The sequence below is a fragment of the Tasmannia lanceolata genome, unplaced genomic scaffold (genome assembly GCF_043159265.1).
Source record: "Tasmannia lanceolata isolate RefF3 unplaced genomic scaffold, GAP_Taslan_0.1 ptg000037l, whole genome shotgun sequence".
NCBI lineage: Eukaryota > Viridiplantae > Streptophyta > Magnoliopsida > Canellales > Winteraceae > Tasmannia > Tasmannia lanceolata.
In genome coordinates this window covers 50,894,380-50,956,730 of record NW_027518714.1, presented here as the reverse complement: position 1 = coordinate 50,956,730, position 62,351 = coordinate 50,894,380, and the positions used below count along the sequence as shown (strand labels likewise).

The following is a 62,351-nucleotide window of genomic DNA, read 5'->3' as shown; positions in this document are numbered from 1 at the left end:
TGCTCTTGACCTGTGTTTGATTGATATCTACTAACCACACTTTCAGAGAAATAAATATCTGACCTTGTACACAACATGGCATACATCAAGCCTCTCACTGCCAAAGCGTAGGGAATTCTGTTCATTTCTTCATTATCTTCTTAGAGAGCTTGATTCCATGCCTAAAAGGTATTAACCCTTCTTGGAATTTGCCATATAATATTTGGCCAATATTTTATCCATAGAAGCTTCCTGTGATAGTTCAAGTGTCATATTCCTACAGTCTCTAAATAATTTAAGGCCAAGAATATAAGACGCTTCAATCAAATCCTTCATAGCAAAGGTACTAGATAGCCATACTTTTGTATTAGACAACATTCCAGCATCATTCCCAATGAGTAGAATGTCATCTACATACAAAACAAGAAATGTCATAACACTCCCACTGACCTTTTTTGTAAACACAAGCCTCATCTACGTTTTGAGAATAACCAAAGTCTTTGACTGCTTGATGAAAACAAAGATTCCAACTGCGAGATGCTTGCTTTAATCCATATATGGATCTTTGCAACTTGCACACTTTCTGACTTCCTTCTTCGGCAGCTTCAAAACCTTCTGGCTAGATCATATAGATATCCTCTTGAATGCTTCCATTCAAGAAAGAGATTTTGATATCCATCTGCCATATCTCGTAGTCATAGTGTGGTGGGATAGCTAATAGAATCCTAATAGACTTTAGCATGGCTACCGGTGAGAAGGTTTCCTCATAGTCAATTCTAGTCTTTTGATTATATCCCTTCTCCACTAACCGTGCTTTGTAGGTCTTTACCTTACCGTCAAGGCCTTGCTTCATCTTAAAGATCCATTTGCATCCAATGGACTTAATGCCCTCCTGGTGGATCAACTAAAGTCCAAACCCCGTTAGTGTACATAGAATCCATTTCGGATTTCATAGCTTCCATCCATTTTCCCACATCGATGTCTAACATTGCTTCTTTGTAGTTAAGGGGATCATTATCATTTTTGTCTGAAATCATATCATATTTTTCACCCAAGTAGACTAATCTATCAGGTTGTGTGATCACCCTTCTACTATGTCGGAGTGTTTGCATAGGTATAGTGGGCTCTTCCTCGGTGTCTGTTCTTTCCATTGGAGTTTCAGGTTGGTCTTGCTCAGTTTCAAGTTGCTCGCTTGGGTTATAGAATATATAATCCTTTGTTTCATTGGGATATCCAATGAAAATATATCTTTCGGTTCTTGTCTCTTACTTATCAGCACTTATCTTTTTAACATGTGCAAAACACCCCCATATCCTCATATAATTCAATGAGGGTTTTCTGCCTGTCCATATCTCATATGGAGTAGATCGTACTGATTTAGTTGAGACATGATTTAAGACATAGAGCGTCGTTTCTAGGGCATATCCCCATAAAGACAGAGGTGCTTCTGCAAGACTCATCATAGACCAAACCATGTCCAGCAAAGTCCTATTTCTACGTTCTGAAACACCATTAAATTCTGGTATTGCAGGAGGGGTCCATTGAGAGATGATTCTATTTTTCTTTAAGTAATCCATAAACTTATCCGAGAGATACTCTCCACCTCTATGAGAGCAAAGAGTCTTTATTCTTTTGTTTAACTGATTCTCTACCTCATTCTTGAACTGTTTGAAGTTTTCGAATGTCTCAGACTTATGTCGCATAAGGTGCAAATATCCATACCTTGAATGGTCATCCGTAAATGTCACAAAGTATATCAGCCCTCCTCTTTCCGGATGAGAAATGGCTCCACATACGTCACTATGTATAATCTCCAACAAATCTTGGGATCTTCCACTCTTTCCCTTAAAGGGAATTTTGGTCATTTTACCTCGAAGACATGGTTCACAAGTTGGAAAAGGTTCACCGTCTTTTACCAATCTTGTAATCCTATCTAGGTTAATATAGCCTAATTGAAGATGCCATAGATGTGTGGGATTGGAGTATTCCTTGCCCATTTGAGGTTTGGAATATTCTGAATAGGAATATCCTCAATGTTGCTTTCATTTTCCAAAGCATTTACTATAAATAATCCGTCAACAAATATACCTTCTGTAATTAAGGAATTTTCGCGTTTGATAAAAACAGTACTTTTATCTAAAGTTGTTGAATAATCGTCATTCAAAAGTTTAGAAACTGAAATTAAATTCCTTCTAATGGAAGGTACATAAAGACAATTATTTAATTATAAATACCCTCTTGAAAATGCTAGTAGTAGATCACCCATAGCTTGGACTACAACCGTTGCATCCGTCCAACCTGTTGGTAGAGTTCGCACTCAGTCAACCTTTCCACAATAGAAGCAAGCATCATTGGATTTGGTTGACTTCTTCTTGAAAGTTTTCTTGTTCTTGACTTTAGAAATATTTTTCTTAGAACACTGACCTTTACTCTTTCTTTTTCCCTTGCCTTTCAGTTTGGAAGTTGAGACTACATTAGCTTCAACTAAGAGGATTTTTTTATTCTTTTTTTGAAGATCCAAAGTATATTGAAGATGATTCAACAACTCTTTCAACGTCATTGACACTTTGATCATATGGTAATTCATGACAAAGTCATTGAATGATGGTGGTAGGGATGCTAACACCATGTCGACTTGTGACTCTCCGTCTAACATGGCCTCTAAACTTCGAGCTCATTTAGATAGCGCATCATCTTCAACATGTGATATCTAACTTGGGTTCCTTCCATTCTTTTAGTGGAAACGAGGTCCTTAATCGCTGTTTGTCTTGCACTGCGATTTTGTTCTCCAAACATCTCCTTAAGTTTGTGCATAATTTTATGGACAAAGCCATTCTGACATGTGTTGTTGCAAAACGTTCGACATCGACCTAGGGATATAGAAATTGTCCATTTGGTCATTGTCATGCCATTTTGTGGCTTTGTCCTTGACATCCTGGGGAGCATCGGGACCAGGCAACTCAGGTGCCTCAGTAGTCAAGACCCAATAAACTTTCGCTACTGTGAGCACTAAGGTTAAGTTCCTCTTCTAGTCCACGTAATTTGGACCAGTAAGTTTGTTGTCCTCAATAATCCTAAATAGTGGATTGAAGGATTCCATATCTAATACAAAGGAAATGAAGCATAAAATAAGCAAGACTAACCATTTTAGATTTATCATGACATGTAACTATTAGATCTGAATTTTTGATCTGTAATGGTATTACCCATTGTTTGTCTCATTTGTGAGCCCCTCAAACAGATAAAGGAAGAGAAATAACATCGTATCCTCTTCAACAACAACTTTGTTGAGTATGAGTGGATTCATCTAATCCATCATCTTATAAATATGATTTCCGATTTGATTTTGGCCTCCAAGCATTGCAGTGTATCTATTTTTTGGGCATCAACACTCTTTGCTTGGTTAAGCTAACACCCAATGTCTCAGAATCATTTTACAAAACATACTAGCTTGGCATATAACTAATGTATTTTGCAAATATCCCTTATCCTTATAGGAACCTATTAGTTACTCTAGATAGAAAATCAAGATCGGCTACGGAAGGCCATCAAGATTAATCCTTTTGATTTTAATCCTCATTTACAACTTAATATTTTATAAATAGGGCTTATTTTAAGTGAAAAAAACGTACTCCTATGCATGCATCTAAACAAACCATCCAATGGAAATACATACATAAGGAAAGCAAAATACAATCATCCATCACACATCATAACCACGGAAAAGTAAAATAACCACATCCATAAGCTTAATTTTGGCATCTTGAATTTATAGGGATTCTCCCACCAACTATTTTAGAATAATCCAACTATTTTAGAGTTAGTTAATCCCCACAATTCCATAATACCAAAATTAAGGGTGAAATTTGGGCAACTATTCACTATTCGCAATAGGAAAAATCCGTCGACCTCAAGACGATTTTTAAAGGTATTGGTACCTATATACTTCATCATATGAAGTATTTTAGATCAGTAAAAATCGTAAAGAATGAGTCCGCCCTCCATTGAATCGATAGAATCGAGGTGCATCTATAGCCTTCTTGAAGCATCGCCATGTCCAAGTTCTTCTTTGATTCTTCGATTGACCACCTGTAGACACCCCATTTTGACCGAACCCTAAAAAAAAGATTTCAAAGCCGAATAAAGTCCCAACACCAAATCCGAATGTCAGAGGAATCCCAAAGTTTTATCAATTTACCTTGCCCTTTAGTGATTCCTGATCTATTGAAAATTGTCACTGTCGTAAGGATAATACATGTAAGTCTTAGTTCGGAATGGACAATTTTCAGAGGAAAAGACAAGTCAAGTTTGTGCTGCATCAAGGCTATGTAAAGGGTAATGTATTACTAAAGTAAAGGAGTGCCAACATCAGCCCATGGGCCAATTGGAAAAAAATGAACCGAAGTAATGCAGCAATCAAGGTATGAGTGTGCGGATATTAACCCTTTTTGTGCACAAGACGAGTTAAAGATGAAGAAAAGATAGGCTAGGGTGTGTACAAATATTAAATCAGAGGTGGTGTTCATATCACTTTTCCAAAGCAGCAAAGATTAAAGAAAAAGACAAGTTAAGTGTTATTTTCATAGCTCTTTTTTTTACTTGAACCACCTCGTTCCCAAGAAAGCAAATTGCAAATAGCCACATGGGGGGGCTGTTCAAGTGAAAGAAAGGGGTTTGTCCAACATCTCGAAGCGTCAGGCTCTAGTCTCTGTCTCGTTTGTTTATGGTAGGACCAGAGATAGAGTTGTGGGATAAGGAGAGGGAACGTAACTCTATTTACAGAGAGGAGAGGGGTTTATATTACGGGATTTAGGGCAAAAGGAGCCCCAAACCCCGTAACTACCCTGCACCGAGTTTGTAATGTAAATGTAGAAAGCCGGGAAATAAATGTAAATTTACCGACGGAGCAAGAGAGCTTGTTGAGAAACCGGTGGCGAAATGGCACTGCTTAGACAATGGTACTCCGGGTTTGCTGAGATTTCGACAGAACAATAGCCTGCTTGGACGAAAAAGGCTCCGAATTTGTCGGGATTTCAGCAAAACAATTTAGAAAATAGGGCCTTGTGTTCTCCCAAAATTCAGCAGCATAACGATGCTAATTTGACGAAGGAACTCCTAGTTTGCCGAGATTTTGGCAGAACAATGGCACTATTTAGATAATAGGGCCTCGTTTTCTCCGAAATTCAACAGCACAATGGTATTATTTGGATGAAGGGACATCAGGATTGCCGAGATTTCGATAGAACAACGATGCTATTATAGAAAAATAGCTTTTAGTTCTGTGAAATTCGACAGAATAATGGCGTTATTTGAAGGATGTCGCTCTGAGTCTTCATAAATTCGGCCGAATGCCGACATCTAGTGTGAATAGGCAAATAATTTCTCTACTTTCTCTCTTCTAAAGCAAAGAAACTAAGCTTTTTCTATATTCATAAGGGTTTTGAATTGGAAAACCAAAAAAAGGAGAAAAATCAGAGGTTAAAAACTAAACTAGAGAGAATTTTAAACCATTTAAAATCTGATTTTACTCTTTCCCCCTATTTATAGGGGGTTGGGTCCCAAAGTCGCAGAGTGCAAAATTTTCGCACAGTACGAAATTGACGAGTTTTCAAGAACTTTCGGCGAACCGTAACTCCTCCGTTTGGACTCCAAATAACATGTAATAAGATCCGTTGGATTCCTCGTTTCAAAGAGATTCTAATGAACCTAATATTGATAACTTTCAAAATGTGAAGTGTTTTTGGTAAAAATGAATGTTTTTTACTCAAAGCTAACTTCTCAGTTGAAAAGCCGTGTAAAAATGGGCTTTTTTGCCGTGTTGTGAAAGGCGAGATACCGTGTAAAGACAGACTTTTGTTTCACCCTTGGGGTAAAGTTCATTTTTGAAAAATTATCCTAGTTCCCTATCTTAGAGAGATATTGAGAGAAAGACTACAAGTGCTCTGGGACTCATCAAGAGACTCTTCCTCACGACAACCTATCATTAGCTCCATTTTGACAAAATTGGGTGTCTACAGATGCCCCTCTTTGGTAGAGGGTGCAAGGCACCTAAATGCCAAAGTAATGAGACAACACAATTTTATCACTGGGGACTAATGATAGGCTTATAAGATTTATATCGGGTCCTTAGGTGTAAATCCTTCACCAAGGAATCTTGTTGTCACGAGTTGATTGTCATTTTGTCACTAGGGACTAATGATAGGCAGATGCATGACTGTCATTTGCTCTTTGATTTGGTTGAGTAATTTGATGTGCTGCGATACTGTTATTTTAACAGTATCAATTTTGAAAAGATGTTTTTTTGACATCTGGAGTTGATTTGTCTTAAGGGTTGGCCAAAAGACTAGTGTTTGTATGGGTACAAACACTTATAAGGTTTATTGATTTTGATGAGTTACAGCGTATAAACGGACTTAGTCGGGTTTAATTTAATTCAGAGGGCTACCATGTATAAACGGACTTACCCTGATTTGGAGGGTTACCGTATAGAAACGGACTTACCCTAAAGAGCTACCGCGTGGTGGCAGATTTGCTCTGATTCAGAGGGTTACCGCGTAGAAACAGAATTACCCTGGAAAGCTACAGTGTGGTGACGAATTTTCTCTAATTCGGAAGGTTACCACGTAGAAACAGACTTAACCTGGAGAGCTACCTCGTGGTGACGGATTTGCTCTGATTCGGAGGGTTACCGCGTAGAAACGGACTTACCCTCATTGGATGCCGTAGAGGACTCATACAGGTTGGAAGCCTCAGGGGATTCACACTCGTTGAGATGCCTCAGGGGACTCACACTGGTTGGATGCCTCAAGGGACTCACACTGGTTGGATGTCATCAAAGTAATTTTTGATTGACTTTGCTAGGGATTGTTTACCCTTGTGCTTAGGGAATCTGGGAACGCGTATTCTCTTTGAAAACTGAACATGAATGACTCTCTGAGGACACGGGTATTTGTGATGATGGGATCTATGACGACATGTCCTGATTGGTTGATTGAGGAGGGATCCTTAACACGGGATTCGAGGGATTTTCCGATTTGATTGGAGAAGTATCTTTGTTGGTAACTGGTCTTGATGATCAGGTTATCAACAAAAGGCTTTGGCAAGTGGGGGCGAGCACTTGGTTGTGTGGCAACCTTTTGGAGTTGACTCATCATCTCGATACTCTTGGGAAAGACTGTATGGGCTAACATAGCTGGTAGGGCCCTTTGATTGTCTTAAATTGGCCGAGAGCATGGTTTTAAATTTCAGTTTCAGCTAAAATCTCGGACTTATCTGAAACCAAAATTTTAGTCGAAATCTCAAAATTTCGGTCAAAATTTGGTACATGCAGTCGAAATTTCCAACGAAATCACCGAAATTTGGACCGAAATTTCAGTGATTTCAGTCAAAACTTTGTAAATGAATAAAAAATTAATATTTTTTAACAAATTTTGCCGAAATTGTAGAAATTAACGAATGTATGTTTCAGCAATTTCAGATTTCGGTCGAAATTTCAAACCATGGTCGAGAGTCAATCGAAAGTGACTCTACTGGAAGGGTTCTGACTATGCGAGGGTATCGACGTTCTATCGACCGTGCGAAGAATTGCTCTGAAGGGGATGGTGAACATTCGCCAATGGGGTCAGAATTGGTCGGGTATGACCGAGTTTTGACAAATCCGTTGATAATGGGATTGTACAAGTGATGGTGGGTCCAACTATGTTGGGGAGTCGACGTTCTATCGACCATGCGAAGAATTGACTCTGAATGGATGGTGAACATTCGCCAATAGGGTCGGAATTGGTCGGGTACGACCGAGTTTTGACAAATCCGTTGATAACGGGATCGTACAAGCGAGGGTCCTCATTCAGGGAATGCCTAAAAGACATTTGAATGCCTTGACTCTACTGGGGAGAAGGACTCTGGTATTTGATTTTGCGAGAGATAAACCAGAGTTTTCCAATCTTTTGGGTGCATGTCATGACGGCGATGACTCATTCAAGAGTCTCTGAGTGAGCTTGTACTGACAGAGAGTACCTTAGGCTCTACTGGAGAGGCTTGAGGTGGTAGTAAATTGCCTTGGAGTAGACTCATTGCTGAGTGAATGTTGATACACTCGGTTGGGGAAAAGTTAAGGCGATCATGTGCCTTGGATTACTTTGACATGATGGGAGACTCCTTTGGTGTAAACGGTCCCTACCGGGATGATCTGGGAGGTATTGGATTGTCTCCAAGGATCCTGTTGGAAAAGCTGCCTTGAAAATGCTCAGCGGGGAAAGATGTACAAATCTTTGGCACTTGAGGAGTTTAAACAATTTTAATTCTGCGAAGGGGGGGGCACCAAAAAGATGCACTTTGAAGCTTTGAGGAGTTCCCAACGAGTCATTTGATTCATCGTTGGAAGATATTGGGAATCCACAAAAGAAACAATCGTGAAACGGACTGAAAATGGTGAGAAAATGACGAAAAATTGGGCGGAAGGCCCGAAATTTCGCTGCCGACGAAAAAATATTTTCACGGCCAGTGAAAAAGTTTCACTGGCCGCGAAAATAATTCGCTGGTCGGGAATTTGTCGGGCGGATATATATATATATATATATATATATATATATATATATATATATAGAGAGAGAGAGAGAGAGAGGAAAGGGATTAGACGGTCGAGCGTACGCAGCAATGGTGAGGTAGAGTGTGAAATTTTGAAAAAAACCCAAAAACCCATCTTCGTTCCTCGGTAGAGTGTGAAATTTTGGAAAAAAAACCCACGCAATAGTCGCGCGTGGTTTGGAAAAAAACCCAAAACCCATCTTCGTTCCTCGACAGAAGCTTTTCTACAGAAGAAGAAAAACCCATCTTCGTTTCGCCTCCTTCTCATTTCCGCTGCCGCCTCCTCCTTCTCCGGGCGCCACCTCCTTCTACGAAGGGCGCCACCGAAGCAAAAAAAAAAAAACCCAAACCCATCAAGAAAAACCCAAAACCACTCGAGGTGCCGCCTCTTTCTCATTTCCGCCGCCGCCTCCTCCTTCTCCGGGCGCCACCTCCTTCTACGAAGGGCGCCACCTCACATGTATGTTTTTCCTTTTTCTTTTTAAGAAGAAGAAAAACCCAAAACCCGTACGGGTGTGAGGTGCGATTTTGCCGCTCCTTCTCCGGGCCGCCGCCGGCCTCCTTCTCCGGGCGCCGCCTCCTTCTACGAAGGGCGCCACGTTCCTACACCTCACAGGTATGTTTTTCCTTTCTTTTTTTGGATTATACCTAATCTAGGGTTTTTGTTTTTCTTCCACAGATTGCAAAGGGTTTTTTTTTTTTCTAGGGTTTCGTTTGATGCCATATAGGGTTTATTTTTTCGCTTCTACGGTTTATGTGGAATGAAGAAAAAAAAAACCTTACTGATTTGGGTTTAATGCCCTCTACGGTTTCTGTGATATTTGGTTTTAATGCCCACTGATTAGTTAGGGTTTAATGCCCACTGATTTGTTTTTCCTTTTTTTTTTTTTGGATTATACCTAATCTTTAGGCTTTTTTTTTCTTAGGGTGTCGTTTGATGCCATCGAGGGTTTTTTTTTCCGCTTATTTGTGGATGTATTTCCATCTTTTCTTGAGTTTTTATGAAAACTTGTATTTTGTTTTGTTGAAAGTGGTTCATTTCAACATCCGTATTTAGGATGAAATTAGTGTGATGTTATATTGTTGATTTGGCAGTAGGATGAAATCGTTTATTTTGTTGATTTTGTTTCTTTTCAAAGTCTGTATTTCGAATTTGTGACATCCTATTATCATTTTTTGAAACTGTTATGGGTTTTTCAATGATTTTTCAAAAATTCTTGTATGGATATATGGATTTAGGGTTTTTCCATTTGATTCTTTAAATATGGATTTATGGTTTTTCATGTTGTTCTTGAATGATATATTTATCAAATTTCCATGTTTTTAGGTACCTAAAATGGATCCAATTTCTTCGCAACCAAGTGGGGTACCTATTGAGCGAGGTGATGGTAGACCATGTGGTTTGGTTGACGATACTTTGTCGCAAGCATGCGGCCTAGCTATTGAAGAAGTTGATGCTCATGGTTTACTTATGGTTGATGATGGTGTAAATCTGGATGAAGATCATCTTGAATGGGTAGAGACAGATGTGAATGACATAGATGAGGTTGGCAGTGGTACATTTAGTACACCCAAAAAGGTTGATGGTGAGAAGGGTGTTGTGAATACGCCTTTTGTGGGACAGGCGTTTGATAGATGGGAATCTGCCTATCATTTTTACAATGCTTATGGACTGGCCACTGGCTTTGGGATACGGAAGTCCAATACATCCTCTTCGATGAAGACAAATGAGGTCATATCAAGGGCGTTTGTATGTGACAGAGAGGGGCTGAAAAGGGAAAGGGATAAGGGCAAGATAGATAATGGCAAGGAAATGAGGGAGCGTCGTATCGTGCGACTAAATTATAAATCTAGGATGATCATCAAACATAGAGATGAGAAGTGGATAGTGAAAACTTTTGAAGACATCCATTCTCATGAGCTGACCTCCCCACTGAAAACCAAAATGCTTCGTTCCCATAACTGATTTCATAAGAGTGAAGGTACTAAGGCTTTGATAGATTGTCTGAATGAGACACAAATGCCTAAATCTAGGATCGCAAAGGCCATTAATTCGACCCACGATGGAGTAACAGGTGGGCTCTCAACAAATCAAGTTATTGCCCAATTGAGAGCAAAAAGGAAGAACAATTTGGGGTAAGAAGCAGTCTTAGTGGCCAACCATCTGCAAAAGAAACGATCGGAAGACCCAAACTTCTTTTTCTCGATGGAGTTAGACACGGATGGGACCTTCCGATCCATGTTCTGGGCTGACGCTAGGGCGAGGGATGCGTACATGACTGTGGACCCCGATCTGAGGACGATGAGGAAACGAGTCCCTACATCCTCTAGATCTCCACAACGTGAAGGAGAGCTCTGCCAAGGAACTCTCGAAACGGTGCCACCCTCACAGCATAGCATGAGTGGCGATATAAAAAGAAAGAGATACATCATGATCCGGAGCCAGGGCTTGAAACCAAGATATATCTAAAAATAACTCAGAGTCGCCATCCATGGATGCGCCATGAACCAAAGCAAATGCTCTATTTGCAATGGAAAACCAGAGATACTAAAGGTCCGTGCCTGGTGACGAATGGAGAAGGTCCGAAGAGAGCCCCCAATTCGCCCGAGTGCAAACACTTGGTCTCTTATGCCATTTATTATTAACCTCGAAGAGTTTTGGGCAAAAATCATGTGAAATGGGAACAATCCTCAGGAGTCGTCTATCTAAGCATGCATTTTCTGAGAATAGAAATAATAAGCACACAAAAAATAAATGAAAGAGGTGCCACCTAAATATTGCTAGGTTATGAGTGACATACCTAACTGGTGTCTAAGTTCTAGTGGGCAAACACATGCATGCAACAGCTAAAGGTATAAGGTCTGCGCATGAAAGTAAGAAAACATAGCGAAATATACAATAACAACACAACAAATCCTAAGACTCTAAATGATTTAGCCCGAGTCCTCGGATGGTCTGATGTTCATCCAAAGAAGCCTACGTATCCCCGCCTACACGAGGATCAATGCAACGTAGTTCTTCGCGCCTATTCTAAGCTATGATACCTAAGACACCTAGACCTCTATCTTAGACTCGATCTAAAAGACCGGACTAATTATTAAAGCTTCTTGAACGATTATTTAAATTCCAGTGGATTGTGGATTTTAGGACACCCTATATGCCCTAGCTAAATGCGGGTTAGCCCTAAGCTAATACAGGTGGTTCCTACAACCTATGTGTAACTAGCTGTGCGTCCTAAGAAAAACAATGGGATCACTAACGCATCTTAGACCTAGTCATCAGTCGGTGATGTGAATCGCCAACTGACCGGACGGAGGCGCTCCTAGCTAGGACAAACTCCTAACTCTAACACAAACACACAACAAGCACACAACAAAAGACAAACTCCTAACTCTAAAACTCTCAATCTGAGACAAACTCCTAACTCTAGAGGAAGATCTTTGGAAAACAAGGTTTTCAAAGGTTTTTGAAAGATTTTCAAAGTTTATTTACAAAAGTTTGGCTGAACTTGGGATAAAGATCCCAAGCTGCACTACGTACCTCGTGAGAGAGGATCAAGCCAACGTAATTCGAAACAAACTCTCAAACTAAGCTTCTAAAAGAAACACTCAACACTTTAGATTTTTTTAAGGTTTTTTATGTTTTCAAATGTTTTTTTATGTTTTAAATTTCTAATGTTTTTGAGATTTTAAAGCTTTTCCAATATTTTTGGATTTCGAATTTCTGATGTTTTTTGGATTTTTTAAATGATTTCAAAGCTTTTGGATCTTAAAACGATTTCACTCTTACAGGGAACATGCAAGTAACACCACAAACTAGGGCGAAGCCCTGAATCTAAAAGGGGAAACCCCGAATAAGCAACTAGCGTCTCAAAGAGACGAACCACAACACGTAAAGAAGTGTCCCAGAAACAGCGAAAACAAATTCAAGATCTCAAGCAGGAAAGCTCTAATAAGACTGAGTTAGTCTCTAATAAAGAAGAAACAACTCTAACAGACAAACTCCTAAACTAGAGGACAAACTAATAGTCTATAACATAGACTACTAAATGAACAACACAAACAACACTAAAAGAGGTGCAAGTAAATCAAAATATGACTAACAACTCTAAGAAGGGGGAATCCCTTAACTTGCGAAAACTCTAAAACAGGGAGGGAAGGGGTTGGCTCAAGAAAATTCCGTCGTAGCCTGACCCGACAAAGTGTTCCCAAAATCGAGAGAATCTCGAAACTCAAAAAGGATCCCGAGGAACGTGCAAAGAGTAGACCAGAAGAAAGGAAGTAAATCATGGATGACAGGGGTGATCCCGAATAAAAGGAACAGAACGCGAACGGAGAAGATGATCTTAAAACTTTGAATGAACATATCTTCAAGCATACAAGCACCAGACTCTGAGAACGTTAAGACACTCAACGACTATATCAAGATAACATATCTAAGCTCAAAACCCTGGGGGCTAAAATGTTTGGAAACTAATCATAAAGTTGCATAGACCAAGCACAATTGATTCATTCCTGAGCATAGCATTCTCAGACATAACAATTACTAAAGTATGATTCGAAAATCAACTCCATCAGAGGACCAAAATCACAGGCATATCACTCAACAAATCAGCTATCATGCAATCACAGATGTAATTTTAAAACGATTTATCAATCAGATCTAGAAATTTTGCAAGGAAATGACCAATCTAACTGTAACAATATCAAACTTGAATAAACCCAAGAATGTTCTAAAGAAAAAAGAAAACAATGGGATCAAATAATTCCTACTCCCGCACCCTCGACATGGGGTAAAGAAACGAGACCAAATAAAGCACACAATCAAACCCTCGACACGGGGTCTCCTGTGAAATCAGATGCTACCCGCGTCCGGTACATGGAGCAAAGTAAACATCCGATTTCCTACACAATTGAGCATCCATAACTTCACAATCCACTTACAATAGAAATTAAACCCCAGCTTAGATCCGAAAACCAAGTTAAAATCAAATCCATTGACTAATATTGCAATATCTAAGAGACAGTGAACAACCATGCGCTTCAATAATAACAGAGAAGTTAGAAATGTTGCTGGAGTTGAATAAATTCAGCTTGCTGGCAACAGAGATCGGAAAATTGTTGGTTGGATGGCGGTCAGATCTGGGTTTCAGGACAGCGGAGGAGCTCGCCTTAGTTGATCGCCAGAACTAGTGGTGATGGCTTCTCTCAACCGACACTCCCAACCCCAAAATAGAAGAAAGACCCCTTTTCAAGAGATGCAGCACAACCCTCTCTTTTATTCTCTACTTCTTCCAAACTCTATGCCCCAACCCTCTTCTTCTATTCTTCTTCCTCTTAAAATCTGCCCAGAGGGAGACAGAAAGGGAGCGAGAGGCTTAGCAAAATGAAAGAGGCTTGTGCTGATGGTTGAAATCAAAAGGGCTGATGATGGGGAATTTGAAATGGGTTTCAAAGAGGTTTAAAGTGTTGGCTGTTGGGGAAGAGAATGTGGCTGTTATGAAATAAAGGAGAAGAAGAAGGTTTTGTTTGGATCTGAGATGGAGATGTAGAATAAAATGGGTTTGGGTGACGGAGAGGCTGGAGGAAATGGTAAACTTCGAGGTGAGATTCGCCGGAGCTCCGGCTAATGGATCGGTTGATGGTGGGAAGGGAAAGAAGATGGGTTTTTAAGGAGGAGGGTTTTGATGGGGAGATGTGGGTGTGGGGGAGAAGAAGAGGTGGCTGTTAGGGTTACAAATGGAGAGGGATTCTGCTGTAGTGGTGGTTGAGATGGTGATTTGTAGAGAGGATGGTGAAATATGTAGGGAGAAGGACGATGGGGATTAGATTGGGCGAAGAAGAGTGCCGGTGCCGGATTCCGGCAGAGTTGCCGGAGAAGAAAATTGCAGAGGTGGGTTTCTATGAAGAAAGGTGAGATGGGTTTGAGCAATGGAGGGATAGGCAAATGGGAGGGTGGAGAAGAAAATGAACGACTAGGGTTACAAATGGAGAGGGATTTTGGTGGAGTTTGCCGGAGATGGAGGTGGCTCGGATTCCAGTGATGGTGGTGGTGGTGCAGATGAAACGAAGAAGAAGAAGAACTTGCCGGCCGGAGAAAATGGTGGCTCGGTGGTGGTGATTGGAAAAATGGTGGCCGGAGATGGGTTCGGATTCCGGTAGGAGCCACCGGAGAATATGAAATGGGTTTCGATCTCTCCTCCTTTCTTCCTCTGCTACCTTTCTGTGCTTTGAGAGATTTTTTTTTCAAAAATCAAACCCCCTCTCTATCTCTCTGCATCTCTCTGTCTGTAGTTGGGTTTGGATGAGGGTAATGGATGAGGTGCAGATGGAGGGTGGAGATGGTGATGGTGGTGGAGGTGGTGGCTGACGGTGAAGGTAAGATGAGAGGTGGCTATGGAAGAAGGGACGGAGATGATCGGCGGCGGCTCTCTTTTCTCCCTCTCTGCAAATGGGTAAAAATGAGAGACCCTCTCTAAACCCTAGTTCTTTGGTTTATATACGGAGATGATAAATTCAGGCCCTCTTTCCCTTGGGACAACCCCTCTCTTGAATAATCCACTCCCCTTTGGCTTCAATTAATAGGAAATGGCACACACTCTCCTTTCTTAGATGGGCCACCCCCATTTAGATAATTTGGCCCCCCTTTTTCCCTTAAAGGAATTAGAGTATTAGCCTATTTTCCTTCCTGGGCAACTCCAAATTATATTAATCACCCTCCCTCTATTAATGATATAAATACAACTCTGCACAAATTAGCTCGTCTTATTTGGCATTTTCAGCGGATTTCGACAAAACTTTATAGGAGGCTACTGGCGATCCTAACTTACTTCGCAATGAAACTTGGGATCCTAATTCACTTGCTTAATGGAATTTTGATTCAAAACAAGGGTTTAGGACTCGGTCAAAATGAGGTGTCCACAATGACATTCAACGATGTCATTGTTTTTTATGTTACCTATAAAACAAATAGACTCTCTCTGCCATTTGCACCGTTTACAGGATTGAAACACCACAAATGGGACATAATGAAGCAAGGCCAATCTTTCTCGCCACTTTGATGCAGTATTAAGTCTTGGTTTTCCTTAATCTCCTCCCGAATCAGAAACCAAAGGAACAAAATTTCTGAAAAAGCCACTTTTAAAATTTCATAATTGAAGGGGAACAAATCTTCCTTTGAATTGTTTGATGAGAATGCCTCTCTTGGATCAGTCCATATCAGAGAATTACATTTATGAGATATCATTAGAAATATAAGAAATGGTTATAAAAAATCTAAACTCGAGAAGGGGCCTAGGTGAAGCTTCTCATACACTTGTCTACCAGTCTAAAGAGTCTTAATTCATAACCGACTTATGACAATTCGCCAGTTTGTGGAAAAGTTTGGAAAGGAGAAATATATCTAAAATTTCTAACTTTTTTACACATGGAAAACATATTCGGAATGAACCCTATTCAATTTTTATTTAGAGGCACCTTCAATTAATGATAACATCTTTTCAAATTAACCATAATTATATTATTTCCCTCTAAATCGTAGAAAGAAAAATTTGCACGAAATTTTTTTTACTGTCGGAAACGTTTTTCTTGCAATCCAAGCAGGGCCTTAGCTATGACACACCTTATAATGTAAATTTGTTTATCCCTATAAAATATCTTGTAAAATAAATTACTCTTAAACTTTCGTTTAGTTGTAAATATCTTATATTGTAAATTTCTTCATCTAAAGAATCCATATATATTGTATAGAGTGCTGCTAGGAAAACTTGTATTTCCTAACCGAGAGCTGTACTGAACAAATCCCTGTACGCCACATGGCATAGAGAGGGGTAGTTTTCCCATTTAAAAAAAAAGGAACAAAGTATGAAGAGGCTATTTGCTAGATCCATAGTGTTCCCAACTTAGTTACCATATCATTATGCTATTATTTACAATATTATAATGCGGTTTAAGTATATGTAAATTATGTTCAAGGAGATGACAAAACCTCCTATAAAAAATATGCAGATATAAAAAGATTAGGCTTCTGGTATCAGCAACATCTAATTTTATTAATTACACTACTTCACCTTGTCCTTTCCTTGTAATGAGCTTGTGAGAGCATTTTTGGGAATTGTGATAACCTATGTCTGCTGGTTAAATAGTAAAAGACGAGAGGGCTTAGTGTCACTATAAAGACATTGCAGTGCGAATATCAGTAGCCAAAGATAAATGAAAAAAATAACTCTCACGGTCTCACCATCTGAATGACTAATTTTTTCTGAAATGGACAGTAAGAATCAAAAGCTTAAATTGACTTTGTAACCATTATATCACTGTAAGATAGAATTTACTAGGACAATTGGAGAAGGCATTTCGCGGACCAGGCCGAGATACTAGGGTGTCTACAAATACCCCTCTTCGGTAGAGAGTGCTTTTGCATGCAAATGCCAAAGCCATAGACACAACATCATTCTGTCAATGGGGAATAATGATAGGGGCGCAAGCCTTCATGATGCAAGCCACTTCCAGGCTTCTTGGACTAAGGATCGAGAGAGTGACAAATACACACTCAATTGTTCAATAACTCGGATACAAGAAAACATATTTATGTAAGCCCAGTAAAATGAGCGTATCTTCGTCAATATAGGTTGGAATGACTTGATTCAAAAGCCAAAATTTCAACGACTCAAAAATATACAACTTTGCTGACAACGTTTTCTCATATTTATATCATAGGGTGCTTGAAAAATTACTTGAAGTAGACAAATGAGAATGGACAGAATTCTAGAAAAGAGTGGAATATTGTTGGGAAAGATAACAACTTCAATGTCTACTCTTCGATGTTGCCAAAGTAGGTGGGTAACATCAATTCTTCTAGATTGATGGCTGCAACTCTTCAAGGATGCAAATGATAGGGAAATCTCCTACTCTTCAAAGAAGGAGTGAAACTCTTCTACGTTTCAATGATGAACTCTTCAAGGTTCAAAGGAAATGCTCTAGGTAATTTTTCATTCAATAATCAACTAAAAACTTCATTACAAATGTTTGTTGGTCTTTTATAGTGAAAATACAAGAGAAAAAAATGTTCAAGCTAGCCCACTAATTATTTTAGGGACTTACGAAAATCATTAATAGCTTAGGAGTTCAAAACACATTAACTAGTCAAAGTCCTACAAATACAGTCTACTTAAATGGTCATAACTTTTCAAGACCGTGGCCAAACGAAAACCATAAATATCCATTGGAAAGATAATTCAAATATCTACAACTTCTTAGCTAACCATTTTTCCTTATTTGTCCATCTAAAAGTCCAAAAACGTTCTTCAAAAATGATCAGACTCATTATGACGAGAATTACAACTTGATCAGGCCCGAATTGGCGTGTCCATGATATTGGGTTGGAGCTGGCCTTTATTCTTGGTGGATTCAAGTTGGGCATGGGCCTTGTGCTGGGCTTGAATGCCGGCTGATCTTCTCACTTGCTTAGGGTGGCTCATGTGAGCTTCAAATTTGTCAGCCACATGGGTGTGGGCTGCATCACCTCATCGGGTCCTTAGGTGCAACAGTCTTCACGAAGAGGTCTTGTTGTTAGGTCCTTGAGCGGAAATATATTGCTGACGGTTTTGAAAACATGCCATTGTTAAGAGGGTCTTGGGCAGACATCGCATTAACAGTCGGGAAGGACATATGAGGGGCTAGACCGTTGCCTCTCAAGAGGGACCATCAAGGGGTCAGGCTTTTGCCTAAGAATAATCTTGGTCATAGCGTGCTAACTATTAGAGCACTCGATCCGCATATTGGTTTGTTTGGGAGGGACAATTGAGGGGATGACTTTTAGGCACCCAATGCAAAATTTGATTGGAGGGGGATGCGTGTTGGCATCTGATATAAAATTTGATTGGGTTCGCGAAAAGGTGGTTGCTGAGGTACCGGACTTAGAAGCTGTTTAAAAGTAGGGTGCCAAAGGGTGAGTTAGTGCCGAGATACCAAACTTTAATGGTATAAAAGAGTTATTACCTTGGAATGGGTGTCGTTAGGGTGTCATTATCTATTAGATATGCAGGTAAATTAAGAAAGAAAAATGTACAGATTTTATATACCTTAGTTATCCAAACCATTTTGGGAATGGAAGTGGGAAACTCAACGATTGTAGAAACAACACTATAAATACGTAAATAAATTCACAACTTTCAAGTTGTTATATGTGATATAGCAGGACATATTTACAAGATGACAATAAATCTGTAAAAGGAAATGAATAATTAACAACATAAATAGTTTTAGGGTTTCTCCTTTCGCAACCTTCCGATATGCGAATGAACCGATGAGCTAGGTCAGGGGAGGATGAAGGTTGGTCACAGAGACCCTATTTGAAGGCTCTTTTAAATGTTGTCTGAGCTGTAAAATGAGAATAACTAATGTAGATAAATAAAAAGAGAAATGATAAAGAAATGTTTGAGAAATGACAACTTTTGGTGTGGGTTTTCTCGTGTGAGTTTTTGAGTTTTAAGAGAACAATTGCATGGGTTTTTATGGAGTGAAAATGGCCAAAAATAGTTGTTGGAGGAGGATCAATTGACGAGAGTTAAGGATTTTTGAAAAAAAACGGATTGTGGTGGGTTTCAGGAAGGAAAATTGTTTGCAAATCAAGAAGCAAGCGAAATAGATTGCAATTTTTGTAGACACCCCATTTTGACCAAGCCCCAATTTCCCAAAAAAAAAAATTTTTGAATAAATCCTGAAATCCGAGTCCCGAAACCGAATTCACTGTCTTCCCAAATCAAGTCTCAAGTTCTCAAAACCTAAGGTCTGGAACCAAATTTAAAGTTTCCCAAAATATCCGAACCCGACATGATCCTAAGTTAATAGCCCAACTCGACTCTGAGAAAATTTAACCCAAGTTGCACTCTAATCCGCTTTCTTTTATCTCAAAATCAAGCAGGAGGGAGGTGAAATATCCAATATGGGTGTGCTAATACCAACCCCATGGGCAGTAAACAAATAAGAGCTAAATGTTAACCCCCCCCCATTTTCTACCCAGGCCACCCTTCTAGTATAAAATAACGGATTTGAAAGGTGCTACAAAGACGGTCGATTAGGGCTCGAAAGGGGGAGAGCCTAAGAAAAAAGAGGAGGAGGGGCTGCAAGAAAAAGAGAAAAAAGGAGAAGGAGAGGTTCTTCTAGATTTTTTTTTTTGGATATCACAGAGAGAATGAGAAAGAGAAAGAGAAAGAGAAAGAGAGAAGAGAGAGGGAGAGGGGAGCGGCCATCTTCCGTCCATTTTCTGGCCTCCATTGCCATCACCTTCATTGATTCCGGTAGGCTTGCCGGAATCCGACCACCCAAACCTCCATTGAAACCCCCTCCACCACCTCTGCAACTCCAACCACCACTACCATCGCCTCTATCCACCGCCCTTCTCACCCCTGCAGATTTTTTAAAACCCTCTTCCACAGCCACTTTCTTCTACCCCCAAACCCTCTTCCTCTTCCACCCTCATCTCCTCTCCATCGAACCACCAGCCACCTCCATTGATTCCGGCAGGCTTGCCGGAATCCGACCACCCAAACCTCCATTGAAACCCCCTCTTCCACCCTCATCTTCTCCAACCACCACCTCCAAAACCGAAACCCGTCTCCACCCCAAACCCACTTCGAAAACCCTCTTCCACCCTCATCTTCTCCAACCACCACCTCCAAAAACTGAAACCCATCTCCACCCCAAACCCACTTCGAAACCCCTCTTCCACCCTCATCTTCTTCAACCGCCACCTCCAAAACTGAAACCCATCTCCACCCCAAACCCACTTCGAAAACCCTCTTATATTCATCTGATTGTGGTGAATCTTCTGTGACGCTTATTCAATGATGTATGTTAACTTGTCCCAGTTCAGTAGTTTGTAATGTATCACTTGGGGGGTTAGGGATTCCTCATTCTTTGGGGCCTTTGCTTCTTATAAGGGTTCTATCTTGTCTTCTTTCGGGACTACTCTCTTCACGTTCCTAGGGATCTTGCTCGGGCTTCGGGATTCCCTCGATTATAGGAACGCTTCGTCGGGTCTAGGCGATGACGAGCGGCAACCTCTTGAGCCAAAAACCCCTTTCAATCAAAAGGGATAAAAATACATAAAAAAATACAAAGCAACAAAAACATAAAAATCCAAAAAAACAACAAAAGCGTTTTTCGAAAAGCTGTTTCGAACTACGTTGGCTATATCCCTTTTCACAGGGTACGTAGGCAGCTTGGGATTCTCGTCCCAAGTTCAGTCAAACTTTTCAATAAAATCATTTAAACCCTTAAAAAAATCATTTCAGCATCTAAAAATATCTTTCAAGCTTTTCCCAAAAATACAAAAACCAAAATGGGCAAGGATGGTGATTGCCAGGTCACTCGGAGCCTTCTTTTCATTTCATTTCCGATTTTGATCGTGGTTTGCCGGTTTTATCGGTTTTTCGACGTTTTATTGGGTTTTGGGACGGGCGACGACGTAGCGTGGCCCCTTTACAGGGATTGTCCTCGCTGAGCCCAACGATAGGCTATGACGATCGCGAGACTTGTCCGATTTTTAGCGGATCAGGATCACTGAGCTCGATTCCTTTAGAATCTCTCCCTGAGTCTATCGTATGTCCCATTTTCTTTTCCCTGGCATTTTGGGTTTGCGCATACAGTCTATTTTCTGATTACGTGGTTACTTTCAGCTTGCTTATTCCTTGTGCGTTTAGTTTCACATGCTTATTTACATGCTCAGCTGTGACATTTATTTGCTTACTTATCATGATCATATGCTTAGCTGTAGATATTTACTGTTTTTCTGCTTATCATATCTGCTATTACTTGCTTAGCTGTAGCTGTGCATGCGGATGTTATTGCTTTCCTAGATGTGATGGGTTAGGATTAGATGCGGTGAGTTAGGATTTGGATGTTTATTTTCTTTCGCCCATCCCCGGGTCATGCATGCTTAGATAGACGTTTTCTCGGGGATACTCGTTCCCATTTCACATGATTTTAGCCCAAAACTCTTCAAAATTAATAAAAAATGGCATAAGAGACCAGGTGCTTGCACTTGGGCAAATTGGGGGCGCTTAACACCTTCCCCATTCGTCATCAGGCACAGACTTTTGTATCTCTGGTTATCCGTTGTAACAGAGTATTTTATGGGATCCAGGGCCTACTTCCTTGGATGGCGACTCTTCTTTGTTATAGGTACATCTTGGTTCCGGGCTAGTCCTTGAATCAAGAGGTATATCATTTATATCGCCACTCATGCTATGAGTGCCATCATTTCGAGAGTTCCTTGGTAGAGCTGTCCTTCACATTGTGGATATCTTAGAGGATCGGCGTGGGATCTTGTGTCCCTCGCCCACCGTCATCGGGATCGGAGTCCACAGGCTGGCGACTCTGCTGGGGAGTTCTTGGAACATTGCTAAACTCTGTAAAAATGCCATTTTTACTAATTTTGAAGAAATTTGGACTAAAATCATTTTAAATGGGAACATTTTCCGTTAGAATGCCAGGGGCACCAAATAGATACAAAATAAAACAAGGGTTCACACACCACTTTCATCCATGAATATATTATCTGTTTTGTGGTTACTTCCTGCTATGGTTTGCTGTGGATATACTATCAGATGACCTATTCGAGATACTATGAGTAGGAGCCGTGAGGACTATACCCGCCTTCTAGTGCCACCGCACCAGTAGTATACTCAGCACCTGGACACTTCGTGTGTAAAACGGACATAGTTCGTACACTGGACTCTATGTCACAGTGTACAAGTAACTATGCACCCGGCCAGGTGGACCTCGCAACGGTACCCCTTCTATATATTGCATGGTCCTTTTGTTTGCATTTATGGACGAACATGTGTTGCTTACACATGTGGAGCCTAGATTTAAGAGCCTTGTCCTGTCTATAGATTATTGTAGTTCATTGTAAGTGGCTACAATGCGGCCCTAGTACACTCACATGTCTGTCTTGAGTCAAGTATCTTGACTCTGCGGGATTATATTTAGGGCTGGTGCCCCTGGTTAGGATTTATATATATGTATATATATTTATTACTAGATTAGGGCATGCTTCATAGTTAGGTTTTCTTTCCTAATCTAATCCATTTTTCCATCCATCCGTCTTTTGGATTATGATCAGATCATTGGTTTCACATCATTATCTTTATAGCCATGATCTATCTTCCCTGAGCTTGATCCTTTGATCGATCTTGATCAGATTGCTCCGCATGCCAATTATGAGTCTACTTTGCCATTATCACTACCAGAGTGTGTGTTCTTGCTGAGAGCCCTGTTTCATCTTGACCTTGTCGGCATATTCTTTATGCTTGGTTGCCGAGACCCTCCTTGTACAGTCGTTATGCTGCCGAATTTTACCCAGAATATTGAGTGTGACCACTATTCTTTAGGGTTAGTGATAAACCATGAGTTTACCATGCCATGATCCTTTTGTAAGGTCGTTATGCTGCCGAATTTTTATCTGAAACACCCTAAGTGTGATGGTTATCCGTTTAGGTTTGATGGGCTGTCATGACCCTTCTTACAATTGTTGTAATGCTGGTTCTTACCTAGAGGAGAGATGTGTTTGTATTATCTATTGTTTCAATTTGTGCATAACATTCTTTCTGATTATCTTAATTTAAATCAGTGTTCTTACTTCCATTTCAGGAGTCTGAGTTAAGCAAAAGCCATTGCTCTGAAAAAAGTTACCATTTCGCAGCCTACTTGGTCCCGACAATCTTCTACATCGAGACTAAGTCATAGATCTTCTTCACCTATCCCACCAGCTGTATTTCCACTTATCTCCCCTCATCTTAACCAAATGGCCAAGTCAAATGAGATGTTAGCTGTCGTCCAAAATCCTCCCAATGTGATTCCAGGCTTTGTTCGGTCTGTCATCTCCCCCGAAGATGATTTCTATGACGAGCAGTATGTACAGGAGAACTGTCTCCCGCAATCAGTCAAGCCAGGCAAGGAGAAGGAGTTGGTTGATAAAGTCGAAAAATTGACCCAACAAGTAGAAAGCATGCAAGTTAAGGGCCCAAAGAAGATCAATATGTCTGATTTTTCCCTTTTCCCTGGTGTCACCCTTCCTCCAAAATTCAGAATGCCAGACTTTGATAAATATGATGGAACGGGGTGCCCGTGGAGTCATCTAAGGTCGTTCATCTCAAATTTAGAAGGGTATGGGCTGTCTCCAGAGCAGATCGCTAAGGTATTTCCGATGTCTCTAATAGGAGTAGCTAAGAAGTGGTTCCTTCATATGAAACCCGAAGAACTCGGAACTTTAGACGAAATCGTTAACAAGTTTGTTGAGCAATTTTCGATGGAAGAAGGAATAAAAGTTACGAAGAGGGATCTAAAAGCAATCAAGCAAGGACCCCAGGAAACATTTACGTCTTTTGTAAGAAGATGGAGGAGAAAAGCGGCCCAGATGACTAATCGCCCTCTAGAAGAAGATCAGATCAAAATTGTGGTCAAGAACTTGTCTCCGCGGTATTACCACTTCATGGCGACGCAGTATTATTTTGATTTCAATCACTTGATCAGGACAGGAACCATAACTGAAGATGCGTTGTTGAAGGGTTCTCTGGCGAAGTCATCTTTTGATCCACGGAATGGAAAGAAGCCAATGGTAGTTTCAAAGCCTAAAGTTAACAATGTGGTTGCTGCACACCCTATGAGAAGAGTTGTAGCAGAAATAGAGCAGCCAGTGAGGAAAGCGCCAAGGCATTTTGATCCGCTACCTTACCCTTTATCTGTCGCTCTCAAGAAGTTACTAAGAGACAAAAAGATCACTCTCTTAGAACCGAGACTTCCACCACCTATTCTCCCCAGACATTGGCGTGAAGATCAGCATTGTGCATATCATCAAGGAACAGGGCACCTAACAGATAACTGCATGGCCTTGAGGCATAAAATTCAGGATATGATAGAAGCGAAAAAAATTGCTGTATTTATGCCAAGCACTACCCAGAATCCATTACCAGCTCACGCTGCGTGCCCTCCACCTACAGTTGGGGCGGTTTTTGCTGAAGAGCCTATTCTTGGCCCTGCTTCCTTGATTTGTGTTATCGCTTCCGAATCACCGACTGTCTTGGCATTTGGCGAGGAAGTTGAAGAAGTAGAGGAAGAGAAACCTTATGTGCTGGGCGGAGATAAAGATGACTATGCCGAGTCTTCCGTTGGTCCTTATATTCTTCAATGTGATGAAGAGGAAGTCTGAGATGTGGCTCCATATGTTCTTAGCTTTGATGACGATGACTTTGATTTTTTGAACGATCAATGTGACGAAGTCCGCCATGTTACTCGAGGTGGGCGAATTTTCAAACCCGCCGAGTTAAGAGCTGAGAACCCAGCTGAAGTGGTAAGGGTCGCAGAAGCGCAGAAACAGAGCAAGCCGAGTTGCGAAGAAGAGGATGAGAATCTTTTACGTCAACTTAAGAAGACCCAGGCTAATATTTCAATTTGGGGTTTGCTTATGGCTTCCCCAAAGCACCATCAAGTTGTACTAAGAGAGTTGAATGCTGCACAAGTATCTGTAGATATTACATCTGATGAGCTGGCTGGTTTAGTAGCGATGGCTAGGGTGTCCAAGACTCTTTCTTTCACTGATGAAGATCTGACATCTGAGGGTTGCAATCATACACGTCCACTGAAAATCACTGTTATCTGTAACGGTAAGAAGGTCCCAGATGTATTAGTTGACAACGGGTCTGCACTGAACGTATGTCCATTAGCCACTGCTACTGTCCTGGGATTTGGGCCGAATGACTTTATCCCTTTTGAGCAAGGAATTTTGGCGTATGACAGTACGAGACGTGATGTTATTGGAACAGTAGCAACCGAAATTCTGATAGGAGGAGAAATCTTTGAATTAGAGTTCCAAGTGCTCGATATCAAAGCGTCTTTCCTTCTCTTGCTTGGCCGACCTTGGCTCCATAAGGTTGGAGTTATCCCTTCTTCACTGCACCAAAAGCTAAAGTTCATCAGAAACAACAGGGTGATAAAAGTCAAGGGTGATCCTGATTTAGAGGTAGGCCAGATTTTGCAAGAGGGTACCTCAGAAAAGAAAGGTGATGTTAGTCTGACCGGGTTCTCTGTAGAAGTCACAGCCTTATCATTTGAGAAAGCAAAGAATGAAGAGATTTTGTTCCTCACCAGCACTAATCCCCAGGTTGTAAAGATGATGCGTAGACAGGGGTACCTTCCCGGTGCAGGTCTGGGTCGCAATCATCAGGGGATAGTCGAATGGCCTATAATGAGAAAGAATGAAGGGTTGTTCGGACTCGGATATGAACCTTCTCGTGATGAGATTAGAGAAACGAGAAATTACATGCGGAAATGGTCCGAGCTCCGTCGCCAGGGTCTAGAGCTGCCGATGAAATCATTTAGTCTGATCAGAAATGGTAAGTACCGCAGAGAGGGAGATGACTTTGCATTCTGTGGGTTCGCAGAGCCGTGGGTTGATGAGCTAACAGGGCAAGAGCTGCCGGGGTTTGAGATATTTTTCGATATGGAGCTGCCAGATGAGTACCCGAGTTTGCAGATTCATGAGATCGAACCAGAGGTGGATTGGGCTACCATCCTTGAGCCGTGTCTTCTGAATTCCCTATTCCAGGTTGAGTTATCGATTGTAGCCATGATCGGAGGAGATGCGTTGATCCTTGATCCTGAAAGCCTTATCACCCCAGCCGAGGGACCTCTCCCGAACTGGAGTTCTCAGGTCATACCCCAAGTCGTCATCCAGTACAGTCATGTTTCTATCAAAGAGTCCGTTGTCTCTAGCTATATGTCCATTTCCGAGTCAAAAATAGAGTTTGCTATATCTGATGTTTCTTTTGATGCAGGTATAGTTGTGATCGAGCCCGTTGATGAGGAGTCTTTTGATGCCGTTGTTCAGTCCGATGCATAGTCCGTCGCATCTTTCGTTGAGTCTACCGAGTCTGTTAAGTCTGCTCATACGGTAGTCCAGTCTGATGATGAGTCTGTAAAGATTTCTAAAGATTTCAATACTGAGCCCATTGAAGGTGCGTCAACAGATGTAACTTTGACTTTTTTGAATGAAATGAAAGACTCTTCTTTTTATTTGCCTGTCTTTACTTCAATTTCTGCTTCTCTATCTGATCAAATTAACAATAATAATCAAGACTCCCCCTCTGATGAGAATGCCGACAAAAATCCCCCTGAAATCAAACACATGATTAGGCAGGAGGAGCAGCGTCGAGCAAAACCATCCGAAGAGAAAATCGAGACCATCAATATTGGTGATGAAACCCTAGTTCGGGAAATTCGAATTGGCAAAACATTAACTCCCGAAGAGCGTGCAGAATTAATTGCCCTATTAAAGGAATTCAAAGAAGTTTTCGCTTGGTCCTATGATGACATGCAGGGATTAAGTGAAGACATTGTTCAACATAGGCTTCCCCTAATCCTAGGTGTCAAGCCGAAAAAGCAAAAACTCCGGAAAATGAAACTAGAGTGGGACTTGCTAGTCAGAGATGAAGTTCAGAAACAATTGGATGTTGGCTTCATACAAGTTGTTGAATACCCTGAATGGCTAGCCAACATAGTACCGATGCCCAAGAAGGACGGAAAAGTCAGGATGTGTGTCGATTTCAAAGATCTGAACAAAGCAAGTCCGAAAGATGATTTTCCTTTGCCACACATTGACATCTTGGTGGACAACACAGCGGGCCATGCTCTCCTTTCATTTATGGATGGATTCTCAGGATACAACCAGATCAAGATGGCTCCTGAAGACATGATCAAGACGGCCTTCATCACTCAATGGGTGACATATTGTCACAGAGTTATGCCATTTGGACTCAAAAATGCTGGAGCAACATATCAGAGAGCTGCTACCACTTTACTGCATGACATGATACACAAAGAGGTCGAAGTATATGTTGATGACATGATCGTTAAAGCGAAGACCAGGGAAGAGCATGCAGGGGCATTGAGAAAGTTCTTCCAGCGAATCAAAAAGTTCAAGCTCCCTCTCAACTCGAGTAAATGTGTATTCGGGGTTACATCAGGAAAGCTGATGGGATTCTTGGTCAGCCAGAGAGGGATCGAAGTAGATCCGCAGAAAATCAAAGCTATCCAAGAAATGGCGCCTCTAAGGACTGCGAAACAGATCCGTGGGTTCTTAGGAAAGGTCCAGCACTTGAGAAGGTTCATTGCACAGTTGACAATGACTTGTGAGCCGATTTTCAAGCTCTTAAAGAAGAATGCTTCAAAGAAATTGAATGAAGAGTGTCAAGAAGCTTTCGAGAAAATCAAGCAGTGTTTGGCTTTACCACCAGTTTTGTCGCCAATCATACCAGGACAACCGATGTTGTTGTACTTGTCTGTTACTGACACAGCGATGGGGTGTATGTTAGCGCAGCAAGACCTAGAGTCAAAGCGGGAGAGAGCCATTTACTACATCAGCAAGAAAATGTTGGAGTACGAGCAGAAATATACCCTTCTTGAGAAGACTTGTCTAGCACTGGTTTGGGCTACTCAGAAGCTGAGGCATTATTTGTTATCGAATAGGGTTCTTCTACTCTCACGGATGGACCCATTGAAATACTTGTTTGAGAAGCCAGCCCTCACCGGGAGAACAACCAGGTGGTTGTTGTTATTGTCTGAGTTCGATATCACTTATGTCACTCAGAAGTCAATTAAGGGGCGCGTGATAGCTGAGCAGCTAGCTGATTCACCAGGAGAAAATAATGAATTTTTGAAAGCAGAGTTTCCAGATGAGGAAATAATGACCGTGGAAGATGAAGTTTCAGACACAAAGTGGTTGATGTACTTTGATGGAGCAGTCAATAATCGAGGCCAAGGTGTAGGGGCGGTGTTGGTATTACCAAGAAAAGAGTATATCCCTATATCCATCAAACTTCAGTTCAAGTGCACAAACAATATGGCAGAATACGAGGCATGTATTGCAGGTTTGGAAGCAGCCATGGCCTTACACATTCAGGACTTAGATGTATTCGGGGACTCAATTCTGATTATCTGTCAAACCAACGCAAACTGGAAAACAAGAGACGATAAGTTGATCCCGTATAATACGTACCTAGAGTCTCTGGTCAGAAAATTCAGAAATATCACATTCACTCATTTGTCCAGAACGAAGAATCATTTTGCGGATGCTTTAGCTACTCTGACTTCGATGCTTGACATTTCTGCGACAATGGAGGTTCAACCATTAGAAGTAAGGCTTCAATGGGCCCCGGCACATGTTAACGCTATTAAAATAGCAGCGAGGTGTTCAGATGGCAAGCCTTGGTACACAGATATCAAAAACTTCATCTCAGGCAAAGGACATCCGCCGGAAGCTTCCGGAAAAGAGCAAAGGTCTCTTCAGAAATTGGCCTCTAACTTTATCATTTGTGGTGAGGAGTTGTTCAGGAGGTCGTTCGATGGAATCCAACTTTTGTGTATAGATGAGGATCAAGCCGCTGAGCTCATAGAGCAGACACACGAAGGAGTCTCTAGACCGCATATGAACGGAAAGATGTTGTCAAGGAAGATTCTCAGACTTGGATATTGCTGGCCGACAATGGAAGCAGATTGCTATGCCTATGTGAAGAAATGTCACAAATGTCAGGTCTATGCCAATCTCATCCATGTGCCGCCTTCTCAGTTACATTCTCTTACTTCACCGTGGCCATTCTCAGTATGGGGAATAGATATCATCGGGAAGATAACTTCGAAGTCTTCTAGTGGGCATAAGTATATCTTGGTTGCCATTGATTACTTCACAAAGTGGATAGAAGCTGCTTCGTATGCGTCATTGACCTCAGCTTCTGTTGCAAGGTTCATCAAAGCGAATATTATTTGCAGATATGGAGTACCACATGAACTAATTTCAGACAATGGGTCCCATTTCAAGAAGGAGGTGGCGCATCTGTGTGAAGAGGTTTAAGATCAAGCATCATAAGTCTTCGCCATATAGACCCCAAACGAACGGAGCTATTGAAGCTGCTAATAAAAACATCAAAGTAATCATCAGCAAGATGACCGAGACTTACAAAGATTGGTCGAGCAAACTCTCGTATGCTTTGTGGGCCTATAGATCGTCTATCAGGTCCTCTACAGGTGCAACCCCGTATTCTTTGGTGTACGGAATGGAAGCTGTCTTGCCTGTTGAACTGCGAATTCCCTCCCTGAGAGTGATGATGGAAGCTGGGTTGCCAAAATCTGTTTGGGCTCAAGCTAGATATCAAGAGTTACAAATGATTGACGAAAAGAGGCTGAAAGCATTGTACCATGTTCAGGGGTATCAACGCCGTGTCGAGAGAGCCTTCAACAAGAAAGTTCGAGTTCGAGACCTCAAGAAAGGAGATCTTGTTCTGAAATCCTTCCGGGCACCAGTATATGATCCCAGGGGTAAATTCAAGCCAAAATGGTCAGGTCCATAGATTGTTGACGAACTCCTGCCTGAAAAAGCCGTCAGCCTCCTCGATGAAAATGGAGAAAAGTTAACAGAGCCAACAAACCTTGACTAACTCAAGAAATACTATGCTTAAAGCACCAGAAGGCCTTCCTTGATCAACCAGAACTCCAAACCAAAAAACCTTTTAAAAAAAAAACATATCAAAAGAATCATTTGCAAAACCCTTTTGAGCTTACACAAAATCAAAACCCATTCTCTTTGAAAACCCATAAACTAGGGGCATTTGTGCCTTGAACTACGTGTGACCTGATCCTCATCCTTTGGGGGTACGTAGGCAGTCTGGCTAGTCTGGATTCGGTCGAAACCTTGGAAAACTTATCAAAACTCCGGTCTTTCAAACCCTAACCTACCTAAAAAGTCCTTTTGGTGCAATAGGCAAATGTTTGTGGTTAAGAGAAAAAAAGAAAAAGAAAGTTAGGGTCATTCACCTGCTAAGTTGAAAACCCGAAAGGGCGTCTTAGGCAAAAATCAAGTTGTGAGCCTGCTGGATTGAAAACTCGCAAGAGCAATTCAGGCAAAAACTAAGGCAAGCGGTCCGCTAGATTGAAAACCTGAAAAGGCGATCTTGTCAGTGGCAGGGATTCCTAAAGAAGCTGAACAGCTGAGGCAGACAAGACTTGTAACCCAGTAATGGCATCATCAAAGTCTGACTAGTGTCAGGATGACTTGCTTTGGTCTTCCTCTAAATTAGGGTCACTTAAGACTAAGCAATCGAAGGGGTTCAATGACCATAACGGTAATACCAAACAGGGAATGAATCACTTTTTAAAGCATGGTATTCAAGTCACTCTAAGGGTGGTTAACCTTCACCATTTAAAATATTTGTCAGGTCAGGAAGCAAGTTGAGTCTTTCTTGAAGTCCAAGTCCTGTGTTTGTCAATGTCTTTTACTTGTCACTTGTCGAAGTCTGTCGCGTGTCAAGTCAAAATATCCAAGGTCTTGTATGGTCTGTACCTTTCCCAGAGCTGGGGTGACAGGCGCCAAAGCAAGAAGTCTCTTCTCCGGAGGACAGATTAAATCAGAACAAGGTTCAGAAGAATAGCAAGCTATCAGGCCTATTGAAATTTTGTTAGCTGGCAGATTTGAAAGAGTTCTTTCAGGCAGAAATGATCTCATTGTTGTCATGTTTCCTCTACACAGAGGGCTTTGTAAATCCAATATTCATGAAATGAAATATTTGTTTCCCTGCATTTGTATTTGCTTTATTAAAACTCTAGTCATGGAAGTATGAAATAACTAGGGGCATCTTTTATGACTTGGCAAATCACGCCAAGTCATAAAAGCTATCAAATCCACAGGGACAATCATAATAAACCAATGTCTCCAGCAAGTTGAGATGAGAGAAGCTCGAGCACATATGAGTCGAACCTCCAAATCCCCCGGCTAAGCCTAATCCATAGTCAGCTCATCAGCAAAGCTAGTCCCCAATGGATTCTAACATCTATTTCCCAGAGAGTCCGCTGGCAATTGCTCAAAGTGTTCAATTCCCAGCAAAAATCTAATGGGTCAGTACCCAAAATCCCAGCAAATCATGTGAGTCCGGTCCTCAGCAAGGAACTCGCACTCCTGTTTTCTCGGCAAGAGACAAAGTAATCTCCAAAAGAATCAATTCAAATCAATCAATCAATCAAAAGCGTGAGAGTATCAATCTTTTCATAAGAATTTTACTCCTCGAACAAATTTTTATCACTTGTTACTGCATGAGGGTTCCGCATAACAAAGCTTTCCCTTTTGATTAGTGCGTGAGGGTTCCGCTTATTTAAATTTCACCTTTTGTTACTGTGTGAGGGTTCCACATAACAAATTTCCATCGCTTGTTACTGCATGAGGGTTCCGCATAACAACGCTTTCCCTTTTGATTATTGCGTGAGGGTTCCGCCTAATTAAATTCCACCTTTTGTTACTATGAGAGGGTCCAAGCCCGTTTCTACACGGCATCTAAGCTCGTTCTCACACGGCATCCAAGCCCGTTTCTACACGGCATCTAAGCTCGTTCTCATACGGCATCTAAGCCCGTTCTCATACGGCATCTTAGCCTGTTCTCATATGGCAGCCAAGCCCGTTTCTACACGACATCTAAGCCCGTTCTCATACGGCATCTAAGCCCGTTCTCATACGGCATCCAAGCCCGTTTCTATACGGCATCAAAGCCCGTTCTCATACGGCATCTAAGGCCGTTCTCATACGGCATCTAAGCCTGTTCTCATACGGCATCCAAGCCCGTTTCTCATACGGCATCTAAGCCCCTTCTCACACGGCATCTAAGCCCGTTCTCACACGGCATCCAAGCCCGTTCTCATACGGCATCTAAGCCCGTTCTCACACGGCATCCAAGCCCGTTCTCGCACGGCAACCGCCATCCTGAGGCATTCTTTCCAAAGTCTCCTGAGACTTTCCTTCCAAAATCCCCTACGGCATCCTTTCCAAAGTCCCCTGAGGCATTCACTCTGAGTAAGAATCTTGAGGCATCTGACCCCTTTAAGAATTCAACCTTCGCAAAATCATTTTCGTTAATTCTTTCCTTCTTTAAACCAATTTCCGGGGCAGGTCAAAACGCGTTGTCCTTTTGGCTTTGACATTCGTGTGACGAGCACCCTCTGCCAAAGAGGGGCATCTATAGACAACACATTTTGACCTAGCCCCAATTTCCCAAAAATAATATTTTTTGAATAAATCCTGAAATCCGAGTCCTAAAACCGAATTCATTGTCTTCCCAAATCAAGTCTCAAGTTCTCAAAACCTAAGGTCGGGAACCAAATTTAAAGTTTCCCAAAATATCCGAACCCGACATGATCCTAAGTTAATAGCCCAACCCGATTCTGAGAAAATTTAACCCAAGTTGCACTCTAATCTGCTTTTTTTTAATCTCAAAATCAAGCAGGAGGGAGGTGAAATATCCAATATGGGTGTGCTAATACCAACCCCATGGGCAGTAAACAAATAAGAGCTAAATGTTAACCCCCCCATTTTCTACCCAGGCCACCCTTCTAGTATAAAATAACGGATTTGAAAGGTGCTACAAAGAGGGGCTGTCCATGGAAAAAGTAGGGGCAAAAATGCCATTTCCCCGTTAAAGAGGGTCGATTAGGGCTTGAAAGGGGGAGAGCCTAAGAAAAAAGAGGAGGAGGGGCTGCAAGAAAAAGAGAAAAAAGGAGAGGGAGAGGTTCTTCTGGATTATTATTTTTGGATATCACAGAGAGAAAGAGAAAGAGAAAGAGAAAGAGAGAAGAGAGAGGGAGAGGGGAGCGGCCATCTTCCGTCCATTTTCCGGCCTCCATTGCCACCACCTCCATTGATTCCGGCAGGCTTGCCGGAATCCGACTACCCAAACCTCCATTGAAGCCCCCTCCACCACCTCTGCAACTCCAACCACCACTACCATCGCCTCTATCCACCGTCCTTCTCACCCCTGCAGATTTTTTAAAACCCTCTTCCACAGCCACTTTCTTCTACCCCCAAACCCTCTTCCTCTTCCACCCTCATCTCCTCTCCATCGAACCACCAGCCACCTCCATTGATTCCGGCAGGCTTGCCGGAATCCGACCAATCCGACCACCCAAACCTCCATTGAAACCCCCTCTTCCACCCTCATCTTCTCCAACCACCACCTCCAAAACCGAAACCCGTCTCCACCCCAAACCCACTTCGAAAACCCTCTTCCACCCTCATCTTCTCCAACCACCATCTCCAAAAACCGAAACCCATCTCCACCCCAAACCCACTTCGAAAACCCTCTTCCACCCTCATCTTCTCCAAGCGCCACCTCCAAAGCCGAAACCCATCTCCACCCCAAACCCACTTCGAAAACCCTCTTATATTCATCTGATTGTGGTGAATCTTCTGTGATGCTTATTCAATGATGTATGTTAACTTGTCCCAGTTCAGTAGTTTGTAATGTATCACTTGGGGGGTTAGGGATTCCTCATTCTTTGGGGCCTTTGCTTCTTATAGGGTTCAAGGGTTCTATCTTGTCTTCTTTCGGAACTACTCTCTTCACGTTCCTAGGGATCTTGCTCGGGCTTCGGGATTCCCTCGATTATAGGAACGCTTCGTCGGGTCTAGGCGATGACGGGCGGCAACCTCTTGAGCCAAAAACCCCTTTCAATCAAAAGGGATAAAAATACATAAAAAATACAAAGCAACAAAAACAAAAAAATCCAAAAAAACAACAAAAGCGATTTTTGGAAAAGCTGTTTCGAACTACGTTGGCTTGATCCCTTTTCACAGGGTACGTAGGCAGCTTGGGATTCTCGTCCCAAGTTCAGTCAAACTTTTCAATAAAATCATTTAAACCCTTAAAAAAATCATTTCAGCATCTAAAAATATCTTTCAAGCTTTTCCCAAAAATACAAAAGCCAAAATGGGCAAGGATGGTGATTGCCAGGTCACTCGAAGCCTTCTTTTCATTTCATTTCATTTCCGATTTTGATCGTGGTTTGCCGGTTTTATCGGTTTTCTGACGTTTTATCGGGTTTTGGGACGGGCGACGACGTAGCGTGGCCCCTTTACAGGGATTGTCCTCTCTGAGCCCAACGATAGGCTATGATGATCGCGAGACTTGTCCGATTTTTAGCGGATCAGGATCACTGAGCTCGATTCCTTTAGAATCGCTCCCTGAGTCTATCGTATGTCCCATTTTCTTTTCCCTGGCATTTTGGGTTTGGGCATACCGTCTATTTTCTGATTGCTTTCTTTCCTCGCATCTTTTAGCTTATCGTGTGTTTGTCTTTGGTTCCTTGTGTGTTTACTTTCAGCTTGCTTATTCCTTGTGCGTTTAGTTTCACATGCTTATTTACATGCTCAGCTGTGACATTTGTTTGCTTACTTATCATGATCATATGCTTAGCTGTAGATATTTACTGTTTTTCTGCTTATCATATCTGCTATTACTTGCTTAGCTGTAGCTGTGCATGCGGATGTTATTGCTTTCCTAGATGTGATGGGTTAGGATTAGATGCGATGAGTTAGGATTTGGATGTTTATTTTCTTTCGCCCATCCCCGGGTCATGCATGCTTAGATAGACATTTTCTCGGGGATACTCGTTCCCATTTCACATGATTTTAGCCCAAAACTCTTCAAAATTAATTAAAAATGGCATAAGAGATCAGGTGCTTGCACTTGGGCGAATTGGGGGCGCTTAACACCTTCCCCATTCGTCATCAGGCACGGACTTTTATATCTCTAGTTATCCGTTGTAACAGAGTATTTCATGGGATCCAGGGCCTACTTCCTTGGATGGCGACTCTTCTTTGTTATAGGTACATCTTGGTTCCAGGCTAGTCCTTAAATCGAGAGGTATCTCATTTTTATCGCCACCCATGCTGTGAATGCCATCATTTCGAGAGTTCCTTGGTAGAGCTCCCCTTCACATTGTGGAGATCTTAGAGGATCGGCGTGGGATCTCGTGTCCCTCGCCCACCGTCCTCGGGATCGGGGTCCACAATTTTTCGTAGAGATTGAATGTTTGACCAAGGATCTTTGATTGGCATTGATTCTTTCCATTTAAAGAAGGGAGATGATATTTTCACCCCCCCCCCACCCCATAGGATTATCTCGCCTTTTATAGTGAATTGTGGCAGACTTTAATGTTTTTTGATGTCAAATCACGTTAAAGGGGGGGTGGGGTGAAAGAAGGTTTTAAGGGGGGAAAAATGGGATTCGAGGTTTTTTTTTTTTAAGAAAAAAAAAACAAAAAATGGAAAGAGAAGACTTCGTTTTAGTGCTGATTGTATCCTCTCGTAAATTTGAGGAAGTTTGGGGGTATTAACATTCTTAAAAGGAGAGTGGCAAGGTGGTAAATCAAAAGGGAAACAAGGGTTTTCTATTTTTGACTTTTAAAATGAAAATAAAATGCAGGCTTATAGTGATTTTTAACTTTTCCATATATTTCCTCTAATTAAAATTATTCCATTACAAGAAAGATTCTATACAATTCTCCAAATTCATCAAATCACGTCAACGTTAATTACCATTCCTAATTTAGAAGCAACAAGATAAGCTTGCAGATTTTTTTTAACAAAGTATAGCCATCACTGACTTATATATAGGGCACACAAAGACATTGATAGGCACAAGCTTAGGAGAAATGGGGTCTTTGAAACTCTTCTTTGTAGCACTCCTTGTGGTAGCCATTGCAACAAAAGAGGTTGCTGAAGCAACTAATCGTCATCTACTTGTCGACGAGCTCAACGGCATCACACCTATCCCTTACAAACCAGATGGCTGTAAACATCCTATTGCAATTTTGTTTTCTATTGTCATCTCTACCTTACTACAAGAAAAAAAAATAGCCTCAAAAAGAGCTTTTCAGTATTGGTTTTTATACATATATTATATATTTTGTGAAAGAATAAGGAGGGCTTATGGTTGGATTTGTTGTTTACAGGGTTAGAATGTGATCAACGGTGCCAAGTGGGCTACTACTGCTGCACATGCGTCCTCAAATTCGCATGCTTCGTTTGTTGTCGGCATGGCGAAGGACTCCAATATCCCTAAGTATTTTTAGGACACCTAAATAGTGGTTGTGACCTTGTAGTACCACTGCTTTTTTCACTCTTGCTTACCATTGAAATTAGAATGTGATATAATAAAATGTAATAAAGAATGACCGTTTCCGCTTATATTTGTTTTTTTTCTTCATTGTTTTTGTTGTTTGTTTTTTTAATTTCTTTTTCTTTTTCATTTGTGTTTGGTGTATTTTAGAGAGAGAGAGAGAGAGTTCATTTCTTTTACACTAGAGAGGGTGGTGCCAATTAAAAAAAAGTGGATATATTATTTCCCTTAATGTTACACAACTATATAAAAAACAAACTGTTACAACATGGGAGAGAGCAAAGTAAAATGATTTTTTCACCCTCTTTTCAGTTTTTCAACCCCCTGTAGCATGTATTTTCCAAAACAAAATGCCTCCATTTCCACCTTTTGTTTCTCTTTTCTTGAAAACTAGTTGCAGACCCGTGCGATGCACGGGGCGACAAAAGACAGTAAGTTTTGGAATGGGGTTTGGATCTGATGGAATAAAGGAGAATGGAGAACGGGTTTCTGAGATGGTGGCTATGGGCAAAAATGGAGAAAAGGGTTAATGGTCGGAGCTCAGGCGAGCTAGCCGGAGAAGACGAAGGAGTGAGGGCGAGGGTGAAGTTAAAAATGGATTTTGATGCCGGAAATGGTGGCTCGGTGGTGGTGGGAGAGGCCGGAGAAGAAAGCAATTTATCGGATTTTGGCTTGGATCTGCCGGAGAAAACAATGGTGGATGAAGAGTAGCGAAAGCAAAGAAGAAGAGGAGTTGAGGATCGGGATGAAGGAAAGCAATACAGGTGGATGATCTCTCGGAAATTGGTGGCCGGAGCTCCGGGAATCCGCCGGAGAAGAAAACCCTCTCTCTGCCTCTCTCTCTCTCTCTGCAATTTCTCTCTCTCTCCCTCCATCTGCGAGAATGAGATCCTCGTCCTCCCTCTCTTCTCAGATCTGAGATCTCAGATCTGAGATCTCAGATCTGAGATCTAACAATAATCGGCCGGCTTGGAGGAGGAAGAGATGCAGAAGAAAAAGAAGAAGAAGAAGAGGAAGAAGAAGAGTTGGGATTTGGGATGAAGAGGTGGTGGTGCGAAACGATTGGAGCTCCGGCACCCTTGCCGGAGAAGAAAAACCCCATTAATCTCTATCCCTCTCTCTTATTTTCCACGAAAAATCCACAGCCCTCTCTCCTTGATTTTTTTTATAATGAAATAAAGAAAATGATATCGACACTCCCACCTGATTAGCGCGCGGAAAATGATAGGGTGCGCCCGCCACCTTTGTCCTATTCGGCCCGGGCGCGCCCATCACAGGATAATCCACCCTCCTTATCATCTGGATACTCTTTGCTGTGGCTAAATCACCCCCCTTCTGGTCAGCATTGTGCCCACTGTCTTGGCTCGTTCGCCAGGCAAACGCACTCAGATCGTGACGAAATTTTATGGGGATCTTAGTGAGACCTTAAGCTACCCTAGGGTTCAATTTGGGAAACCAGCTTACTGATTTGACGAGGCTTCGATCAAACAAATTTAATAAGGGAGCGGTCAAAATGGGGTGTCTACACTCGGTCGACCACGGCGGACTCGCGAAAGAACCGTTTGAACGTGCCAGTGGTAGGTATACCTACCCCACCTACCCTACCTACCCAATGTTTAATTACGGTTTTGCCATTGAGGGTTTCCAAATGAACTATGGGTATTTAAACATGATCAGAAACCCTATTTATCACCTTTTGAGCAATTATCAAACCCTAGAGCTTTCTTCTTCAAAAATCAAAAGGATTCATCTTCTTCCTCTTGAACATTCAAAAACTTGCATCCATTATTTGTCAAGATGTACTCCCCTGAGCATTTAGTTTCAATCCTTGGGAGTGTATTGTGAGCTTGAGAGTTGTATACGCCTACAAGAGGCCATTTTTCCTTTTTCCTTCTTCTGATTGTATTTGGAGTTGCAAAGAGGAGTTTCCTTCTTCAAGGCGGTGGTGCAACGAAGAAGAACGTCCTCGGAGGCGGATTTGTAATACAAGGGTGTGTCCCCTTGTGGAGGCGGTGATCGCTTGTAACTGCTTTGTGAGGCGGCGTTGAGGAGCCTTACCATAGTGGAGAAAATCCCAAGGAAAGACCAAGTACTTGGGTTGTGGAGAAGGCCAAGTTGTAACCGAACCATCCAAAGGAGACAAGGCCAAGGAAGGAAATCCAATAGATGAAAAGAAAAAGGGCATACTCTCTTTATCCCGCCATGAGATGGAAGCTGAACTCCAAGATGGTGCCAATGACATCGTGTTCGCTCTAATAACTAGAGGGCTGATATGTGAAGAAGTAAAGGAGGCTCCAACAATTGTCAAGCCTCACATGGAGGAGTTTTCTGACCTATTTCCATAAGACCTTCCTCATGCACTTCCACCTCTACGTGAGATACAACAAGAAATCGAGTTGCAACCGGGTTCAATTTTGCCCAACCGTCCACACTATCGCATGAGCCCCAAAGAGCATGAGGAATTACGACGTCAAGTGGAGGAGTTACTTGAAAAGGGATTCATTAGAGAAAGCACCAGTCCATGTGCTGTTCCTGCTCTCCCAGTGCCAAAGAAAGATGGGACGTGGCGAATTTGTATAGATAGTCGGGCCATCGATCGCATCACCGTCAAGTACCGCTTTCCAATCCCACGATTGGATGACATGTTAGATCAGCTGAGTGAGGCAAATATATTCTCCAAAGTTGATTTGAAGTGGATATCATTAGATCATAATAAGACCCGGCGATGAATGGAAAACAGCGTTTAAGACGCGAGAAGGCTTGTTTGAATGGCTAGTTATGCCATTCGGTTTGACAAATGCCCCCAGTACCTTCATGAGAGTCATGAATGAGGTACTTAGACCCTTTATAGGAGGCTTTGTAGTTGTGTATTTCGATGACATATTGGTGTACAGCAAGGATATGCATAGCCATTTGGCAGCACTTGCGACAAGTGTTTGAAGCCTTAGGAAGACACCATCTGTTTGCCAACACAAAAAAGTGCAAGTTTTGCACTAATCATCTGATATTCTTGGGATATGAGGTTTCCAATGAAGGTCTAAAACCTGATGAATCCAAAGTCCAAGCTATTATGGAGTGGTCGACTCCAAGGACCATCCGGGATGTTAGAGCATTTCATGGATTGGCGAGCTTCTACTGTCGATTCATTAGAGGGTTTAGTGCTCTCATGGCGCCAGTCACAGATTGCTTAAAGAAGGGAGAATTTAAATGGTCTAAGGAGGCCCAAGAAAGTCTTGAAGCCATTAAAGAGTCTTGACCACAGCCCCAGTACTTGCACTGCCCAACTTCGATCTATTATTTGAGTTGGCGGGTGACGCAAGCAAGGTTGGGATCGGTGCCGTTCTTAGCCAAGAAAAGCGGCCTATGGGATATTTCAGCGAGAAAATTTATGGAGCACGGAAGAATTACAGTACATATGACCTAGAGTTATATGTTATTGTAAGGACATTGCACCATTGGAGACACTACTTGGTGCAGCGGGAATTCATCCTATTTTCCGATCATGAAGCACTCAAGTACCTCAATATGCAGCAAAAATTATCCCCAAGGCATGCAAAATGGGTGAACTATCTCCAAGAGTTCACTTTTACTCTTAAACACAAGGCCGGAGTACATAATAAAGTTGCCGATCTTTGAGCCGGAGACACTCTCTCTTGAATGTGTTGCAAGTTCAAGTCCTTGGATTCGAAATGCTGAAAGATGAGCTGAAAAGGGATCCACATTTCAGCATAATTGTTAAAGAAGTTGAAAGCGGAAAACGGATGGATTTCGTATTGCTTGATGGCTACTTATTCAAAGGAAATGTCTTATGCTTGCCTGATACTTCATTGCGCCTGAAGGTGTTGAAGGAAACACATGAATCAGGTCATTTTGGCGAGGACAAGACTCTATTGGCCATCCATGGCCAAGGATGTTGATCGGTTCGTGAAAAGGTTCTGGAAATGTGAAAGCAGCAAGGGCCATACGTCTAGTGCTGGATTGTATCAACCCCTACCTATTCCTACAGCTCCTTGGGTGGACATTTCAATGGATTTTGTGTTGGGACTGCCAAAGACACCTAGGGGATGGGATAGTATATATGTCGTCGTTGATCATTTCTCGAAAATGGCTCACTTCATACCGTGCAAGACGACTCTTGATGCCACGAAAGTTGCTGAATTATTCTTCAAGGAAGTGGTACGTTATCATGGCCTACCTCAGTCCATTGTATCAGATCGTGATTCAAAATTCATAAGTCATTTTTTACGCTGTCTATGGAACCGACTTGGGACTACCTTAAAGTTCTCTAGCCCTTATCACCCACAAAGCGATGGACAAGCGGAGGTAGTTAATCGCTCTCTTGGGAACATGTTGAGAACAACTATAAAGAGTTTTGGGAATTGGGACCTTGTCTTACCAAAGATCGAATTCGAGTTCAATAGCTCCAAGAACCGAAGCACCGGTTTCACACCTTTCCAAGTTGTTTTGGGAAAGAATCCTAAAGGCCCATTGGATTTACTCCCACTACCTACTACAGCCACCAAAGCTCCCATGAAGGTTGAGGAACTATGGGAAAGTTTGCAACAAATCCATTCCCATGTGAGGGCCAACTTAGTGGAGAACAATGCCAAATACAAAGACAAAGCAGATTTGAAGCGGAAGGATGTCACTTTTGACGTTGGAGACAAAGTATGGGTGTATGTACCACCGGAGAGGTTCCCCACCGACCATTACAACAAGCTCCAAAGCAAGAAATTTGCCTACAAAATCCTCGCCAAAGTCAGAAACAATGCTTACGAGTACTTCTTCCGGAAGGATGGTTGATTGGCAACCTCTTCAATGTTAGTCACATTTTTCCATTCTATGATGACGATGGAGAGAACTCGATGGTTATAAAATGTTGGGCCCACCCCATCGTGGCATGAGGTGTAAAATAGTGGGCTCCCCAGACCGAGTGTAAAATGGTGGCCCTCACACAGTCACAGTCCACCATAAAAAACTTCAGGTATAAAGAAAAGGCTTCCAATAAAAAAAAGTTCTTGGAAAGAATATAGGCCCTACTTGGAAAAGTTTAGAAAGGGGTTTTTGGAAAAGTTTAGAAAGGAAAATATTTCTAATACTTCCTTTTTTTACAAAAAATCCATGAGAAATGTTTTTCTTCCAATCGAGACGTGGTTAGTGTGAAATCCGCAACATTTATAAACTTAAAACTGAATGAAATCCATCTCATCCGAATATTGGTGTGAAATTCCGGAAATTTAGGATGAAAATCCTGAAATTGAGAAGAAATTTCGGATATTTTGGTCAAATCAACCGAAATTTCGAAAATTTCGGAAAAATTACCGAAATTTTGAGCTTGAAAATATTATTATTGCCTTTTTCAATCACGAAATTTCGACCGAAAGTACCGAAATTTCCGTAATTTCGGTTGAAACTTCGGTAATTTCGGTCGAAATTACAACCGAAAGCAAAAGCTGCCACTTCTTTATTTCGACCGAAATTTCAGAAAATTAAATGACCGAAACCGATTCCGAAACCGAAATTTTAAACCATGGTTTTAGAGACCTTTAAGCAAATATTTTATAAAATAGGACTAATAAGATATTATACTTTCTTAGGGACTAATAAGCAATTATTCTGCCATGTAGGAACTAATCAACAAAAATCCCATCAAGAAAAGAGGTAATCTTGGAAAACTAAGGGGCTCATTTATTCCAAACAATCCAAAACTAATTCGCTAGATCCAAAACAAACTGGGCCTCAGTCAAAGAAAAAAGAGGGCTACTAGCAAAACGGAAGTCCGTTTTGTAAAAAAAAAAAAAATGGGGTTCTCAATCGCGAAATGCATGCGCTCATAAAAACATGAAAGAGAGCTCGAATCCCGGCAAATGCCAAAAACACCAAGAAAATGACCAAATCGTCGTTCATTTTCACTTCCGTCATCTTTTTTAGAATGGCTCCGTTTCTTTCGACGTAAAAATGAACGTAAAATTTTGTTTTATTTTGTATAAAAAAATGTAGAACAAATTTTATGTTGAAAGAAACAGAGCCCATGGATTTCCGAATTAGGAAAACATAATGGAAGCATATTTAAATGATTCTTTGAGGGTTATCTTGGGCGTGTGACAAAATATTTTAAGGGAGATTCTATCCTAACTCACTTGTTTTTATAATACCACTCCTCTCTTTATTTTGACTTTTTGTGTTGGTGTTTATTGCCTTTTGGGAATTCTAAAACCCAATTAAGAAAGTTTAAAATAAAGAAAAGGGTGCAGTTCTCAAAACACAGTGGGCTCACATTGTTTGGATTATCCAAAGCGTTCATTTGATGGGCTCTGACATAGATAGGGAGTGCCCAAAAAATCAGCTCCATCGGATCATCCTAACCCTTCAATCTGTGGACGAACCGTCAACTGAGTGGGCCTACCTTATACAAATTGAAACTACAGGGGGTGTGGTTGTCACGTTTTAAACTATAGGGGTAGAAGTTTATGTGTCAGAAACTAGAGGGGGTGTAAATGTAATTGTCCCTATTATTTATTTAAGTCTCTCTTGTTTCAATAATGGCACTTAACTCTTTATTTCACTCTTCTCTAATCGACTTTCAATGGCTGTCACAATGCATAGAATACTCTCAATATCTAATCTGAAAAGTGGTTGATAAATTATGGAGTCTGTGGACTTTGGAGTCCTATAGAGGGACTGCTCATTAGAGGGTTGATCCTAACCCTCTATACATCGGAGGGTTAGGATCAACCTATGGGAACGATTTTTGGGGCACTACCTATTTAGGTTGTGGCCGATGGACGGTTCGGAGTGTTGACCGTACGGTACTTTTTGAAAAATAATGGACTCTAAGGCCTTTCATCATATAAAAAATCATCAAAATATGGGTGTGCATATCATTTGCCTCTTTATTTAAAATAAAATAAAATAGTATATATTGGTTAGTGTTGATTAGAATAGACCTATTGGAAATTTTCTATGTGCCGGTGACAAAACGTAAATAACGCGTCTTAAATGCCAGACCACCCCATGTGTACTTGAATTGCAATTTGATTTTATATAGGGCTACGATAAATTCGCACCCCTGTAGGATAATTCGCATAACCTACATGGGGTGGGGTGCGAATTTATGCGAATTATCCTACAGGGGGGGTGCCAATTTATCATGGCCCTTTATATAAGGGTCCGTTTGGAGTTTGGACGCCAGCAAAAGGGCTGGGGAGAAGAAGGATGACATGGACTATAACGTGGGCAGCACCGAAAGGAAAGGAATGAAGAGATGTCTCCGTCTAAAATTTTGTTAAATCAACTTGTGTTTGGGTGACGCACCCGGAAAGGAATGGAATCCATGTATTATTAGCTAATAACATCCAGGTTTTAGTTAATCAAATCCAGGTTTAGCTTGGAAACTCCAGAATTTTACAATCCTAGATTATAAAATCCAAGTTTCTTTAGTACAACTGACAAGGTGTACCAAAGCACCAATTGCATGTTAATAAAATATTAGGCCAATTTTCAACGGGTGAGCTAATGTTTACGACCCTTGCTCCCCTCCAAATAAGTAATCCTTGATTTTCATTTAATAATTTTAATTTACTAATATATTCTATTACAAAAGTCTAATTTTTGGGTGTCAATCTTCTCTTCCCACCAAAATTGGAGATTTTATCTGTTGTGTGCAGATGGAGTCCAATGTTTTTCCAAAAGTATTGTGGGGCCCACCTCATAGGATGATCTAAATCGTTCAGTTGTTTACTCACAATGTAAATAGGTCGTCCACCACAGATCATTTCCACAGGATGACCCTAACTCTCCGATCTGTACACATTATATATAAATCTCTATAGATCGAAGGGTTAGTGATGCAAGCCCATTGAGCACCAACACAAAATGGGGATCACACTAGCAACGACTAAATCAAGTCGCGGAGGTTTGAAAATCCAAACCATGGTTTTAGAGAAAAACTCTAATATGACACGTCTTTCACCGAAGATATTCTAAAAATCTACTTTATTCAAATCCACACATCTCTTTCTTTTCTCATGTTATTACATTTTATTTAGATGTCCAAAACCCCAAAAAAGAAACAAAGAGCAAGAAAGAAACTTATAGTTTAAGATCTTTTTGACACACTCAAATATGGATATCTCCAAAATAATCTATAAAAGAAACATTCTAAGAATAAGCTCACCAATCTAATATTAGCTATCTAATAAAAGAAACATTATCATGATGTCGAAAGTAAATATAATAGGTTATATAAATGTGAGAGTTCCTAAGTTGGAACTACTCCTAGGCCCTCTTTGCTTGGTCCATCCACGCAATATAGCGCTCAATCCAACGGTCACATGCTTCTACATCATTCGCTCCAACTTGAAGAAAACTCAACTTCGAGTTTAGATCAAGGTCGATGTTGACGTAAGGATAATAGATCTACATGGCGTGTACGTACTGTTGACTTCTTTTTTTTTTAAGTTCTTTATAATTCAAAATTTACAAGAGGGGATTCTATTTTGTCTTTTTGTAGTTTGTCCTTTAGGACTTACTTTATGCTTTTGGAAGTCTCTCCCAAAATTTGAACTTCCCTCCAAAAGGGGTAAGGTCTTATGAAAACCTTTAGTCCAAGATGGGAAGTTTATGAGGAAAAGAGTGTCCATATATATACTTCCACTCTCATTGTCTTGTGAATGAGAAAGAGGAAAAAGAGAGAACCTCGCGCATGAGCTGTCGGGTGGCCCGATGGGCTAGACCATACCACACACGCACGCCGCCCGGCCCGCCTTCCTCTCTTCTCGTTTTTCTGCTTTCTGCAACTGTTGTTTTTCCCCCAAAGCTTTCTTATCAAGGCATTTTTGGCACTAATAAGCGAGTTCTAAGGCATCCGGGTTGCGTGAGTGCACACCCCTGGAGCGAGGGTTGTTGTATCTTGGAGGCATACGCCAAGACTCCCATCTGCACTGTTGATTCGTCATAGTGGGGGCGAGATTTGCCTTAAGGACAACGAAAATCCTTTGTTCCTCAACTCGATAAGTCATTTCTTCTTTGTTTTGTCTGCAGATTAATTATTGGTGGTTTCTACCATCTGTTCATATCAGTTCATCTTCTGTGGAGCTATATTAGTATATTTCGTAACCCAAAAATTACAGATTACAATACTATTTTCGAACAATCTTAAGGCAAATCTTAATCTGTAATTTTGGGATTTCGTTCTCTAAAATTGAACCACCATGTCTGGACAAACTGAGAGACCAGAAAAAATTGATGGTTCTGATCTTGGAAGATGGCAAGAGAAGATGCAATTCTTCCTAACCTTTCTAAACCTTGATTACATTTTAAGAGAATCAGAACCACTGAAAAATGAAGAAGAACCTACTAGAACTCATCCAACTCAGAAAAGGCAAAGAGATAACTATCTCTGCAAAGGTCACATACTGAGTTGTCTCAATAACCAGTTATTTGATGTTTTCTTTAGAATTGAATCTGCCAAAGAGTTGTGGGAAACTCTAGAGCGCAAATACCCTATAGAAGCTAGTGGTTCTAAAAAGTACTTGATCGGAAAATACTTCCGATATCAAATGGCAGATGGTAAATCTATAATGGACCAAGTGAATGAGATACAATTGATTGTTTCTGATATACATACAAGAGGAATTAAGATAGAAGAGCAGATTCAGATTGGTGCCATTATAGAGAAACTTCCACCTTTGTGGGAGAAATTTCAAGACACTTTGTTGCATGACCGAAACGATTTTTCTCTTCAAGACCTATTTGTGTATCTCAGATTTGAAGAGGAAAATCGTTTTAGAAAACAAAAATCAAAATCCTTTGAATCCAAGGCAAACCTTACTGAATCATCACATGGAAAGAAATCCAACCCGGATTCACAGAAAAACCACTTTAAGAAAAACAACAAGGATTTCAAGGAAAAGAAGGGAAACTGCTTTGCATGTGGAAAAGCAGGTCACTATGCCAAAAACTGCAGGAGTAATAATAAGAAGAAAAACCCTCAAGGAAAAAAACCGCCTCAAACTAATATGGCTGAAGAACAGTACTTGTCAGCTGTTGTATCTGAAGTGAACCTGGTCAATAACGTGAAGACTGGTGGATGGATACTGGTGCCACCAGACACATTTGTAGTGACAGAAGTGTATTTTCCTCTTACGAGTTGGTGGGGGATGGAGAGCAACTTTTCATGGGAAACTCGTCATCGTCCTCTGTGGCGGGTAAAGGAATAGTTCTGTTGAAACTAACATCTGGAAATGTCTTAAAGCTCTGCGATGTCCTTCATGTACCAGAAATTCAGAAGAATCTAGTGTCCGGGTCACTTCTGATCAAGAAAGGGTTTAAACTTGTTTTTGAGGCAGATAAGTTTGTAATCACTAAAAATGGTGAATTTGTAGGCAAAGGTTACTAGAGTGAGGGACTCTTCAAACTAAATGTATTTGAAAACATCATGAATAAAGCTTCATCTTCTTCTGCTTATATTACTGACTCTATTTGTTTATGGCATCGTAGACTAGGTCATGTTAACTATTCTTCTTTAAAGAAAATGATGACCATTGGCCTAATTCCTAAGAGTAATCAATTAGCTCATAAATGTGAAATATGTGTGCAATCAAAGTATTCAAAGAAACCTTTTCACAAAATAGAAGAAAGGAAAACTGAACTTTTAGGTTTAATTCACAGTGATGTGTGTGATTTAAACAATGTAATTACTAGAGGTGGAAAAAGATACTTCATCACATTTATAGATGATTTTTCTAGGTATTGTACTGTATATCTTATTAGAAATAAAGATGAGTCTTTTGAGAAATTTATCACCTATAAATCTAAAATAGAAAACCAACTAGAAAAGAGAATTAAAATTTTAAGATCTGATAGAGGAGGTGAATACACCTCTAATGAATTCAATATTTTTTGTGAAAATCATGAAATTATTCATCAAGTAACTGCACCTTATTCTCTTCAACAAAATAGAGTTGCTAGACGTAAAAATCGAACTTTAGTAAACATGGTAAATTCTATATTAGGAAGTTCAGGCTTACCTCAGAACTTATGGGGAGACGCTCTTCTCTCTGCTTGTTACATTTTGAACAAAATATCCTTTAAGGATTCTAAAAAACTCCTTACGAGTTATGGAAGAATCGGAAACCTCATTTTAAATACTTTAAAGTGTGGAGGTGCGTAGCTAAAGTTAGGATTCCAGATCCTAAGAGTTCCAAGTTAGGTCCTAAGACTATAGATTATGCATTCATTGGATAACACACAATAGTAGTGCATATAGGTTCTTGATACATAGATCTGATCATACAGATATGCAACCTAACACTATAATTGAATCTAGAGATGCTGAATTTTTTGAAACTATTTTTCCTTGTAAGACTAGTCTAATTGAGAACACACTTAAAAGACCTATTGAATCTATAGATAAGGACCATCCAGTGACTGAGAAATCAGTAGAGCCTAGATGAAGTAAAAGGACAAGAATGGAGAAAAACTTTAGTCTAGAATTCATTGCCTATCTTCTAGAAGGAGATCCAAAAATATATAAAGAGGCAATGTCATTACTAGATTCTTCATTTTGGAAAAAAGCTGTAAAGAGTTAAATAGAATCAATTCTGAGTAATGGGACATGGATCTTGACAGATCTGCCTCCTGGTTGTAAACCTATCGATTGCAAATAGATCTTTAGGAAAAAACTAAAAACTGATGGAACTATAGATAAGTACAAAGCTAGACCAGTAGCTAAAGGGTTTAAGCAAAAAGAATGAATGGATTTCTTTGACACTTATTCACCTGTAACCAGAATAACTACTATAAGAATATTAATTGCCATAGGTGCAATTTATAACCTGGAAATCCATCAAATGGATGTGAAAACAGCATTTCTGAATGGTGAATTAGATGAGGAGATCTATATGGATCAACCTAAAGGATTTGTAATCCAAGGCCAAAAACATAAAGTGTGTAAATTAATAAAGTCTTTATATGGTTTGAAACAAGCACCAAAACAATGGCATGAGAAGTTTGATAGTGTGATGCTATCAAACGGATTTATAATTAATCAATCAGATAAGTGTGTATACAGTAGATTCAGTGGTGACACTAGTGTTAATATTTGTCTGTACGTAGATGATATGTTGATCATCAGAACAGACATAGAAGTAATCAAAGAGACTAAGAAATTTCTTTCAAATAACTTTGATATGAAAGACTTAGGAAAAGCAGATGTTATCCTGGGTATAAAAATTAATAGAAACTCAGAAGAAATAATCCTTACCCAGTCTCACTATGTAGAGAAAATTTTAAGGAGGTTTAATCAATATGATAGCAAACCTGTATCTACACCTTATGACTCTAGTATAAGTTTGTGTAAAAACAAAGGGAGTGGTGTAAATCCACTTGAATACTCTAGAATAATTGGCAGTCTAATGTATCGAATGAACTGTACTAGACCAGATATAGCCTATGCAGTAGGAAGACACAGTAGCTACACTTGTAATCCTGATCATGATCACTATGATGCTTTAATTAGAGTATTGAAATATCTGAAATGAACCATTAACTATGGTTTACACTTTACAAAATATCATGTTGTACTAAAGGGGTATAGTGATGCCAATTGGGTATCTGGATTAGAAACTAAGTCTGGGAGGGAAATCCAAGTAGTGACTTGGTTTGGCAACCTAGAGGGGGTGAATAGGATGTTTACAAAAACTTTTGCCTTTTAAAAACTTTTTCTAAGAATTCACCCAAGACTTATCCCTTGTTAAATTAAATTTAAAATAGTTGAACTTAAACAATATTATAAATTTATATAAGTTCAAAAACCATTTTGATTTAGCAAACTTAATTAGGTAATTAATAACCTAGTTAGCAAGGTACACATATTGAATCAAAACCAAAGTGCTAACTACTCACTCAATTCTAACTATGTAAAAATGCAAGTACAAATAATAGAGTGAGAGAGGAAGGAAAATACCAACACAAGTGACACAAGGATTTATAGTGGTTCGGCCAAAGGCCTACTCCACTCTACTCAAGGTCGCAGTTGAGGATTTCCACTATTGAGACTTCCACGATGCCCGGCCCTGAGACTTTTACACTCAAAGGGAATTAAATGAGGATGCCCTTCCACCTTTACATTGTCTCTCCTACACGGCCGAGAACTAAGCATTTCACCAAGGGAATTAACATGGGATGCCCTTCCACCTTTCTTTGTTTCTCCTACACCGCTGAGATCTAAGCGCTTTTCGAAGATGATAAACTTTACCTCTAAGTAGGCTACAATGCACAATAAAGCTCCAATGATGCTATAAAAGATAAATAAGTTTAAGCCTAAACCAATCTCAAATTATTTTCACAAATCAAGGCACAATGAGTTTGGTTGGTGAGAGAAATTAACCCAAAATAGTTACAAGTGTGTTTCTAGGGTTTAATTAGAGTTGAAAATATTCTCCTTGATGTTTTGAAACCATACAACGTATATATATAGGTTCCGACCTCAATATTACCGTTTCGGGAGCAAACTGGTAATTTTCTGGTAAAAAAGTCCACTAGCCATTGTAGCCGCAACGGCTATATTTTTTTGTCCTTGATTGTTTTCTCGGAGCTCCGAGAAATGTCTCGGAGTTCCAAGCTCGGAGTTCCAAGAATAATTCTCGAAATTCCGAGACTGGTTTTCCAGCAATGTACTTCCAACTTGTAAAATTAATATGTCCCTCATTTTTCATCGGATTTTGACGTTCTTGTACTCTACGGATATGAGAAAAATGAGAGCTATCTGTTAAAAATATTTTCAAAAATATTTTAAACAAGTTTTGATAGGATTCAGTTGCTGGTCCAGGTTGTTTCTTCGGAACTCTGTTTTGTTCAATGTAGTGTTGAATGCCATATGAGTCCCAACATGTTGGTACACCACCATGGCCATTCACTTATCAATTTAAGTCCTTAAAGGGTGTGTTAGCCTCTTTGAAAAATATATTTTTAGGGGTTTTAAGATGTGCCTTGATCAAGAGAAAATACAAGAGAGAAAGGTGATACATACTACCATTCTAAGTACTCTCTTCAAAGTTAAGCTTCTTTCTTTGACACCTTCCAAGGATGATGCCACCATTTGGTTCAAGCTCCTTTATCCTTTGCATTGCTTGTTGATCCTCCAGCTTTGGCCTTCATTGATGTTTCCTAATTGTCCAAATGCTTGATGTGGATGATGTTGAGCTTCTCCTTGGTAGATCCTCCAAGGTATGGTTTGTCCAAGTGTGCTCTAGCTCCTTTGTCCATTGGTTGGTTAATCTTCAAGCATAAGCCATCAATTGTGTGTTGGTGCTAGCCTGGATTGACTTGTGACTTTCCTATCCATAGCACAACACTCAAGGCAAACTATTAGTCCATAAAGAACTAATCAATTTGGATTTGTTAATCATTAAAACAAGGTAAGAGGACGAGCCCTTGGGCTTACAATCTCCCCTTTTTTTATGATGACAAACCAAATTGATTAGAGAGGTGGGAGGGTCCTCTTATGAGGATAGATAAGGAAGATAATAGTGACTACTCTCCCTCAACATATGCATGAGTTATATTTAACAAGTTATAGTACAAAAATGCATATGATAATGGATCTAATCAATTATACAAATTCTCCCTCTTTTGACATTAGCAAAATGAAAGGATTAAGCATTTAAGCACAGTATATAAAGTATCAAGATATACAATGAGAATATGATGCTCCCCCTAACTACTTATCATGAGTTACCAATTAAAATCAAAGTATAATCCAAAGTATATTTGCATGATAAGAGCATATCAACATAGGAAACGAATAAACTAATATAAATCAAGCCTATGTTGGAAAAACAAAGAGACATTCCAATTTTAGCACAAATTTTTAGGGTATATCTTAGTATATGTATAAATCAAATATTAATCTACCCTATGACCCATAATATAATAATAGATTAGCAAGTTAAAGCTTATGTTTTACTTATCATGAAAGAAAAATAAGCAAGTTTAAAGTTTAGCATGATAAGCCCCCTTTTTAAAAAATTCCTATTAGAATCTTATCATGAGGTGATGTGTAATCTTTGAGAACCATCTCGGTTTCTCTTCCTTCAATATATAATTTACCATTTCAAAAAAAAAGAATCTTATCATGAGGTGATGTGTAGTTATAGACTCATCATGATAAGCAAGAATATATATATTTCAAGTTAAAAATATTCTCTTAAAATGTCATGCATAGAAATTGACATTTGATCATAATATGGCTAACTATTAGGATATATAGTATGATAGTGAGCTCTATCATGGATATATGGATAGCCAAGTGGAAATACACATGATAAATACTCAAATTCATAGAGATTAAGATTAGCAAGAATAATTTTCTCCTATGAATGTAGATCTAGAAAGATATACAAGTTTTAGCTTTTGTTTAAAAGGATATATCATTTAAGCTCCCTTTTTTAAAATCTAATGATATGCAATTTTTAACATAATTAGTGGGAAAAAGTTTGAATGGATAGTGTAAGCATCTTACAATGATCCATATAAACATAAAGATAGCAACAATTAGCTCTCCCCCTTAGTATTTGTCATTGGCCTTAGATAAACCTAAGATTTAAGGCATGACATAATAGGCCAAAGATATGACAATAGAATACTTGGCCACTAAAACTTATTCTTGGAACAGATGATATCATATTAGACCATCCAAGATAAGTCAAAAAGCCTAGAAAAATATGTGACTAAGACCTAGGCTATGGGCTTCTTGTCTTAAACTCTAAAACACACATAAAAGCACAAGACATGCCCGAACAACCCATATGGAGCAATCATGCTCCAAATGAGTGTACTTATCATATGTGAGGTAATAACCACATTAGGAATCATATGATAAGTAACTAAGGGCAAATTTACCTTTAAGCTCTCCCATTTAAAAATGAATCATGCAATGCATGAATCCAAAGGGATGTCCTTGCATAGACTCCAAAAGTTCTTTGGATATATTTTTCAAAAAATGACATGTTAGACTCAACCCTTTGGCTACAATGACACTTACTCTCTAAGTTTCGGTTTATTATGATAAAATGATAGGCATAGTCTAGCTCATCATGATAAACAAGCATAGCATAAAAGATTCACAATTTTTTAACACATGCTCTCCCTAAGTGTGATATTATATTTTACCATTTCAAATTTTGCTTCCCCTAAGTGTATATTAGATAGGAAGATCAAACAAACATATATCTTTCCATGTTGAAATGTTGACACAAGACCACATAGTTAAGTGTTTTAATTAAGGTGAATGTACCATCTCCCTCTTAGAAACTAAGAAGGCTAAGGGAACCAATTGAGTGACTTTTAAGATAAAGGTTTAACATCTCATACGTATAGATATTATCAAACAAGGGGTGATAACTATAGAATACATACATATAAACCAATTTGAGTTCAATTCTATAGGACTAAGACATAGTAAGAATGGTTAATAAAATACTATATCTTAGAGAGACATCCATGATTCATGAAGGTGAGAGTATACCTTATGAGAAAGATATGATCCATATCAAGGCCTTCATGGATAGTCAATCATGTTTAGACAAGGTGAACATGACAAATGAAGTACAAAGTCCAAACATCTACTTCCTACATTCACATACCACATATGTAAAGATAAGGCATTAAGCACATAGTGCATAAGCCCATAGGAAAACTAAAATGTGTGGGAGACACATGTTCCTATCACAAGGTATAGGGGTATCAACCACGAAGGTGAAATATGCCCAAATAAGATACTAGATTCACAAGATGTTTTTCAATTTTACTTGAATACATTGAATCTATACCTTTTCAATTTTCCTAACTAATGTATTCGTATGTGAGTTTAGGGAATGATCCAAGGACATAGAGAATATTCAACAAGTGGTAACACCTTGGACAAATGTATTTTAAAAAGAACCTTCATGACTACTTGAAGAAAACACTTAGTCATGAGATTATCCAATTAAAGCCTTTGGAAATACATTTGATTATGACCCATCTATGATTCTTATTAGATTTGATGTCAATCATAAAACATGTAATAGAATGGGCTTGAAGGACAACTAGGTGCTAGGTCATTTGAAATGTTTGCTCACCTAGAGCACAAGAAATGTCTAAGAAAGGATTTGATGTGTTTTTCTTAGACATGACATTTAATATTTTAGTTTTGCTAGAAATGATATTTTAAAACAATTTAAGTCCCTAATTATCTAGCAAGTACCATGTTTGTCCAAAATAGAGTTTAAAGAATGATACTTGGACTTTTTCTTAAATTTAGCTCAAGTATTATTTTATGCCAATAAATCATTCAAGTTCACGTCTTTAAACTATCTTCTCTTTTTGGTTTTGCTAGAATGATGTAATCATTTATCCTAACTCCTAGTAACTACCAAAATAATGTTCAAATTTGAGAATATACTTGTAAGTACAATTTGAACACATGGGTAGGGGTGTAAACGAGCCGAGCCGAGCCGAGCTTGGCCAGGCTCGGCTCGGCTCGTTAAGGTCAAAGGTTAGGCTCGGGCTCGGCTCGGGCTCGAGCCTACTCGGCTTGGCTCGCGAGCCGCTCGCGAGCCTTATCGAGCTTTGCTGGTTGCGTTATATTAAAAAGAAATTTGCTAGCAAACTTCTACTATTGTACTTCTCGGGCATGTGAACATCATTTTTGCAGAGATTCTCGCACATGCAAAGGCCGCTAGCAAAGCAAAAAAAAGAAAAAAAGTAATCATTACGAAAAAAAAGTGAATAGCTGAATGTGTATAGTTTTAAATGAAAAATTACCGATTGAAGTTAAAACGTTATTACAATTACTAAAAATTTACCAACAGAAGTTACGACGTTATGACAATTACGGAAATTACGGAAAAAAGTTATGACTTATGATAATTACTCCTCCAGCTGTTTCTACTTTATTATATTTATTACTATTATTTTATACGGTTTTTATTAACGAGCTTTAACGAGCCGAGCCGAGCCGAGCCCGGCCTAAATCGGGCTCGGCTCGTTAAGCTTAACGAGCCTGGCAAGCCGGCTCGGCTCGGCTCGTTAAGGATTCGAGCCGAGCTTTTTTCGAGCCGAGCTTTTTTCGAGCCGAGCTCGAGCGAGCTTCCGAGCCCGAGCCAAAATTGACACCCTTACACATGGGCAAATGATGCGGCTGAATATTCTATAAGCACAATTTATGGTTTTCACTTTGAATGTTCTTTGTGGTTTTCTTTTATGTGGATGAATGACATATTTTAAGTGCATGATAATTTTTAAGTATATGTGGGCACTTAGACTAAGAAACTCAAAATGACATTCAATTAGGCTCATCATATCAAAGTCTCATATTAACTACATTTAAACATATAGACTTTGAATTATAAGAAGATATATAGATACATGTTATTTAAACAAAGATAGGCATATAGTATCTATACACTCATATTTTGAAAAGATTTTCATATTAAGCACATTGAATATTGATACAAAAAGGTTAACCAACCATAAGCATACTGTATCAAAAATTCATTTTCAATTGATATTTTATTTTAAGCTCATTACCCCTAAATCTACTAATCATATGATGTGATTCAAGTAGGAGATTTTGGAACCCAAACCATGTTGGTTACAAGCAAGTTTGTTCTAGTTGATGTATCTTTTCTAACCCAAACAAACTTACTACTTTTTATAAAGCTAAAATTGCATTTAGATTTGTAATGTCCAAATCTACCACAAAAATTACAAGACATATATGAGTAGGTAGATGGACGGGATGAACAAGATGATTTACAAGAATGACTATGATGAAAACTATGTTTTGCACTTTCTTGTAAATAATGATTTTCCAACATTAATGTTTCATTCTTGATTTTTAAGTCATTGATTTCAGTTTTAAAATTTATTAATTGAAGATATGAAAACATTTTGAATTTCTCTTCTTCTTTTCTAAGGAGTTGATTTTTCTCTCTTAGTAAAGCAATGGTATCACTTAGTTCAATAAAATTATTTTAAAAATTTTCATTTTCTTCACTAAGATGTGCATAATCTATTTCTAGTGACCTAAACTCCTTGTAAATGCTAGCTAAATTATTTTTCAAGTTTGAATTCTTAGCTAGTTGATCCTCAAGTTTCTTATTCAAATCTTGAAAAGCACAATGTAGTTCTTCAAATGTGAAATCAATATTTTTCAAAGCATTTTCATTTGATTTCTCAATTATTCCATTTAAGCATAGGATTTCACTTTGACTAGATTTTTCAAGCATTAGTACATGAGGATACTTTTTCATAAATGTGTAATGGTAAGGAGCAACATATAACAATAAGGGCTTTAGTGTTTAGTAAAGATAATTTTTTGTTATATTCATTTAAGTTTTTAGATTTAGCATTTAGAATAAAATTATTTTCTATTATCTTTACCATATCTTTATCTAGACCTTTTAAGTATGTCTTCATATGGATCAACAATGATCCATAATCTGAACCATCCAAAAAAGGTAGTCTAGATCCTATCTTTTAAGTTGCCAAAAATTTGATCTTTTAACTCTTAACCGGTTAGGGTCTTAATCAAGAGACCAAGCTTTGATACCAATTGAAATCCAAGTAGTGACTTGGTTTGGCAACCTAGAGGAGAGGTGAATATGATGTTTACAAAAACTTTTACCTTTTAAAAACTGTTCCTAAGCTTTCACCTAAGACTTACCCTTGTTAAATTAAAGTTTAAAATAGTTGAACTTAAATAATATTATAAATTTATATAAGTTCAAAAATCCTTTTGATTTAGGAAACTTAATTAGGTAATTAATAGCCTAGTTAGCAAGGTACAAATATTGAATAAAAACTAAAGTGCTAACTACTCACTCAATTCTAACTATGTAAAAATGCAACAACAAATAATAGAGTGGGAGGGTGAGAGAAGAAGGAAAATACCAACACAAGTGACACAAGGATTTATAGTGGTTCGACCGAAGGCCTACTCCACTCTACTCAAGGTCGCAGTTGAGGATTTCCACTATTGAGACCTCCACGACGCCCGGCTACGAGGCTTTTACACTCCAAGGGAATTAAATGAGGATGCCCTTCCACCTTTACTATGTCTCTCCTACACGGCCGAGAACTAAACCTTTCACCCAAGAGAAATAACACGGGATGCCCTTCCACCTTTCTTTGTCTCTCCTACACCACCGAGATCTAAGCGCTTTCCGAAGATGATAAGTTTTGCCTTTAAGTAGGCTACAATGCACAATGAAGCTCCAAGGATGCTATCAAAGATAAACAAGTTTAAGCCTAAACCAATCTTAAATTATTTTCACAAATCAAGGCACAATGAGTTTGGTTAGTGAGAGAAATTAACCCAAAATAGTTGCAAGTGTGTTTCTAGGGTTTAATTAGAGTTGAAAATGTTCTCCTTGATATTTTGAAACCATACAACATGTATATATAGGTTCCCAACTCAATATTACCGTTTCAGAGGCAAACTGGTAATTTTCTGGTAAAAAAGTCCACTAGCCATTGTAGCCACAACGGCTATATTTTTTTGTCCCTGGTTGTTTTCTCGGAGCGCCGAGAAATGTCTCGGAGTTCCGAGCTCGAAGTTCCAAGAATAATTCTCAGAATTCCGAGACTGGTTTTCCAGCAATGTACTTCTAACTTGTAAAATTCATATCTCCCTTATTTCTCGTCGGATTTTGACGTTATTGTATTCTATAGATATGAGAAAAATGAGAGCTATCTGTTAAAAATATTTTCAAAAATATTTAAAAATATTTTAAACAAGTTTTGATAGGATTTAGTTGGTGGTCCAGGTTGTTTCTTCGAAACTCTATTTTGTTCAATGTTGTGTTGAATACCATATGGGTCCCAACATGTTGGTACACCACCATGGCCATTCACTTATCCATTTAAGTCCTTAAATGATATGTTAGTCTCTTTGAAAAATATATTTTTAGGGGTTTTAAGATGTGCCTTGATCAAGAGAAAATACAAGAGAGAAAGGTGATACATACTACCATTCTAAGTACTCTCTTCAACTTCTCTTGAACCAATCTTCATTTGATCTTCAATGTGGTGCTTGGCTTCCTTTGGGATCTTCAAAGTTAAGCTTCTTTCTTTGACACCTTCCAAGGATGATGCCACCATTTGGTTCAAGCTCCTTTGTCCTTTGCATTGCTTGTTGATCCTCCAGCTTTGGCCTTCATTGATGTTTCATAATTGTCCAAATACTTGATATGGATGATGTTGAGCTTCTCCTTGGTAGATCCTCCAAGGTATGGTTTGTACAAGTGTGCTTTAGCTTCTTTGTCTATTGGTTGGTTCATCTTCAAACATAGGCCATCAATGGTGTGTTGGTCCTAGCCTGGATTGACCTGTGACTTTCCTATCCATAGCACAACACTCAAGGCAAACTATTAGTCCATAAAGAACTAATCAATTTAGATTTGTTAATCATCAAAACAAGATAAGAGGATGAGCCCTTGGGCTTACAAGGAGTGGATATGTCTTCACCCTAGGAAGTGTTGCAATTTCTTGGAAGTCAACCAAGCAAACTTGTATTGCGAGATCCACTATGGAATCTGAGTTCATTGCTTTAGAAAAAGCAAGTGAAGAAGCCGAGTGGCTTAGAAACTTATTGACTGATATTCCACTTTGGGATAAACCGGTACCGGATATCACAATCCATTGTGATAGTCAGGCTGCTATTGCAAGACCAAGTAACAATGTATATAATGGAAAATCCCGACATATTCGTCGGAGGCGTAAGACAATTGTTGAAGAATGGAGTAATAACGATTAATTATGTAAGATCAAAAGACAATATATCAGATTGTCTTACAAAATGACTAAATAGAAACTTAGTCATGAGCACATTGAGGGGGATGGAGCTGGAGCCCACCATTTAGATCACCTATAACAGGAACCCAACCTATCTGACTGCAGATCCCAAGGAGCAGGTTCAATGGGAAAAATAAATTATTTGAGTGATCTGTTTTGCACCAAATTGTATGTGAATTAAGTTCACTAAGCATATCCCTATGGTGTGGGTGCAACCTATAACGGTAAAAGGGTGAGTCATAGGACTCTTAATGATATCTATAGCTGATGAGCTGGCTAGCTAATTGTCAGTTGGGTGCGTAGTTACAGGGCACTCCTGATAGATACACCTATACTAGTGTGGAAGTGTGGCCGCTTCCTATGAGAATTGGGCTAAAATTCTCTAGAGCGCTCATGAAAGCAGGATATAGCACATGGCCGAAAAGTGCGGCACCGTATGAACTTGCTTATGCCTTCCTTATTGTGTGTGTGGTGTGTTGTCTTAGTTTATTACTCAAAGTAATTGGTTCAAGACGTATGTTCACCAACTACTTGATAAACTCGATACACATACACTAAGCAAAGGTTCAAGTCCAAAAGACACCTCTACTGATGCATAACATATTTTTGTTTTGATCAAATTAGTTTCTTTGTAATTTCATTATTTTCTTGTAATTTTGAATTAGTAGGGGATTGTTGACTTTTAGTTTTTAAAAAAATTCTTTATAATTCAAATTTCACAAGAGGGGATTCTATTTTGTCTTTTTGTGGTTTGTCCTTTAGGACTTACTTTATGCTTTTGGAAGTCTCTCCCAAAATTTGAACTTCCCTCCAAAAGGGCTAAGGTCTTGTGAAAACCTTTAGTCCAAGATGGGAAGTTTATGAGGAAAAGAGTGTTCATATATATACTTCCAGTCTCATTGTCTTGTGAATGAGAAAGAGGAAAAAGAGAGACCCTCGCGCATGAGCCGTCGGGTGGCCCGGTGGGCTAGACCATACCACACGCACGCGCCGCCCGGCTCGGCCGGCCGCGCACGTGGGCCCGAAACTCTTCTTTTCTTTTTTCTTTTTTCCTCTCATATTTTTCTTTAAAAAAATAATCTTGTTACCATTTGGAAACGTCTCCACGTGCTTAGTGGGCCATTTAGGAAACGTTAATTACGCAATAAGTATTGCAACGTTTCGATTCCCAACAGATTCTTTCCTTTCTATAAAAATCGGATTTAGAGAGAGGAAAATCTATCCCAAGCGAAAAAGTCTTCCTCTCTTCTCGTTCTTCTCCCTTTCTGCTTTCTGCAACTGTTGTTTTTCCCCAAAGCTTTCTGATCAAGGCATTTTTGGCACTAATAAGCGAGTTCTAAGGCATCCGGGTTGCGTGAGTGTACACCCCTGGAGCGAGAGTTATTGTATCCTAGAGGCATACGTCGAGACACCCATCTACACCGTTGATTCGTCATAGTGGGGACGAGATTTGGCTTAAGGACAGTGAAGATCCTTCGTGCCTCAACTCGATAAGTCATTTCTTCTTCTGTTTTGTCTGCAGATTAATTATTGCTGGTTTCTACCATCTGTTCATATCAGTTCATCTTCTGTGGAGCTATATTGGTATATTTCGTATCCCAAAAATTACATATTACAATACTATTTTCTAACACGTACGTCTCATTCCTTCTAGGATCTGGTTGGCACCTACTGATCGGTTCTATCCAAAACTATGAGTTATTCTTGTTGACTTCACAAGGAAATAGCCAAGAAGCACTTCTTGTTGATTTCTCAAAGAAATAGCCAAGAAGTAATGCTAGCTTTTGTTGATGAAAAACTAATCACTTAGGGCTGCACAACTAATGCAAGAAACGTAGGTGAAATTCAAATACCAATATGATGCGGGCCTATTGAGCAGCAACACAAGATGGAGATGACACAAGTTGAGACTATCTCGTGGGGGTTTGAAAACCCAAACTACAACGGATGACATGATTATCATGGAGTAAGCGAGCGAGCGTGTCGAGGTAGGTGCTAGGTTCCTATTGCTATAAACCTTTTCTGTAAAGTGGTTTCTGGAGAAAAACTCTAATCTGACATGTGAAGGGGCCAAGCTCCTCCAATCACATGAAAGAGCCAAGGCTCTCTTCACAAAGGATACTACTTTATTCAAATCTATCTCTTTCTTTTCTAATGTCATTACCATATATAGATGTCCAAAACCCAAAAAAAAAAAAAAAAAAAAAAAGAGCAAGAAAGAAACTTGTAGTTTTGTATAGCTCTCTATGACACATCTACTTAAATATGGATATTTTTAAAATAATCTATAAAAGAAACATTCTAAGAATAAGCACACTAATCTAATACTAGCTAAAGAAACATTCTTAGAATAAGCACACTAATCTAATACTAGCTATCTAATAAAAGAAACACTCTCATGATTTGGAAAGTAAATATGAGAGGTTGTATACCTATGTGAGACTTCTTAAGTTGGCACTAGTAGTGAGCCCTCTTTGGGTGGTCCATTGACGCGGACCGCGTTGACCGAAGAGATTTTCGATCTTTGAATCAGATTTAGATTTGTGTGTGTGTGTGTGTGTGTGTTTTTTTTTTTTTTTTTTTTAAATTTTGGAAAATACAAACATGACATCACATGACTAATACTAGTGAAACCAAAATAAACCTACACTAGGGAGACATAGAGGCTCCTAGGGGATGCTCATGCATCATCCATCCACGCCATATGGTCAGTCCAACGGTCACGTGCTTCAACATCAGTTAGGATCATCCCGTGGAAATTATTTACATGGGACAACCTATTTAATTATGTTGTGAGTCAAGAAATGAATGATTAGGATCATTCTATGAAGTGGGCCCCACAATACATTTTGGAGCACACAACATATAAAATCTCACAAAATCATTGTTTCAAAATGCAGATGGGGGTTAAAATACAAACAAAGCAAATCCTAGTCAACGCACGGCGCGGTCGAGTACTCGATTTACGTGACTGAGTACTCAATTAACGTAGTCATAACTCGAGAGTCAAAGCAGTTTTGATTGATTTATTAGGAAAAAACAGACACTCGATCAAGAACGCAACCAAGGTAGAAAAGAGAGAGTCGACTTGGGGGAGTCCTCGATGATGTAGGAGAGTTTTGAAACTATACCCAAAATAGATTTCTAAAAGCACTCTTTCACTCTCTCTATCCTGGAAAGAAATGAAGAAAGCTGATGGTCTCTGTGAAAATAAACTATAAAAGCGTAAATATTTTAGTTATTATGTAATTATATTTATGCTTTATCATCTTTGAATCTCTATCATAATCTTGATTAACTTATATATTTGTGAAAATATTCACTTATTTCAGTTATTGTCATGACACAAATATCAAAGTATCACCATATTATTCAGGCATGCTTATATACAAAAATATGCATGTCATAAGTTTCCATCTGGTAAGGTTTGGAACTTGTTGATTCTGCACTAGCTATATCATTTACTAGGGGTAATGGTGAAGCATTACTAAGAGTTAATTGCTTTCTAAGAAGGGGCTTTTCTTTATATTTATCCAATTAATCTTTTAAAATTCTCTCCTTCTTGTGGACTCCTTGATATGGTCCCACACTGATGAAACTGATGAAAAGATCCTCCTGATCATTTCCCACCTCTTAACTTGAATAGATAAATTATGAAAAACATTAAATCAAGGAGCAAGTAAGGTAAAATATTCCTTCCTCCAAAATAATATCATCTCTAGATCTTTTTAAAAACTTTTTGTAGAAAAAATTGGTGGAAAATTTTGCAATACCAAACCAACACGGATCACCACAAAAAAATCAATACAATTGTGGGGTCTACTGACCTAGACAGTTCCCAAGTGCATCATCCATCTATGCATGATCAAGCGGTTGACAATGATTGATTGCATAGAGTGGAGAAAATTTCATTAGCCCGAATCGATTTTAAGTCCAAAATCGATTATTGGACTC

General features: G+C 39.6%; 3 protein-coding genes across 3 annotated transcripts; all 3 read left to right on the top strand.

Annotated features, from left to right (window-relative positions):
- The first annotated feature begins 23,374 nt into the window (after positions 1-23,374).
- Positions 23,375-26,467, top strand: LOC143861547 (uncharacterized). Its single transcript, XM_077372459.1, has 3 exons — positions 23,375-24,758; positions 24,849-25,441; positions 25,532-26,467. The coding sequence occupies exons 1-3, from the start codon at positions 23,375-23,377 to the stop codon at positions 26,465-26,467; spliced, it is 2,913 nt and encodes a 970-aa protein (XP_077228574.1).
- Positions 26,468-27,922: 1,455 nt separating this feature from the next.
- Positions 27,923-29,969, top strand: LOC143861546 (uncharacterized). The gene is made up of 4 exons (XM_077372458.1): positions 27,923-28,093; positions 28,214-28,385; positions 28,494-29,364; positions 29,441-29,969. Exons 1-4 carry the CDS (start codon positions 27,923-27,925, stop codon positions 29,967-29,969), a joined length of 1,743 nt encoding a protein of 580 aa, XP_077228573.1.
- A 9,026-nt stretch (positions 29,970-38,995) lies between these two features.
- Positions 38,996-39,813, top strand: LOC143861544 (putative mitochondrial protein AtMg00860). The gene is made up of 2 exons (XM_077372457.1): positions 38,996-39,215; positions 39,452-39,813. The coding sequence occupies exons 1-2, from the start codon at positions 38,996-38,998 to the stop codon at positions 39,811-39,813; spliced, it is 582 nt and encodes a 193-aa protein (XP_077228572.1).
- Positions 39,814-62,351: the final 22,538 nt, after the last annotated feature.

What these genes read in the sequence shown, in the direction of transcription:
- LOC143861547 (XM_077372459.1), top strand. Translation starts at nt 23,375, where the DNA reads ATGGCCAAGTCAAATGAGATGTTAGCTGTCGTCCAAAATCCTCCCAAT. An exon ending in TGGTCCTTATATTCTTCAAT is followed by an intron (nt 24,759 to 24,848) that starts GTGATGAAGAGG and finishes AATGTGACGAAG; the next exon opens with TCCGCCATGTTACTCGAGGT. An exon ending in TCTTTGAATTAGAGTTCCAA is followed by an intron (nt 25,442 to 25,531) that starts GTGCTCGATATC and finishes CTGCACCAAAAG; the next exon opens with CTAAAGTTCATCAGAAACAA.
- LOC143861546 (XM_077372458.1), top strand. Translation starts at nt 27,923, where the DNA reads ATGGGGTGTATGTTAGCGCAGCAAGACCTAGAGTCAAAGCGGGAGAGA. An exon ending in AGTCAATAATCGAGGCCAAG is followed by an intron (nt 28,386 to 28,493) that starts GTGTAGGGGCGG and finishes CATGTATTGCAG; the next exon opens with GTTTGGAAGCAGCCATGGCC. An exon ending in ACCTCAGCTTCTGTTGCAAG is followed by an intron (nt 29,365 to 29,440) that starts GTTCATCAAAGC and finishes TCCCATTTCAAG; the next exon opens with AAGGAGGTGGCGCATCTGTG.
- LOC143861544 (XM_077372457.1), top strand. Translation starts at nt 38,996, where the DNA reads ATGAGCCCCAAAGAGCATGAGGAATTACGACGTCAAGTGGAGGAGTTA. An exon ending in TGACATGTTAGATCAGCTGA is followed by an intron (nt 39,216 to 39,451) that starts GTGAGGCAAATA and finishes ATTGGTGTACAG; the next exon opens with CAAGGATATGCATAGCCATT.